Source organism: Anomaloglossus baeobatrachus, chromosome 2, assembly GCF_048569485.1.
Source record: "Anomaloglossus baeobatrachus isolate aAnoBae1 chromosome 2, aAnoBae1.hap1, whole genome shotgun sequence".
Lineage (NCBI taxonomy): Eukaryota > Metazoa > Chordata > Amphibia > Anura > Aromobatidae > Anomaloglossus > Anomaloglossus baeobatrachus.
In genome coordinates, this window is record NC_134354.1 from 354,283,893 (window position 1) to 354,355,981 (window position 72,089).

General features: G+C 43.5%; 10 non-coding genes across 10 annotated transcripts; all 10 read left to right on the forward strand.

Annotated features, from left to right (window-relative positions):
- The first annotated feature begins 554 nt into the window (after positions 1-554).
- On the forward strand, positions 555-627 carry TRNAD-AUC (transfer RNA aspartic acid (anticodon AUC)). The gene has a single exon. It is a non-coding gene; the product is annotated as a tRNA-Asp (tRNA).
- Positions 628-1,794: 1,167 nt separating this feature from the next.
- TRNAV-CAC (transfer RNA valine (anticodon CAC)) lies at positions 1,795-1,867 on the forward strand. The gene has a single exon. It is a non-coding gene; the product is annotated as a tRNA-Val (tRNA).
- Positions 1,868-24,587: 22,720 nt separating this feature from the next.
- Positions 24,588-24,660, forward strand: TRNAV-CAC (transfer RNA valine (anticodon CAC)). Its single transcript has one exon. It is a non-coding gene; the product is annotated as a tRNA-Val (tRNA).
- Positions 24,661-25,813: 1,153 nt separating this feature from the next.
- TRNAV-AAC (transfer RNA valine (anticodon AAC)) lies at positions 25,814-25,886 on the forward strand. The gene has a single exon. It is a non-coding gene; the product is annotated as a tRNA-Val (tRNA).
- Positions 25,887-50,520: 24,634 nt separating this feature from the next.
- Positions 50,521-50,593, forward strand: TRNAV-AAC (transfer RNA valine (anticodon AAC)). The gene has a single exon. It is a non-coding gene; the product is annotated as a tRNA-Val (tRNA).
- Positions 50,594-63,677: 13,084 nt separating this feature from the next.
- Positions 63,678-63,750, forward strand: TRNAV-AAC (transfer RNA valine (anticodon AAC)). Its single transcript has one exon. It is a non-coding gene; the product is annotated as a tRNA-Val (tRNA).
- Positions 63,751-66,650: 2,900 nt separating this feature from the next.
- Positions 66,651-66,723, forward strand: TRNAV-UAC (transfer RNA valine (anticodon UAC)). Its single transcript has one exon. It is a non-coding gene; the product is annotated as a tRNA-Val (tRNA).
- Positions 66,724-66,801: 78 nt separating this feature from the next.
- TRNAV-AAC (transfer RNA valine (anticodon AAC)) lies at positions 66,802-66,874 on the forward strand. Its single transcript has one exon. It is a non-coding gene; the product is annotated as a tRNA-Val (tRNA).
- A 2,145-nt stretch (positions 66,875-69,019) lies between these two features.
- On the forward strand, positions 69,020-69,092 carry TRNAV-AAC (transfer RNA valine (anticodon AAC)). The gene has a single exon. It is a non-coding gene; the product is annotated as a tRNA-Val (tRNA).
- A 1,907-nt stretch (positions 69,093-70,999) lies between these two features.
- On the forward strand, positions 71,000-71,072 carry TRNAL-CAA (transfer RNA leucine (anticodon CAA)). The gene has a single exon. It is a non-coding gene; the product is annotated as a tRNA-Leu (tRNA).
- The last annotated feature ends 1,017 nt before the right edge of the window (positions 71,073-72,089 follow it).

The following is a 72,089-nucleotide window of genomic DNA, read 5'->3' on the forward strand; positions in this document are numbered from 1 at the left end:
TTTGTTTTTTTTCCCCTGGCGGTCAAAACTCGTCTCTAATTGCCATTACTTTGCAGGATTTCAAAGGTTTCATAGTGTAGTGGTCATCACGTCTGCTTCACACGCAGAAGGTCCTGGGTTCAATCCCTAGTGAAACCAATCTGTTTTTGGTGTTGAAGTAATTTCCTATCGACCTGTAATATGTGAAATTCTTCGTTTCGTTGCCAAATGACAATACATTTTTGCTTCCATCACAAAGAGAACTACGATTTTGGGTTTCTTTTTTATTGACCATTTTAGCAGAAAACATAATCCCATATTATAAAAATCCTATTTGTTTCAAAATATATAGTTCCTTTAAATACAAAAGCAAACAACTAAACTATGTTGAAAAAAGTAACACATTTAATGTACACTTCAATTTAAGCAAAATCCCTTTGTAGGAATAAAACTGGTAAAATTTGTAATAATAATTGTAAATGTTTCATTAACCAACAATACTTTCCTTCAGCAATAAAAAGGCCCCGTCAGTCACAATTCTGCTCTGCTAGTCAATACACAGTAACTTTTCGTCAGGTTTCATAATGTATTGGTCATCACGTCTGCTTATCACGCAGAAGGTCCTGGGTTCAATCCCCAGTGAAACCAATCTGTTCTTAGTGTTGAAATAATTTGCTATCCAACTACAATATATGAAGTTCTCGGCATTGCTGCCGAATGATGGTATGTTTTGGCTTCCATCACAAACAGAACTACAAATTATTATTTTTTTTTCCCCTTGCGGTCAAAACTCGTCTCTAAATGCCATTACTTTGCAGGATTTCACAGGTTTCATAGTGGAGTGGTCATCACGTCTACTTCACACGCAGAAGGTCCTGGGTTCAATCCCCAGTAAAAACAAGCTGTTTTCGCTGTTGAAGTAATTTGCTATCAACCTGTAGTATATGAAATTCTTGGTTGTGTTGCCAACTGATAATTTATTTTGGCTTCCCTCACCAAGAGAACTACGATTTTGGGTTTCTTTTTTATTGACCATTTTAGCAGAAAACATAATCCCATATTATAAAAATCCTGTTTGTTTCAAAATATATAGTTCCTTTAAATACAAAAGCAAACAACTAAACTATGTGGAAAAAAGTAACACATTCAATGTAAACTTCCTTTTAAGCAAAATCCCTTTGTAGGAATAAAACTGGTAAAATATGTAATAAAAATTGTAAATGTTTCATTAACCAAAAATACTTTCCTTCAGCAATAAAAAGGCCCCGTCAGTCACAATTCTGCTCTGCTAGCCAATACACAGTACCTTTCCATCAGGTTTCATAGAGTAGTGGTCATCACGTCTGCTTAACACGCAGAAGGTCCTGCTTTCAGTCCCCAGTAAAACCAATCTGTTCTTGGTGTTGAAATAATACTCAATTAAACTACAATATATTTTGTTTTTGGCTTTGTTGCCGAATGATGGGATGTTTTGGCTTCCATCCCCAACAGAGCTACGAATTTGTTTTTTTTTTCCCTGGCGGTCAAAACTCGTCTCTAATTGCCATTACTTTGCAGGCTTTCAAAGGTTTCATAGTGTAGTGGAAATCACGTCTGCGTTACACGCAGAAGGTCATGGGTTCAATCCCCAGCAAAACCCATGTGTTCTTGGTGTTGAAATAATCCCCTATCAACCTGCAGTATATAAAGTTCTTGGCTTTGTTGCCGAATAACGGGATGTTTTAGCTTCCATCACCAACAGAGCTACGAATTTGGTTTTTTTCCCCTGGCGGTCAAAACTCGTCTCTAATTGCCATTACTTTGCAGGATTTCAAAGGTTTCATAGTGTAGTGGTCATCACGTCTGCCTCACACGCAGAAGGTCCTGGGTTCAATCCCCAGTGAAACCAATATGTTTTTGGTGTTGAAGTAATTTCCTATCGACTTGTAATATGTGAAATTCTTGGTTTCGTTGCCAAATGACAATACATTTTGGCTTCCATCACAAAGAGAACTACGATTTTGGGTTTCTTTTTTATTGACCATTTTAGCAGAAAACATAATCCCATATTATAAAAATCCTATTTGTTTCAAAATATATAGTTCCCATAAATACAAAAGCAAAAGACCAAACTATGGAGAAAAAAGTAACACATTCAATATAAACTTCAATTTAAGCAAAATCCCTTTGTAGGAATAAAACTGGTAAAATATGTAATAATAATTGTAAATGTTTCATTAACCAAAAATACTTTCCTTCAGCAATAAAAAGGCCCCGTCAGTCAAAATTCTGCTCTGCTAGCCAATACACAGGAACTTTTCGTCAGGTTTCATAGTGTAGTGGTCATTACGTCTGCTTAACACGCAGAAGGTCCTGGGTTCAATCCCCAGTGAAACCAATATGTTCTTAGTGTTGAAATAATACGCTATTCAACTACAATATATGAAGTTCTCGGCTTTGTTGCCGTATGACGGGATGTTTTGGCTTCCATCACAAACAGAACTACAAATTATTTTTTTTTCCCCTGGCTGTCAAAACTCGTCTCTAAATGCCATTACTTTGCAGGATTTCACAGGTTTCATAGTGGAGTGGTCATCACTAGTGATGAGCGAGCATGCTTGTTACTACTCGGTACTCGCACGAGTATCACTGTACTCGGGCTGCTCAGCGGGGACCGAGTAATCTCGCGATACTCGTGCTGTACTCGTGGTCTTCATCCCTGCATGTTGGCGCTCTTTTGAGAGCCAGCCCTCATGCAGGGATTGGCTGGCAGACCACTGCAATGCCACAACCCTGTTAGTTGTGGAATTGCAGTGATTGGCCGGCCTGCACAGCGTGACCGAGCCTTTATACCGGCCGGCGCGCTGTGCTCTGCTCACAGCTATCCAGACAGTCAGTGCAGGGAGAGTGTCGCTGCTTCAGGGAAAGGTTTGCGGCCCTTTATAGTTAGTTCCGGAGCAGGGCTGCAAACAGTGTGACCAGAAGTCCTTCTCAGGACTATTCTAGTTGTATACAGGCAGGCAGGGTATAGCCAGGTCGGAGTACAGTAGCAGAGTCCTTCTCAGGACTATTGTTGCTATATACAGGCAGGGTATAGCCAGGTCGGAATACAGGCTAGTGACCAGAAGAGTCCTTGTCAGGACTATTGTAGCAGTATACAGGCAGGCAGGCAGGGTATATAGCCATTCCTAGTGGTGACCGTATACCAGCCTTCATCATATCTGGGGCTGGTGTACACAGTCTAAAAGTGTCCAGATAGTGTCAGACTTCTCAGTAATTGTCGCTCCTAAAAACCTGTTAGGTTCTTATTGCGTCCGTGCTTGCATTTAAAAACAGCACGTGTGTGTCTGTCGGTGGAAGCGTACAGGTGCACGTTTTGCACAAACTATTATATAACGCACAAGTCTAGTGAATAATACACGTCAGTCAGCAGTGGCTGATAGTGTCAGACTTCTCAGTAATTGTCGCTCCTAAAAACCTGTTAGGTTCTTATTGCGTCCGTGCTTGCATTTAAAAACAGCACGCGTGTGTCTGTCGGTGGCAGCGTACAGGTGCACGTTTTGCACAAACTATTATATAACGCACAAGTCTAGTGAATAATACACGTCAGTCAGCAGTAGAGATGAGCGAACTGGTCCCGGTTCGGCTCGAGGTCGGTTCGTCGAACGGGGGTCCCGTTCGAGTTCGGTTCGTCGAACGTTCGACGAACCGAACTCGAACCAATAGGCTATAAAGGGAGGCAATCACAAACATATAAAAATGCATGATAAATGTACACAAACAGTTAATAAACATTGCCATAACACTTACCGGTCCCCGCGATCCCTTCTGCACTCTGTCTCCTGCCGCTATTCCATCCGATGATCGCTGAATCCTCCCCGTGACCAGCACTGCCAGCAGAGATGCAGGACCTATCGTGACGTCAAAATAGCCATGTGACCAGTCACGTGGCTATTATCTCATTGGCTACAGACTGGTCACATGACTATGACACATCATGTAGGACCTGCGAGAGCATCTCTACGGTACACGGTGCACATATGTGTATCGCCGTGTACCGGCGACATGCTCTAGCACACGGTCGACTCCCCGTTCCTTTAGGGACCGGCTGACACAGCCGGTCATTAACGGAGATCACCGTTGCCATAGCAACGCAGTTGTCACGCTCCCCGGGTCCTCGGCTCCCCTCCCCGGGTCCTCTGCTCCGCTCCCCGGGTCCTCAGCCCCGCTCCCCGACTCACCTGCCACGCTCCCCGCTCCCCAGCCTCCGGTGCCCGTCCTTCCCAGGCTCCCTGGCCTCCGATCCCGACGTCTGACGGCTTCCCAGGCCCTGGCCGGCTCCCCTGCGTCCTCCCCTCAGCTTCCTTCCCTGGCTTCTGGCACCCGGGCGGCGCGCATGCGCATTAGGGCGCGCGCGCGGTCACTGACCCTTTCTTAAAGGGCCAGCGTCCATTAACAGGAAATGAAGCTAAACAGGTACAGGGTATATAAGGGTTTATTGTCCAAGGGGGCGGGGCCTGATCTTTGTGTTTTCCAAGCTAGGAGTCAGGTCTCCTTGTGTCTCCTTGCCATACTCACGTATATCTCTTCTAGAGCTAATCCTGCCTCGGCATCCGGTCCTGCTGAATCCCGAACCCCGCACGCTGTCCGTCTGCCATCTGACAGTCCGTACCATCTCGGATCCCTGCGGTGACCCGTCATCTCGCTCCAAAGGTTCCGGACCCCGCCTGACCTCATCTCGGCTTCCGAACCTGAGCTACGTCACCCGGACTACCATCTGTGACTCCGTGGTCCCAGGGACTTCTCCGTTACACACTTGCACGGACTGTTCTGCTGCCCATAGTGCTTCAGCTACCGGACTCCTTACCACCATCTTAGAGTTCGGACCAGTGGATCCACCTCCTGGGTCTGCCCGACCACCTGGCCCTGACAGTAAGATCAGGCCATGGATCCCGCTGCAGCACTAGCGGCCTTGCAAGAGGAACTCCAACGCCAGCGTGAAGTCCAGACCCGCATGTTGGACTTTATGACTTCCGTGGACACCCGCCTGTACACGTTACAAGCAGCAGTTACGCCTTCAACATTCCGGGCCTCCACTAGTCAATCCACGGCTCCCGCACCCGTGGCAGCCTCTTCGGATGCTTCCCGACTCCATTTGGCTTCACCACCTCGTTATGCCGGAGATCCCAAGACCTGCAGGGGCTTCATAAATCAATGCTCCCTTCATTTCACGCAGCTGCCACATTTGTTTGCCTCCGACCAAGCCAAGGTCGCCTTCATCATGTCTCACCTAGAGGGCGAGGCACTGGCGTGGATGAATCCCTTGTGGGAGAAGGAGGACCCCATGACCAAGGACCTTCAAGAGTTCCTGCAGGCCTTTCGCAGCACCTTCGACGAGCCGGGACGCGCCTCTGCGTCTGCTTCATCCCTTCTCCGCCTGCGTCAAGGAACACTGACGGTAGGCCAATATGCCATCCGTTTCCGCACTTTGGCTTCAGAACTCGGGTGGAATAATGAGGCCCTAACAGCCGCCTTCTGGGAAGGACTCTCGAGTCGCATCAAAGACGAGTTGGCGGGTCGTGACGTGCCCTCCACCCTAGATGCCCTGATTGCCCTAGCAACTCGAGTGGACATTCGTTTTCAGGAACGCTCCAAAGAGCTATCTCGTGAGAGACGTCCGGTACGGCATTCCTCTCCTCCACGGAAGTCCTCCGTACCTCAGTCATCAACAGCGGGGATTCCCGTCCACGAGCCCATGCAGATTGACCGAGTACGGCGGTCTGAACAACGTCGAGCAGAGCGGCTCGCCAAGGGTCTCTGCTTTTACTGCGGAGAGGGCACACACCTGCTACGCTCCTGTCCAGAGAGGCCGGGAAACTCCAAAGCCTAGGGTTGGTAGGAGAGGCCACCCTAGGTGCTGGGACTCTCTCAGACCCGGTTATGTGGACCGTGCAAGTGTCAGCGGGAGAGACGCGCTTCACGGCTGAGGCATACCTCGACTCTGGAGCAGCAGGCAATTTCATCCAGCAGGCCACGGTGGACAAGTACCAGTTGCCTGTTACTCTACTCGATAAGCCCCTAGTGATTGCCTCTGTGGATGGGAGACCCCTCGCTGATACCATCTCCTGGGTCACCAGGCCGGTCGAACTGCGTATCGGTGCCCTGCACACCGAGAACATCGCTCTCTACGTCCTTCCACACATGTCCCATCAAATCCTGCTGGGACTTCCCTGGTTGCGGACACACGAACCATCAGTCAGCTGGGGTACTGGCGAAATCACCCGATGGGGCTCCGCCTGTCATGAGAGGTGTCTGAAGTCTATACAACCCATCCGACGACCTCCGGTTCCAGAGAACCTACCGGAACTGCCCTCGGCCTATTGGTCCTTCGCAGACGTTTTTGACAAAAAGGAGTCTGAGGTACTTCCGCCACACCGTCCCTACGATTGCGCCATCGACCTGCTCCCAGGAACAACACCACCTCGAGGACGGATATATCCGTTGTCTCCAGCCGAAACCAGGGCCATGTCTACCTACATCACAGAAAGCCTGGCAAAGGGATTCATCCGGAGATCCTCCTCTCCTGCGGGAGCAGGCTTCTTCTTCGTTAAGAAGAAAGAGGGTGACCTACGCCCATGCATTGACTACCGGGGTTTGAATCAGATCACCATAAAAAACAAGTACCCCCTGCCGCTCATCCCCGAATTGTTCGACCGGCTCAGAGGAGCCCGTGTGTTCACCAAACTGGATCTTCGGGGTGCCTACAACCTAGTTCGTATCCGCTCTGGGGACGAATGGAAGACCGCGTTTAATACTCGCGATGGGCACTATGAATACTGCGTAATGCCCTTCGGTCTGTGTAACGCTCCTGCCGTATTCCAAGAATTGGTGAACGACATTTTCCGGGACCTCCTCTACATCTGTGTAGTAGTTTATCTGGATGACATCCTTGTCTTCTCTCCGGACCTCCAGACCCACAGAGAGAACGTACGGCTGGTTCTACAGAGACTGAGAGAGAATCGTCTCTACGCCAAATATGAGAAGTGTGTCTTTGAGCAGTCTTCTCTCCCTTTCCTGGGATACATCATCTCGGGTACAGGGCTGCAGATGGATCCACAGAAGGTCTCCTCCATTCTCAACTGGCCTCCCCCTTCTGGACTGAAGGCAATCCAACGGTTCCTGGGATTCGCCAACTACTACCGCCAGTTTGTCCCTCACTTCTCTGCCCTGACTGCTCCTCTCTCCGCCTTGACCAAGAAGGAGGCTAATCCAAAGGACTGGTCACCTGCGGCCGACGCCGCGTTTTGCTCTCTGAAGCGAGCATTTGCCTCCTCTCCTGTACTCCACCGACCGGAGTTAAACCGCCAGTTCACCTTGGAGGTGGATGCCTCCTCCTCAGGAGCCGGAGCAGTGCTCATGCAGAAGTCCTCCTCCGGGAAGATGGTGACTTGCGGTTTCTTCTCCAAGAGCTTCTCAGCGCCTGAACGTAATTACACCATCGGTGACCGAGAACTATTGGCGGTCAAACTGGCTCTGGAGGAGTGGCGCTACCTCCTGGAAGGAGCAGTGTACCCCGTGATTATCTACACGGACCACAAGAACCTGGAATACCTTCGGTCCGCTCAGCGACTGAACCCACGGCAAGCCAGGTGGTCCTTATTCTTTGCCAGGTTTGATTTCCAGCTCCATTTCCGACCCGCGGACAAGAATGTACGCGCTGATGCCCTGTCTAGGTCTCTCATGCCCAAGGAGCAGGAGGAAGAGAGTACCCAACCTATCATCTCTCCTAGCAAGATTATTCCGGTAGCTCCTGTCACCCTGGCCCAGATACCGCCCGGGAAGACCTATGTCTCCGAGATCGACAGGCAAACAGTCTTACACTGGGGTCATGCCTCAAAAACAGCCGGTCATGCAGGTCAGAAGAGAACATGGGGTGCGATTGTACGCCATTACTGGTGGCCATCCCTTCGCACGGACGTCGCTGCTTTTGTCTCTGCCTGCTCCTCTTGTGCCAGGAACAAGACGCCCAAGCACCTGCCATATGGCCGTCTTCTGCCTCTGCCTATACCCTCAGTTCCATGGCAACACATAGCGATGGACTTTATTACGGACTTGCCATTATCCTCCGGGCACACAGTCATATGGGTCGTGGTGGATCGGTTCTCCAAAATGGCTCACTTCGTCCCTATGGCCGGACTGCCCTCTGCTCAGGAACTCGCGGAATCCTATATACAACACATCTTCCGCTTGCATGGCTTTCCATCCCACATCGTGTCCGACAGGGGAACTCAGTTCACCTCCCGCTTCTGGAGGGCGCTCTGCAAACATCTGGGAGTGACTCTGGACTTTTCTTCTGCTTACCATCCTCAGTCTAATGGCCAAGTGGAGAGGGTCAATCAGATCTTGACCTCCTTCTTACGTCACTATGTCAACGCCCATCACGACGACTGGTCCACGCTTCTGCCTTGGGCTGAATTCTCCCATAACCACCACATCAGTGAGTCGTCCTCCAAGTCTCCCTTCCATGTCATTTACGGACTTCAGCCCTCCGTCCCGTTGCCTATATCCCCTTCTTCGGATGTCCCTGCTGCTGATACTGTAGCCCGTGACTTCGCTACCATTTGGGACTCTGTCAAGGCGTCCCTTGGGCGCGCTTCCCAGCGGATGAAGAAACACGTCGACAAGAGGCGCCTGGACCCTCCGTGTTTCTCTCCTGGTGACCTGGTCTGGCTTGCTTCCCAGTACATCCGATTGAAGATACCTTCCTACAAGCTGGGTCCTCGCTACATCGGGCCATTTAAGGTCCTCAGCAAGATCAATGAGGTCTCCTACAAACTGAGGCTTCCGGCCACGATGCGGATTCCCAACTCCTTCCACGTCTCTCTGCTCAAGCCGGTTTTCCTTGGTCCCTTCTCCTCTGCTGCCAGTCCGGCTCCTCCTCCTATTGCCGAGGACGACATCTATGCGGTAAGGGATATTGTGGCCATGAAGACTGTTCGAGGCCGACAGTTCTTCCTGGTGGACTGGGAGGGGTATGGTCCTGAGGATAGGTCCTGGGAGCCCAGGGAGAACGTGGGCACTCCTCTGATCCGTGCCTTCATGTCCCGGTTGCGGGGAGGGGGGCGTGGGGGGGGGGTACTGTCACGCTCCCCGGGTCCTCGGCTCCCCTCCACGGGTCCTCTGCTCCGCTCCCCGGGTCCTTAGCCCCGCTCCCCGACTCACCTGCCACGCTCCCCGCTCCCCAGCCTCCGGTGCCCGTCCTTCCCAGGTTCCCTGGCCTCCGATCCCGACGTCTGACGGCTTCCCAGGCCCTGGCCGGCTCCCCTGCGTCCTCCCCTCAGCTTCCTTCCCTGGCTTCTGGCACCCGGGCGGCGCGCATGCGCATTAGGGCACGCGCGCGGTCACTGACCCTTTCTTAAAGGGCCAGCGTCCATTAACAGGAAATGAAGCTAAACAGGTACAGGGTATATAAGGGTTTATTGTCCAAGGGGGCGGGGCCTGATCTTCGTGTTTTCCAAGCTAGGAGTCAGGTCTCCTTGTGTCTCCTTGCCATACTCACGTATCTCTCTTCTAGAGCTGATCCTGCCTCGGCATCCGGTCCTGCTGAATCCCGAACCCCGCACGCTGTCCGTCTGCCATCTGACAGTCCGTACCATCTCGGATCCCTGCGGTGACCCGTCATCTCGCTCCAAAGGTTCCGGACCCCGCCTGACCTCATCTCGGCTTCCGAACCTGAGCTACGTCACCCGGACTACCATCTGTGACTCCGTGGTCCCAGGGACTTCTCCGTTACACACTTGCACGGACTGTTCTGCTGCCCATAGTGCTTCAGCTACCGGACTCCTTACCACCATCTTAGAGTTCGGACCAGTGGATCCACCTCCTGGGTCTGCCCGACCGCCTGGCCCTGACAGCAGTTAGCGGTGACGTCACCGCTAACCGCGGCTCCGAGAGCACCATTGCTATGGTAACGCGTCTGTCAGCGTTACCGCTGTTACCGCTGACAGCCAGCACTGATAACTCACGGAGTGAAGGCTGCACGATTGTAGTGAGCATTGTAGTGAGGATGAGGTTCCCCAGCCCCAAGTGATGAGATGGTGAACCTCATCCTTCCTCACTACAATCGTCACTACTACTACACTAGAAAGAAGACAGAAGAGCAGGATCGTGGAGAGCTGACCGGGGGTAATAAAGATGGAGTCTCTAATGTGTCTGTGTATTTATTTCTATTAAAGTATTTTTTCTCTGTGTGGTGTTTTTTTTTAACCCTTTATTGGAGATTCTTAATGGCCGGGTCAAACGTGCCTGACATTAAGAATCTCTGGCTTAATACTGGCTAGTAAAACAAAGCCAGTATTAACTCATGATTACCCAACAAGCCACCCGGCTCCAGGGCTGTTGGAAGAGTTGGATACAGCGCCAGATGATGGCGCTTCTATGAGAGCGCCATTTTCTGGGACGGCTGCGGACTGAAATCCGCAGCAGAGGCGCCCGGAAACCTCGGGTTAGCCTGTGTTGCGGATTCCAATCCCCAGCTGCCTAGTTGTACCCGGCTGGACACAAAAATGGGGCGAAGCCCACGTCATTTTGTTTTTTAATTATTTCATGAAATAAGTGAAATAATTAAAAAAACGGGTTTCCCTATATTTTTGGTTCCCAGCCGGGTACAAATAGGCAACTGGGGGTTGGATGCAGCCCGTGGCTGCCTGCTGTACCTGGCTAGCATACAAAAATATGGCGAAGCCCACGTCATTTTTTTGTAGTTTTTTGGCAAAAAAAATAAAAAATGCTTCCCTGGATTTTCCATTGCCATTGAAGGTAACATCAAGCAGTGGGGGTTAGCAGCCAGTAGCTGCTTGGATTACCCTTAGCTAGCAATACAAAAAATGTAGCAGGAGCCCATATATATTTTTTTTAATTATTTATTTAAATAACTAAAAACAAAATGGGCTTCCCTGTATTTTGATTGCTGGACATCACAGTGCTGTAAAAATAAATCTTTAAAAAAATGACGTAGCGCTCCGCGGTATTTTTGATTCTCAGCGCAGATAAAGCAGACAGCTACGGGATGCCACCCCCATCTGCCTGCTGTTACCTTGGTTGGCAATCAAAATACAGGGAAGCCCATTAATTTTTTCTATTTAAAAAATAGTTAAAAAAAAAAATGACGTTGGGTCCCCCCATTTTTGATAGCCAGCTAGGGTAAAGCAGACGGCTGTAGCCTGAAAACCACAGCTGGCAGCTTTACCGTGGTTGGGGATCCAATGTGGAGGTCCCTCTGGCTCTTTTTTATAATTATTTTATAAATATTAATAATTACACAATAAAAGTAGGGTCCCCCCCAAATTGGATCACCAGCCAAGGTAAAGCGGACAGCTGTGGTCTGGTATTCTCAGGGTGGGAAGGTCCATAGTTATTGGGCCTTCACAGCCTAAAAATAGCAGGCCGCAGGCACCCCAGACGTGGCGCATCCACTAGATGCGCCAATCCTGGCGCTTCACCCCAGCTCATCCCGTGCCCTGGTGCAGTGGCAAACGGGGTAATAAATCGGGTTGATACTAGCTGTAAAGTCACCTGAGATTAAGCCCAGCAGTTTGTGATGTCATGGCGTCTATTAGATACCCAACATCATAAACTGTCAGTACTAACAAAAAAAAAAAATCGACAAAAGAAATTTATTTGAAAAAACAGTCCCCAAAACATTTCCTCTCTCACCAATTTATTGTAAGAAAAAAAATAAAGGGGTCCCACGACAACTCTGGACCGTCTAGAATATGGGGGGGAGACACTCAGGGAACGTATCCCCCATTTTCTAGGAGTGCGGACCCTTCATGTGAGGAGTGTGGGTGCAATGAATCTGCACTCACTCTTCTCGGGTCCACAGCAGCAGAGTCCATGTCGTAATGGTTGCTACCAAAGCTGCAATGCCCTGCTCATGAGGTAAGGGCATGCCTAATCAGGAGAACTACTGTAGAGGAAGCTCTGCTCACTGGTATATAGGTGCTCAGAGGTAATAATAGATAAAATTAGTGAGTAGCCTTGGCACTCTAAATCTCCCAGACTAAGTCAGTAAGTCACAACGGATAGTAATGCAAAATCACTCTTTATTGGTCCGTATTAAGAAAAACATTTTTTTTCATAAGCATATATGTTTTTGTCCAAAGCAAGTTACAAATGACGTTTCGGCCTGAGCCTTCGTCAGATTGGACTTATCTGCATGTAATCATGAAAAATGACAATATTCAGTATCACATAAGAGTGAGAGAACAATAACATAAACTCGAACAATGTAGAGGTACAATTGGGATGCAGCAAAAAAATTGCAACACAGCAAGAAATGAAACACATGATACAAATGTCATAATACAGTACAAGGACAATATAGTAATGACAAATATGGGGTCAGAGTAGGCTTAGACAGCTCTGGTACGAAAGAGATGTCAATCATAAAGTAACATGTGCAGTAGGTGTAGAGCTACAGTATGCATGGCAGAGCTAATGGGTAGACCGACCATAGAAAAAGTAGAGAAAAAGTGGAGAAAAAATGTAGAAAAAGTGGAGAAAAAGTGGAGAAAAAGTGGAGGAAAAGTGGAGAAAAAATGGAGAATAAGTGGAGAAAAAATGGAGAAAAAAATGAAGAAAAAGTGGAGAAAAAATGGAGAAAAAGTGGAGAAAAAGTGGATAAAAAGTGGAGAAAAAGTGGAGAAAAAATGGAGAAAAAATGTAGAAAAAGTGGAGAAAAAGTGGAGAATAAGTGGAGAATAAGTGGAGAAAAAATGGAGAAAAAAATGTAGAAAAAGTGGAGAAAAAAATGAAGAAAAAGTGGAGAAAAAATGTAGAAAAAGTGGAGAAAAAGTGGAGAAAAAATGTAGAAAAAGTGGAGAAAAAGTGGAGAAAAAATGTAGAAAAAGTGGAGAAAAAGTGGAGAAAAAGTGGAGAATAAGTGGAGAATAAGTGGAGAATAAGTGGAGAAAAAATGGAGAAAAAAATGTAGAAAAAGTGGAGAAAAAAATGAAGAAAAAGTGGAGAAAAAATGTAGAAAAAGTGGAGAAAAAGTGGAGAAAAAATGTAGAAAAAGTGGAGAGAAAGTGGAGAAAAAATGTTGAAAAAGTGGAGAAAAAGTGGAGAAAAAGTGGAGAAAAAGTGGAGAAAAAGTGGAGAAAAAATGGAGAAAAAATGTAGAAAAAGTGGAGAAAAAGTGGAGAAAAAGTGGAGAAAAAGTGGAGAAAAAATGGAGAAAAAATGTAGAAAAAGTGGAGAAAAAGTGGAGAAAAAGTGGAGAATAAGTGGAGAAAAAATGGAGAAAAAGTGGAGAAAAAATGGAGAAAAAATGGAGAAAAAGTGGAGAAAAAGTGGAGAATAAGTGGAGAATAAGTGGAAAAAAAATGGAGAAAAAAATGTAGAAAAAGTGGAGAAAAAAATGAAGAAAAAGTGGAGAAAAAATGTAGAAAAAGTGGAGAAAAAGTGGAGAAAAAATGTAGAAAAAGTGGAGAAAAAGTGGAGAAAAAATGTAGAAAAAGTGGAGAAAAAGTGGAGAAAAAGTGGAGAATAAGTGGAGAATAAGTGGAGAATAAGTGGAGAATAAGTGGAGAAAAAATGGAGAAAAAGTGGAGAATAAGTGGAGAAAAAATGGAGAATAAGTGGAGAAAAAATGGAGAATAAGTGGAGAAAAAATGGAGAAAAAAATGAAGAAAAAGTGGAGAAAAAGTGGAGAATAAGTGAAGAATAAGTGGAGAATAAGTGGAGAAAAAATGGAGAAAAAATGGATAAAAAGTGGAGAAAAAGTGAAGGAAAAGTAGAGAAAAAGTGGAAAATAAGTGGAGAAAAAATGGATAAAAAAGTGGAGAAAAAGTGGAGAATAAGTGGAGAAAAAATGGAGAATAAGTGTAGAAAAAATGGAGAAAAAAATGAAGAAAAAGTGGAGAAAAAATGGAGAAAAAAATGTAGAAAAAGTGGAGAAAAAGTGGAGAAAAAGTGGAGAAAAAGTGGAGAAAAAATGGATAAAAAGTGGAGAAAAAGTGGAGAAAAAGTGGAGAAAAAATGGAGAAAAAAATGTAGAAAAAGTGGAGAAAAAGTGGAGAAAAAGTGGAGAAAGAAATGTAGAAAAAGTGGAGAAAAAATGTAGAAAAAGTGGAGAAAAAATGGAGAAAAAGTGGAGCACCCTTTGGTGCCTTTCATGTGGCACTAAGGGGTGCTTAGCTTTGTATTTAGCCAAAAAAATGAAAAAAAAAATGACGTAGGATTCCCCCTAGTTTTGTAGCCAGCTAGGGTAAAGCAGACGGCTGCAGCCTGCAGACCACAGCTGGCAACCTCACCTTGGCTGGTAATCCAAAACTGAGGGCACCCCACGCTGTTATTTTAAATTAAATAAATAATTAAAAAAAAAAACACGTAGGGGTCCCCCCAAAATTGGATCACCAGCCAAGGTAAAGCAGACAGCTGGGGCCTGATATTCTCAGACTAGGGAGGTCCATGGTTATTGGACTCTCCCCAGCCTAAAAATAGCAGGCCGCAGCCGCCCCAGAAGTGGCGCATCCATTAGATGCGCCAATCCTGGTGCTTCGCCCCAGCTCATCCCGCGCCCTGGTGCGGTGGCAAACGGGGTAATATATGGGGTTAATACCAGATGTGTAATGTCACCTGGCATCAAGCCCTGGGGTTGGTGAGGTCAGGCGTCTATCAGATACCCGACATCACCAACCCAGTCAGTAATAAAAAAAAATAGACGACAAACACATTTTTATTTGAAAAAACACTCCCCAAAACATTCCCTCTTTAACCAATTTATTAGAATGAAAAACAAATCCAGGTCTGGTGTAATCCAAGGGGTTGCCATGACGATCCACACTGTCCCAGTCAATGAAGAGCAGGATGTTCCCCATTGGCTGGGAGAGCAATGCAGTGACCTGAGCTAACATCAATGGGTCAGCCCAGGTCACTGCAGGGGATGACAAGTGCTGCTGTCAGCGAGGTACATTACCTGCGCTGATCTCCAGCACTGCTGACAGCCCCTGTCACTGTGTTCAATGACCGGAGCCTTCACAGCAAGTCTCGCGAGAGGCCCGTGACGTCACCGCTAGTCAGTCTCGGGTCGGAAGCGAGAGGTGATGTGACAAGCGGCGGCCATGGAGGACAGTGACAGCGCTGAGGTCGGGATGGCGGGACTTCATCAACGCAGGTAAGCCGAGCGGGACCATGTGTGTGTGTGTGTGTGTGTATGTGTGTGTACGTGTGTGTGTGAGTGTACGTACGTGTGTACATGCCGCGGGCAGGAGGGGGCGGAGCGAGCTGAGCGGGGAAGTGTGGGCTTCCTGCACGTAACTAGGATAAACATCGGGTTACTAACCAAAGCGCTTTGGTTGGATACCCGATGTTTATTTTGGTTACCAGCTTCTGGCAGGCTGCCAGCGATGGCTCCTGCACACTGTAGCCGTAAAAAGCCCTGCTTTTTGCTGCTAGAACCGTTCTCGAACGTTTCTAGAACTATCGAATTTTAGCAAAAAGCTCGAGTTCTAGTTCGATCTAGAACAGGCCCCAAAATCACTCGAGCCTAGAACTGGAGAACCTCGAACCGCGAACCGCGCTCAACTCTAGTCAGCAGTGGCTGATAGTGTCAGACTTCTCAGTAATTGTCGCTCCTAAAAACCTGTTAGGTTCTTAGTGCGTCCGTGCTTGCATTTAAAAAACGCACGTGTGTGGCAGTAGGTGGAAGTGTCAGGCTCCATATTGTCCCTGGATAGAGACGTGCATGATGGCCTGTAAACCTGAAGTGCCCATTGTAAGGCAGTGGGTCTATTGTAGTATAGCCCTTAGGCAGGGCAGCCAAAAATCCACATTGTCCCTGGATAGAGATGTGCATAAGGGCCTCAAAACATTGTTCCCATTGCAAAGGAGCGGGTCTCCTGTCGTTGTAATGCCCATTCTGAAAGAATGGTCGAAAAAATTTATCACTGGGGGTATACCTGAAACAACCGCCTAACTATTGTAACGGTCATCATGATGGCGCATGAGGAGAAGGAGGAGCAGTCCAGCGATTAGCCAAAGTCCAGAAGTGTGTTACCATGGGTGAGTGGAGGTACATGGCAAATTCCCGTTACAAACTTTAAATTTCGCTGTCATTTGCTGGTGGTGTGGTGAAGTCTTGCCCAATCCAACCCTTGTTCATCTTGATCAGAGTCAGCCTGTCAGCATTTACAGTTGACAGGCAGGTGCGTTTATCTGTAATGATTCCACCTGCGGCACTAAAAACACGCTCTGACAAAACGCTAGCGGCAGGGCAGGCCAGGACTTCCAAGGCGTAGAGAGCCAATTCATGCCACGTGTCCAGCTTGGATACCCATTAATTGTAAGGCACAGAGGAATGTCGGAGTACAGTTGTTTGATCTGCAAGGTACTCCTTGAGCATCTGGGCAAACTTAGGATTTTTTGTGGCACTACCCCGCACCTCAGGGGCTGTGGTATGTGAGGGCCTGAGAAAACTGTCCCACATCTTAAAGACTGTTCCCCTACCTCTGGCGGATTGGACTTGTGCCCCTCTCGGCTTTACGGCTTGGTTGTCCACTGATTCCTGACCTATGCCGCTAGCGTTTTGTGAGGGTAATGCTTTGCCTACTTCCGTGACTATGGCCTTCTGGAACTGCTGCATTTTGCCAGACCTCTTCACCTCGGGAATAAGAGACATAAAGTTCTCCTTGTAGCGTGGGTCTAACAGTGTTACCAACCAGTAATGATTGTCAGCAAAGATGTTCTTAACACGAGGGTCACGAGACAGGCAGCTTACCATAAAGTCAGCCATGTGTGCCAGACTCTTAACAGCCATCACTTCAGTATCCTGACCAACACGATGACTGAACATGCTGTCCTCCTCCTCCTCCTCCTCATCTACCCTGTCCTCTGGCCAGCCACGCTGAACCGAGGATATGACTGCATGTCATATCCTCAATTTGGCCAGAGAGTTGCTCCATGTCTTCATCCTCCTCCTCGTCATAGTCCTCCACTGCACGTTGTGATGAGACGAGGCTGGGCTGTGTGTTATCACCCACACCCACTACTGTTTCTTGCTCAAACTCATCGCGCTCCGCCTGCAATGCATCATGGTTGTTTTTTGAGCAGAGACCATTTTAGAAGGCAGAGAAGCGGTATGGTGACGCTAATAATGTCATCATCGCCGCTCACCATCTTGGTGGAGTCCTCAAACTTTTGGCGGATGGTACATAGGTCGGACATCCATCTCCACTCCTCAGGTGTTATGTGTGGAGTTTGACCCATTTCCCGACGGCTTAGGTGATGCAGGTACTCAACAACTGCCCTCTTCTGCTCACATATCATGACCAACATGTGCAGAGTTGAATTCCAACATGTGGGGACATCACACACCAGTCTGTGAGCCGGAAGATGCAAATGGCGCTGAAAGCCGGCAAGGCCGGCTGAAGCAGTAGGTGACTTTCGAAAATGTGCAGACAGGCGGCGAACGTTTACCAGCAGATCAGACAGCTCTGGGTATGACTTTAGAAACCGCTGAACCACGAGGTTGAGCACATGGGCCACGCATGGAACATGTGTCAGCTGGCCTCGCCTCAAAGCTGCCACCAGGTTCCGGCCATTGTCACACACAACCTTTCCTGGCTTTAGGTTCAGAGGTGTGAGCCAGTGATCTGCCTGCTGTTTCAGAGCTGTCCACACCTCTTCTGCATTGTGGGGTTTGTCACCTATGCAGATTAGCTTCAGCACAGCCTGTTGCCGCTTCGCCGAGGCAGTGCTGCAGTGCTTCTGTGTCGCCCTGGACAAGCCAGGGGCCACAGAGCACAACACTTACACACCCCACACTCCCTGCAGGCATATCATAGTCAAAACACCAAATCCTTGTTGCCTTCCCCAGGGGCTGTTGTCCACACCAGGGGGTGGAGCCAGGCAGTTGGTCTCCACCCACCAAGGAGGAGGGAAAACACAGGCAGTGAGAGTTAAGCTAAGGAAGTGGAAGGAGGAAAGTAGTAGAGAGGAGAAAAGTGACAGCAAAGAGCCTGAAGTTGGTCCGGGTGTGTGGCCCGGACAGGACAGCAAAGTTGGCAGGATGTGGTGACCGTCTGCAGTGGAGGCCGATTGGAGTCTGCCGTAAGGACCGTGGACGGGTGGTGACCCGGCCGTACCGGACCGGTATACAAAGAGAAGACAGCACCATTGGCAGGGGTCTTTCGGATCCCGGCAAGGCTTGGTGTCGCCGTGAATTTGCCAAATCCGTTAGTGAAGGGGACCTCAGGGTTTCCAAACAGCCAAGTCACGATAGAAGGCAACCGTCCAACCGTGAAGGGGAGACACCGCCACCGCCAAGGGCAACCGTCTCCCAGGGCCAGCGCCTGTGGGCAAAAGGGGCTCCTCCGGCCCATATCCAGGTCGGGGAGCGGGTTACCGGTGGGAAACCATCACTACCAACACTGAACTTAGGTGCAGGGAGAGACAGTCATCACTAACCTGCAGGAAGGAACATCCGCAGCCGTCCGAGGGACCCGTCCATCCAGCCACTTGTTTTACCGTGAACTGTGTCATCATCATTGGGCTGAGTGAGTACCTCCGTGCCGTGCGGCACAGCGCTGCCCCTGCGACCCTGCACCTCATCAGGCCCCGCAACCCGCCTGTCATCCATCTCTACCCCATCACCGGGCCCCGGGACAACCAACCCCCCTACCCACGGAGGGGAGAAATAACAACAAAGCTGCTCCCTGTCACAGGCTCCCGGGATCCACGTCCAGAGCAGCGGTGGTGTCCACACAATCACCACAACCGTGGGTGGCGTCACGGACAATATCCCCAAAACCCAAACCACCCCTTTTCAATCACGGGCGAGGAGCGCCGCTCGAGCCACCGGGATCCGGCCATCGCTCGAGCCACCGAGCAGCAGCAGCCGTAGAGCAGCGGCAGCCGGACCCGAGCTGTGAGAGAGCGCAGCGTCCCCTCCTCCGCCCGCGACACTTACAGCTTGGGACTGGTGTGGAGGGTAAAGTGGATGAGGATGCACAGGAGGAGGAGGAGGCTGAGGAGCTGTAGAGTGCGGGTGAAACCCTGACTGAGGTAGGGCCTGCAAAACTTGGTGTGTGAAGGACGTGTTCCGTCCCTCGCTCAGACTGGGTCCCAGCTTCCACAATATTAACCCAGTGTGACGTCAACGAGATGTAGCGGCCTTGCCCACATGCACTTGTCCACGTGCCTGTGGTTAGGTGGACTTTGGGTGAAACAGCGTTGTTCAGGGCACGTGTGATGTTTTGTGACACGTGGTTATGCAATGCGGGGACGGCACACCGGGAGAAATAGTGGCGGCTGGGGACCGAGTAACGTGGGACAGCTGCCACCATCAGGTCGCGGAATGCTTCTGTCTCAACCAGCCTAAAAGGCAACATTTCCAGCGCAAGCAGTCGCGAAATGTTAGCATTTAGAAGTGTGGCATGTGGGGCGTTGGCAGTGTATTTGCGCCTGCGTTCAAAGGTTTGCTGAATGGATAACTGAACGCTGCGCTGGGACAAGGACGTGCTTGATGATGGTGTTATTTCTGCGTGGGCAACTGCAGGTGCAGGGCCGGAGGAGGCTTGTTTGCGGGCAGCATGGACAGGGGATTGGCTCGCATGCACAACAAGTGAAGATGTAGCAGTGAAATCAGCAAGCACTGCTCCTCGACTCCGTTGTACATCCCACAAAGTCGGGTGCTTGGCTGACATGTGCCTGATCATTCTGGTGGTGGTCAGGCTGCTAGTTTTGGTACCCCTGCTGATGCTGGCACGGCAGGTGTTGCAAATGGCCTTTTTAGAATCATCTGGAGCCAACTTAAAAAACTGCCAGACTCGGGAAGACCTAACATTTGTACAGGCACCTTGTGTCGTGTTGTTCCGGGGAACAGTTGCCTGACGTCTGCCTGGGGCCACCACCCTGCTTCTTACTGCCTGTTGGGATGCTACGCCTCCCTCCCCCTGTGCACTGCTGTCCTCGCTCTGCATATCCTCCTGCCAGGTTGGGTCAGTTACTGGATCATCCACCACGTCGTCTTCCTCTTCCGCACCCTGCTCCTCCTGACTTCCTGACAATTGTGTCTCATCATCGTCCACCCCTTCTTGAGACACGTTGCCAACTTCGTGAGAAAATGGCTGCTCAAATATTTGGGCATCTGTACATACAATCTCGTCATGGCCCACTTCAACAGGAGCTGGCGAGAGGCCAGAATGTGTGAATGGAAACGTGAACGAACAGCTCTTCCGAGTGTCCAAGTGTGGGATCAGTAATGTCCGTGGACGTGTACTCGGCCTGGTGGTAGGAAGGAGGATCAGGTTCGAAAATGTGCGGTGCAGTATCACGGCTACTGACACTTGACCGTGTGGAAGACAGAGTGTTTGTGGTGGTGCCAATCTGACTGGAAGCATTATCCGCTATCCAACTAACAACCTGTTGACACTGGTCTTGGTTCAAGAGCGGTGTACTGCTGCGGTCCCCAAGAATTTGGGACAGGGCGTGCGAGCGAGTAGATGTGGCCCTTTGTTGTGGCGAAATTAGAGCTTGCACATGACCTCGGTCTCCGCCTGCACCACCATCACGTCCACTTCCTTGTTCGTTGCCAACGCCCTTGCGCATTTTGCAATGCTGTGCTGATGTGTATTCACTAGACTTGTGCGTTATATCCAAGTTTTTGCAAAACGCACACAAGTGCAGCGGAAAGCTGCCACCAACAGGCACACACGTGCGGTTTTTAAATGCAAGCACGGAGGCACTAAGAACCTAACAGGTCTCTATCCAGGGACAACGTGGAGCCTCCCAATTTTTGGCTGCCCTGCCAAAGGGCTATACTACAATAGACCCACTTCCTTACAATGGGCACTTCAGGTTTACAGGCCCTCATGCACGTCTCTATCTAGGGACAATGTGGCGCCTCCCAATTTTTGGCTGCCCTGCCAAAGGGCTATACTACAATAGACCCACTTCCTTACAATGGGCACTTCAGGTTTACAGGCCCTCATGCACGTCTCTATCTAGGGACAATGTGGCGCCTCCCAATTTTTGGCTGCCCTGCCAAAGGGCTATACTACAATAGACCCACTTTCTTACAATGGGCACTTCAGGTTTACAGGCCCTCATGCACGTCTCTATCTAGGGACAACGTGGCGCCTCCCAATTTTTGGCTGCCCTGCCAAAGGGCTATACTACAATAGACCCACTTCCTTACAATGGGCACTTCAGGTTTACAGGCCCTCATGCACGTCTCTATCTAGGGACAATGTGGCGCCTCCCAATTTTTGGCTGCCCTGCCAAAGGGCTATACTACAATAGACCCGCTTCCTTACAATGGGCACTTCAGGTTTACAGGCCCTCATGCACGTCTGTATGCAGGGGCATTGGTGAACCTCCCAATTTTTGGCTGCCCTGCCAAAGGAAAATACTACAAAGACTCACTTCCTCAAAATGGGCACATTAGACTCAAGAGGCCTTCATGTACGTCTCTTCTCAGGGACATCGGAGTGCCACACAATGTTTTACGTAAAATCTTTCATGTATTAATCTCAAAAAGTAACATACACCAGCTCTATCTCACTATTGGGTATGTGCCCTTAACATTTCTGCCATGAAAAATCATTTTGGGGTCATTTTGGAAGGTTTTCTGGTGAGTCCGTAAAAATGGCGTAAAACGCGGACAAAATTGTTCACAGCTGTGACTTTTGAGTGATAAATGCTTCAAGGGGTCTTCCCCATGCTGTTGCCATGTCATTTGAGCACTCTTCTGAGACTTTTGTGACATTTTTAGGGTTTCTCCATGCTGCCGGGGGTCATTTCACAAAAATACTCGGGTCTCCCATAGGATAACATTGGGCTCGTTGCTCGGGCCGAGTACACTAGTATCTTGGGATGCTCGGCCCGAGCCTCGAGCACCCGAGCTTTTTAGTACTCGCTCATCGCTAGTCATCACGTCTACTTCACATGCAGAAGGTTCTGGGCTCAATCCCCAGGAAAAACAAGCCGTTTTCGCTGTTGAAGTAATTTGCTATCAACCTGTAATATATGAAATTCTTGGTTTTGTTGCCAACTGATAATATATTTTGGCTTCCCTCACCAAGAGAACTACGATTTTAGGTTTCTTTTTTATTGACCATTTTAGCAGAAAACATAATCCCATATTATAAAAATCCTGTTTGTTTCCAAATATATAGTTCCTTTAAATACAAAAGCAAACAACTAAACTATGTGGAAAAAAGTAACACATTCAATGTAAGCTTCCTTTTAAGCAAAATCCCTTTGTAGGAATAAAACTGGTTAAATATGTAATAAAAATTGTAAATGTTTCATTAACCAAAAATACTTTCCTTCAGCAATAAAAAGGCCCCGTCAGTCACAATTGTGCTCTGCTAGCCAATACACAAAAACTTTCCATCGGATTTCATAGAGTTGTGGTCATCACGTCTGCTTAACACGCAGAAGGTCCTGCGTTCAATCCCCAGTAAAACCAATCTGTTCTTGGTGTTAAAATAATACTCAATTAAACTACAATATATGAAGTTCTTGGCTTTGTTGCTGAAGGATGGGATGTTTTGGCTTCCATCCCCAACAGAGCTACGAATTTGTTTTTTTTTTCCCTGGCGGTCAAAACTCGTCTCTAATTGCCATTACTTCGCAGGCTTTCAAAGGTTTCATAGTGTAGTGGAAATCACGTCTGCTTTACACACAGAAGGTCCTGGGTTCAATCCTCAGTGAAACCCATGTGTTCTTGTGTTGAAATAATCCCCTATCAACCTGCAGTATATAAAGTTCTTGGCTTTGTTGCCGAATAACTGGATGTTTTAGCTTCCATCACCAACAGAGCTACAAATTTGTTTTTTTTTCCCCTGGCAGTCAAAACTCGTCTCTAATTGCCATTACTTTGCAGGATTTCAAAGGTTTCATAGTGTAGTGGCCATCACGTCTGCTTCACACGCAGAAGGTCCTGGGTTCAATCCCCAGTGAAACCAATTTGTTTTTGGTGTTGAAATAATTTCCTATCGACTTGTAATATGTGAAATTCTTGGTTTCGTTGCCAAATGACAATACATTTTGGCTTCCATCACAAAGAGAACTACGATTTTGGGTTTCTTTTTTATTGACCATTTTAGCAGAAAACATAATCCCATATTATAAAAATCCTATTTGTTTCAAAATATATAGTTCCCATAAATACAAAAGCAAAAGACCAAACTATGGAGAAAAAAGTAACACATTCAATATAAACTTCAATTTAAGCAAAATCCCTTTGTAGGAATAAAACTGGTAAAATATGTAATAATAATTGTAAATGTTTCATTAACCAAAAATACTTTCCTTCAGCAATAAAAAGGCCCCGCCAGTCACAATTCTGCTCTGCTAGCCAATACACAGTAACTTTTCGGCAGGTTTCATAGTGTAGTGGTCATCACGTCTGCTAAACACGCAGAAGGTCCTGGGTTCAATCCCCAGTGAAACCAATCTGTTCTTAGTGTTAAAATAATACGCTATCCAACTCCAATATATGAAGTTCTCGGCATTGTTGCCATATGACGGGATGTTTTGGCTTCCATCACAAACAGAACTACAAATTATTTTTTTTTTTCCCCTGGCGGTCAAAACTCGTCTCTAAATGCCATTACTTTGCAGGATTTCACAGGTTTCATAGTGGAGTCGTCATCACGTCTACTTCACACGCAGAAGGTCCTGGGTTCAATCCCCAGTAAAATCAAGCCGTTTTCACTGTTGAAGTAATTTGCTATCAACCTCTAACATATGAAATTCTTTGTTTTGTTGCCAACTGATAATATATTTTGGCTTCCATCACCAAGAGAACTACGATTTTGGGTTTCTTTTTTATTGACCATTTTAGCAGAAAACATAATCCCATTTTAAAAAAATCCTGTTTGTTTCAAAATATATAGTTCCTTTAAATACAAAAGCAAACAACTAAACTATGTGGAAAAAAGTAACACATTCAATGTAAACTTCCTTTTAAGCAAAATCCCCTTGTAGGAATAAAACTGGTAAAATATGTAATAAAAATTGTAAATGTTTCATTAACCAAAAATACTTTCCTTCAGCAATAAAAAGGCCCCGTCAGTCACAATTCTTCTCTGCTAGCCAATACACAGTAACTTTCCATCAGGTTTCATAGAGTAGTGGTCATCACGTCTGCTTAACACGCAGAAGGTCCTGCATTCAATCCCCAGTAAAACCAATCTGTTCTTGGTGTTGAAATAATACTCAATTAAACTACAATATATGAAGTTCTTGGCTTTGTTGCTGAATGATGGGATGTTTTGGCTTCCATCCCCAACAGAGCTACGAATTTGTTTTTTTTTTTCCCTGGCGGTCAAAACTCGTCTCTAATTGCCATTACTTTGCAGGCTTTCAAAGGTTTCATAGTGTAGTGGAAATCACGTCTGCTTTACACGCAGACGGTCCTCGGTTCAACCCCCAGTGAAACCCATGTGTTCTTGGTGTTGAAATAATCCTTTATCAACCTGCAGTATATAAAGTTCTTGGCTTTGTTGCCGAATAACGGGATGTTTTAGCTTCCATCACCAACAGAGCTACGAATTTGTTTTTTTTCCCCTGGCGGTTAAAACTCGTCTCTAATTGCCATTACTTTGCAGAATTTCAAAGGTTTCATAGTGTAGTGGTTATCACGTCTGCTTCACACGCAGAAGGTCCTGGGTTCAATCCCCAGTGAAACCAATCTGTTTTTGGTGTTGAAGTAATTTCCTATCGACTTGTAATATGTGAAATTCTTGGTTTCGTTGCCAAATGACAATACATTTTGGCTTCCATCACAAAGAGAACTACGATTTTGGGTTTCTTTTTTATTGACCATTTTAGCAGAAAACATAATCCCATATTATAAAAATCCTATTTGTTTCAAAATATTTAGTTCCCATAAATACAAAAGCAAAAGACCAAACTATGGAGAAAAAAGTAACACATTCAATGTAAACTTCCTTTTAAGCAAAATCCCTTTGTAGGAATAAAACTGGTAAAATATGTAATAAAAATTGTAAATGTTTCATTAACCAAAAATACTTTCCTTCAGCAATAAAAAGGCCCCGTCAGTAACAATTCTGCTCTGCTAGCCAATACACAGTAACTTTCCATCAGGTTTCATAGAGTAGTGGTCATCACGTCTGCTTAACACGCAGCAGGTCCTGAGTTCAATCCCCAGTGAAACCCATGTGTTCTTGGTGTTGAAATAATCCCCTATCAACCTGCAGTATATAAAATTCTTGGCTTTGTTGCCGAATAACGGGATGTTTTAGCTTCCATCACCAACAGAGCTACGAATTTGTTTTTTTCCCCTGGCGGTCAAAACTCGACTCTAATTGCCATTACTTTGCAGGATTTCAAAGGTTTCATAGTGTAGTGGTCATCATGTCTGCTTCACACGCTGAAGGTCCTGGGTTCAATCCCCAGTGAAACCAATCTGTTTTTGGTGTTGAAGTAATTTCCTATCGACTTGTAATATGTGAAATTCTTGGTTTCGTTGCCAAATGACAATACATTTTGGCTTCCATCACAAAGAGAACTACGATTTTGGGTTTCTTTTTTATTGACCATTTTAGCAGAAAACATAATCCCATATTATAAAAATCCTATTTGTTTCAAAATATTTAGTTCCCATAAATACAAAAGCAAAAGCCCAAACTATGGAGAAAAAAGTAACACATTCAATATAAACTTCAATTTAAGCAAAATCCCTTTGTAGGAATAAAACTGGTAAAATGTGTAATAATAATTGTAAATGTTTCATTAACCAAAAATACTTTCCTTCAGCAATAAAAAGGCCCCGTCAGTCACAATTCTGCTCTGCTAGCCAATTCACAGCAACTTTTCATCAGGTTTCATAGTGTAGTGGTCATCATGTCTGCTTAACACGCAGAAGGTCCTGGGTTCAATCCCCAGTGAAACCAATCTGTTCTTAGTGTTGAAATAATACGCTATCCAACTACAATATATGAAGTTCTCGGCTTTGTTGCCGTATGACGGGATGTTTTGGCTTCCATCACAAACAGAACTACAAATTATTATTTTTTTTCCCCTGGTGGTCAAAACTCGTCTCTAAATGCCATTACTTTGCAGGATTTTACAGGTTTCATAGTGAAGTCGTCATCACGTCTACTTCACACGCAGAAGGTCCTGTTTTCAATCCCCAGTAAAAACAAGCCGTTTTCGCTGTTGAAGTAATTTGCTATCAACCTGTAACATATGAAATTCTTTGTTTTGTTGCCAACTGATAATATATTTTGGCTTTTATCCCCAAGAGAACTACGATTTTGGGTTTCTTTTTTATTGACCATTTTAGCAGAAAACATAATCCCATATTACAAAAATCCTGTTTGTCTCAAAATATATAGTTCCTTTAAATACAAAAGCAAACAACTAAACTATGTGGAAAAAAGTAACACATTCAATGTAAACTTCCTTTTAAGCAAAATCCCTTTGTAGGAATAAAACTGGTAAAATTTGTAATAAAAATTGTAAATGTTTCAATAACAAAAAATACTTTCCTTCAGCAATAAAAAGGCCCCGTAAGTCACATTTCTGCTCTGCTAGCCAATACACAGTAACTTTCCATCAGGTTTCATAGAGTAGTGGTCATCACGTCCGCTTAACACGCAGAAAGACCTGCGTTCAATCCCCAGTTAAACCAATCTGTTCTTGGTGTTAAAACAATACTCAATTAAACTACAATATATGAAGTTCTTGGCTTTGTTGCCGAATGATGGGAAGTAATTTGCTATTAACCTGTAACATATGAAATTCTTTCGTTTGTTGCCAACTGATGATATATTTTGGCTTCCATCACCAAGAGAACTACGATTTTGGGTTTCTTTTTTATTGACCATTTTAGCAGAAAACATAATCCCATATTATAAAAATCCTGTTTGCTTCAAAATATATAGTTCCTTTAAATACAAAATCAAACAACTAAACTATGTGGAAAAAAGTAACACATTCAATGTAAACTTCCTTTTAAGCAAAATCCCTTTGTAGGAATAAAACTGGTAAAATATGTAATAAAAATTGTAAATGTTTCATTAACCAAAAATACTTTCCTTCAGCAATAAAAAGGCCCCGTCAGTAACAATTCTGCTCTGCTAGCCAATACACAGTAACTTTCCATCAGGTTTCATAGAGTAGTGGTCATCACGTCTGCTTAACACGCAGAAGGTCCTGGGTTCAATCCCCAGTGAAACCCATGTGTTCTTGGTGTTGAAATAATCCCCTATCAACCTGCAGTATATAAAGTTCTTGGCTTTGTTGCCGAATAACGGGATGTTTTAGCTTCCATCACCAACAGAGCTACGAATTTGTTTTTTTCCCCTGGCGGTCAAAACTCGACTCTAATTGCCATTACTTTGCAGGATTTCAAAGGTTTCATAGTGTAGTGGTCATCACGTCTGCTTCACACGCAGAAGGTCATGGGTTCAATCCCCAGTGAAACCAATCTGTTTTTGGTGTTGAAGTAATTTCCTATCGACTTGTAATATGTGAAATTCTTGGTTTCGTTGCCAAATGACAATACATTTTGGCTTCCATCACAAAGAGAACTACGATTTTGGGTTTCTTTTTTATTGACCATTTTAGCAGAAAACATAATCCCATATTATAAAAATCCTATATGTTTCAAAATATATAGTTCCCATAAATACAAAAGCAAAAGTCCAAATTATGGAGAAAAAAGTAACACATTCAATATAAACTTCAATTTAAGCAAAATCCGTTTGTAGGAATAAAACTGGTAAAATATGTAATAATAATTGTAAATGTTTCATTAACCAAAAATACTTTCCTTCAGCAATAAAAAGGCCCCGTCAGTCACAATTCTGCTCTGCTAGCCAATACACAGTAACTTTTCGTCAGGTATCATAGTGTAGTGGTCATCATTTCTGCTTAACACGCAGAAGGTCCTGGGTAGAGTTGAGCGCAGTTCGAGGTTCTCTAGTTCTAGGCTCGAGTGATTTTGGGGGCTGTTCGAGATTTAACTAGAACTCGAGCTTTTTGCAAAAGCTCGATAGCTCTAGATACGTTCGAGAACGGTTCTAGCAGCAAAAAGCAGGGCTTTTTACAGCTATAGTGTGCAGGAGCCATCGCTGGCAGCCTGCCACAAGCTGGTAACCAAGATATACATCGGGTATCCAACCAAAGCGCTTTGGTTAGTAACCCGATGTTTATCCTAGTTACGTGCAGGAAGCCCACACTTCCCCGCTCAGCTCGCTCCGCCCCCTCCTGCCCGCGGCATGTACACACGTACACACGTATACACACACACACACACACACACGGTCCTGCTCGGCTTACCTGCGGTCGGCCCGGGGGCAGCAGTCCTTGGCACTGGAAACTGTGGCTGCCGGCCCTTTAAGGCCCGCAGGCCACAGCGTTCACTGTGTTCTCCTGCATTGAGCATCATCTGTGGGCGGAGCTACCGCCCGGCGTCCTGCTCGGTCGCACAGATGAAGGAGTCACAGTGCCAGCCAGCGACCCCCAGAACATCGCTTCCCTCCGGCGCTGTGTGGGCCCCATCTGCACCGTGACCTGATCAGTATGTGGGACATCACTCCCTCCCCGCCCCTCCCTGTCCCCCCTTGCGTGTGTGGGCCCCGCAGAGCCGTGTGTGTGGCCCCCGGAGCCGCGTGTGTGGGCCCCGCAGAGCAAGGTGTGTGTTTGTATGTATGCATGCAGCAGAGCAGTATGCGTGTCTATATGTATGTACATATGCAGCAGAGCAGTATGCGTGTATGTATGTATGTATGTATATATGCAGTAGAGCAGTATGCTTGTCTGTATGTATGTATATATGCAGCAGAGCAGTATGCGTGTCTGTATGTACGCATGTATATATGCAGCAGAGCACTTTACGTGTCTGTATGTATGTATATATATGCAGCAGAGCAGTATACGTGTCTGTATGTATGTATGTATATATGCAGCAGAGCAGTATGCGTGTCTGTATGTATGTATATATGCAGCAGAGCAGTATGCGTGTCTGTATGTATGTATGTATATATGTAGCAGAGTAGTATGCGTGTCTGTATGTATGTATATATATATATATATGCATGCAGCAGAGCAGTATGCGTGTCTATATGTATGTATATATGCAGCAGAGCAGTATGCGTGTATGTATGTATGTATGTATATATGCAGTAGAGCAGTATGCTTGTCTGTATGTATGTATATATGCAGCAGAGCAGTATGCGTGTCTGTATGTACGCATGTATATATGCAGCAGAGCACTTTACGTGTCTGTATGTATGTATATATATGCAGCAGAGCAGTATACGTGTCTGTATGTATGTATGTTTATATGCAGCAGAGCAGTATGCGTGTCTGTATGTATGTATATATGCAGCAGAGCAGTATGCGTGTCTGTATGTATGTATGTATATATGTAGCAGAGTAGTATGCGTGTCTGTATGTATGTATATATATATATATATGCAGCAGAGCAATATGCGTGTCTGTCTGTATGTATGCATGTATGTATGTATGCAGCAGAGCAGTATACGTGTCTGTATGTATGTATATATGTAGCAGAGTAGTATGCGTGTCTGTATGTATATATATGCAGCAGAGCAATATGCGTGTCTGTCTGTATGTATGCATGTATGTATGCAGCAGAGCAGTATGCGTATCTGTATGTATGTATGTATATATGCAGCAGAGCAGTATGCGTGTCTGTATGTATGTATATATGCAGCAGAGCAGTATGCGTGTCTGTATGTATGTATGTATGTATATATGTAGCAGAGTAGTATGCGTGTCTGTATGTATGTATATATATATGCAGCAGAGCAATATGCGTGTCTGTCTGTATGTATGCATGTATTTATGCAGCAGAGCAGTATACGTGTCTGTATGTATGTATATATGTAGCAGAGTAGTATGCGTGTCTGTATGTATATATATATGCAGCAGAGCAATATGCGTGTCTGTATGTATGCATGTATGTATGCAGCAGAGCGGTATACGTGTCTGTATGTATGTATATATGTAGCAGAGCAGTATGCATGTCTGTATGTATGTATGTATGTATATATGCAGCAGAGCAGTATGCGTGTATGTATGTATATATGCAGCAGAGCAGTATGCGTGTCTGTATGTATGTATGTATATATGTAGCAGAGTAGTATGCGTGTCTGTATGTATATATATATGCAGCAGAGCAATATGCGTGTCTGTCTGTATGTATGCATGTATGTATGCAGCAGAGCAGTATACGTTTCTGTATGTATGTATATATGTAGCAGAGCAGTATGCGTGCATGTATATATATATATGCAGCAGAGCAGTATGCGTGTCTGTATATATGTATGTATATATGTAGCAGAGTAGTATGCGTGTCTGTATGTATGTATATATATATGCAGCAGAGCAATATGCGTGACTGTCTGTATGTATGCATGTATGTATGCAGCAGAGCAGTATGCGTGTCTGTATGTATGCATGCAGAGCAGTATGCGTGTCTTTCTGTATGTATGTATGTATGCAGAAGAGCAGTATGCGTGTCTGTTTGTATGTATGTATGCATGTATGTATGCAGCAGAGCAGTATGCGTGTCTGTCTGTATGTATGTATGCAGCAGAGCAGTGTGTGTGTGTGTCTGTATGTATGTATGCAGCAGAGCAGTATGTGTGTGTCTGTCTATATGTATGTATGTAGCAGAGCAGTGTGTGTGTGTCTGTCTATATGTATGTATGCATGCAGAGCAGTATGTGTGTGTCTGTATGTATGTATATATGCAGCATAGAGAGAGGGGAGCCAGCACGATCTGAAAATGGCATGCATCATATAAAAAGTGCAAATTCACAGATTTATTCCAACTGTACTGTAATATAAATGAGATTTTTAGCAAATAATTGATCAATTCTTTGAGCCACCCCTGCCAACGTCACGGCAAATCTCAATAGGGGGGTCCTACTCTATATTCTGTATTTCATGTGCCATGCGGCCTCCTAGATAAAGTTAAAAGCAGAACCATAATGGAGCACACATACCTGTAACCTGTATATATAACCGCTTCTATGTTGCAAAAGAGGCAAGTGTGTATAGAGGCCAGCCCAGGTCCCAGCATGTGGAGCAAGCTCTACACATACCAGGACTATATCAGAACTGACCCTCCCAGTGCCAGAGAGCAACCATTGATAAAGGCGGACCAGATCCAAGTATGGTGCTTAATTAGCAATGCCTGTGGAAAGGGTGAGGCAACTGAATGTGTACAGCTACCAACAGGAGGAATATATTGCAAACCAAGATCAGGCGTGCATAGCATGGTGGTGACCAGCCACCAGACATTTGTAGAATAACTACAACCAAACAGAGAGAGAGGGGAGCCAGCACGATCTGAAAATGGCATGCATCATATAAAAAGTGCAAATTCACAGATTTATTCCAACTGTACTGTAATATAAATGAGATTTTTAGCAAATAATTGATCAATTCTTTGAGCCACCCCTGCCAACGTCACGGCAAATCTCAATAGGGGGGTCCTACTCTATATTCTGTATTTCATGTGCCATGCGGCCTCCTAGATAAAGTTAAAAGCAGAACCATAATGGAGCACACATACCTGTAACCTGTATATATAACCGCTTCTATGTTGCAAAAGAGGCAAGTGTGTATAGAGGCCAGCCCAGGTCCCAGCATGTGGAGCAAGCTCTACACATACCAGGACTATATCAGAACTGACCCTCCCAGTGCCAGAGAGCAACCATTGATAAAGGCGGACCAGATCCAAGTATGGTGCTTAATTAGCAATGCCTGTGGAAAGGGTGAGGCAACTGAATGTGTACAGCTACCAATAGGAGGAATATATTGCAAACCAAGATCAGGCGTGCATAGCATGGTGGTGACCAGCCACCAGACATTTGTAGCATAACTACAACCAAACAGAGAGAGAGGGGAGCCAGCACGATCTGAAAATGGCATGCATCATATAAAAAGTGCAAATTCACAGATTTATTCCAACTGTACTGTAATATAAATGAGATTTTTAGCAAATAATTGATCAATTCTTTGAGCCACCCCTGCCAACGTCACGGCAAATCTCAATAGGGGGGTCCTACTCTATATTCTTTATTTCATGTGCCATGCGGCCTCCTAGATAAAGTTAAAAGCAGAACCATAATGGAGCACACATACCTGTAACCTGTATATATAACCGCTTCTATGTTGCAAAAGAGGCAAGTGTGTATAGAGGCCAGCCCAGGTCCCAGCATGTGGAGCAAGCTCTACACATACCAGGACTATATCAGAACTGACCCTCCCAGTGCCAGAGAGCAACCATTGATAAAGGCGGACCAGATCCAAGTATGGTGCTTAATTAGCAATGCCTGTGGAAAGGGTGAGGCAACTGAATGTGTACAGCTACCAACAGGAGGAATATATTGCAAACCAAGATCAGGCATGCATAGCATGGTGGTGACCAGCCACCAGACATTTGTAGCATAACTACAACCAAACAGAGAGAGAGGGGAGCCAGCACGATCTGAAAATGGCATGCATCATATAAAAAGTGCAAATTCACAGATTTATTCCAACTGTACTGTAATATAAATGAGATTTTTAGCAAATAATTGATCAATTCTTTGAGCCACCCCTGCCAACGTCACGGCAAATCTCAATAGGGGGGTCCTACTCTATATTCTGTATTTCATGTGCCATGCGGCCTCCTAGATAAAGTTAAAAGCAGAACCATAATGGAGCACACATACCTGTAACCTGTATATATAACCGCTTCTATGTTGCAAAAGAGGCAAGTGTGTATAGAGGCCAGCCCAGGTCCCAGCATGTGGAGCAAGCTCTACACATACCAGGACTATATCAGAACTGACCCTCCCAGTGCCAGAGAGCAACCATTGATAAAGGCGGACCAGATCCAAGTATGGTGCTTAATTAGCAATGCCTGTGGAAAGGGTGAGGCAACTGAATGTGTACAGCTACCAACAGGAGGAATATATTGCAAACCAAGATCAGGCGTGCATAGCATGGTGGTGACCAGCCACCAGACATTTGTAGCATAACTACAACCAAACAGAGAGAGAGGGGAGCCAGCACGATCTGAAAATGGCATGCATCATATAAAAAGTGCAAATTCACAGATTTATTCCAACTGTACTGTAATATAAATGAGATTTTTAGCAAATAATTGATCAATTCTTTGAGCCACTCCTGCCAACGTCACGGCAAATCTCAATAGGGGGGTCCTACTCTATATTCTGTATTTCATGTGCCATGCGGCCTCCTAGATAAAGTTAAAAGCAGAACCATAATGGAGCACACATACCTGTAACCTGTATATATAACCGCTTCTATGTTGCAAAAGAGGCAAGTGTGTATAGAGGCCAGCCCAGGTCCCAGCATGTGGAGCAAGCTCTACACATACCAGGACTATATCAGAACTGACCCTCCCAGTGCCAGAGAGCAACCATTGATAAAGGCGGACCAGATCCAAGTATGGTGCTTAATTAGCAATGCCTGTGGAAAGGGTGAGGCAACTGAATGTGTACAGCTACCAACAGGAGGAATATATTGCAAACCAAGATCAGGCGTGCATAGCATGGTGGTGACCAGCCACCAGACATTTGTAGCATAACTACAACCAAACAGAGAGAGAGGGGAGCCAGCACGATCTGAAAATGGCATGCATCATATAAAAAGTGCAAATTCACAGATTTATTCCAACTGTACTGTAATATAAATGAGATTTTTAGCAAATAATTGATCAATTCTTTGAGCCACCCCTGCCAACGTCACGGCAAATCTCAATAGGGGGGTCCTACTCTATATTCTGTATTTCATGTGCCATGCGGCCTCCTAGATAAAGTTAAAAGCAGAACCATAATGGAGCACACATACCTGTAACCTGTATATATAACCGCTTCTATGTTGCAAAAGAGGCAAGTGTGTATAGAGGCCAGCCCAGGTCCCAGCATGTGGAGCAAGCTCTACACATACCAGGACTATATCAGAACTGACCCTCCCAGTGCCAGAGAGCAACCATTGATAAAGGCGGACCAGATCCAAGTATGGTGCTTAATTAGCAATGCCTGTGGAAAGGGTGAGGCAACTGAATGTGTACAGCTACCAACAGGAGGAATATATTGCAAACCAAGATCAGGCGTGCATAGCATGGTGGTGACCAGCCACCAGACATTTGTAGCATAACTACAACCAAACAGAGAGAGAGGGGAGCCAGCACGATCTGAAAATGGCATGCATCATATAAAAAGTGCAAATTCACAGATTTATTCCAACTGTACTGTAATATAAATGAGATTTTTAGCAAATAATTGATCAATTCTTTGAGCCACCCCTGCCAACGTCACGGCAAATCTCAATAGGGGGGTCCTACTCTATATTCTGTATTTCATGTGCCATGCGGCCTCCTAGATAAAGTTAAAAGCAGAACCATAATGGAGCACACATACCTGTAACCTGTATATATAACCGCTTCTATGTTGCAAAAGAGGCAAGTGTTTATAGAGGCCAGCCCAGGTCCCAGCATGTGGAGCAAGCTCTACACATACCAGGACTATATCAGAACTGACCCTCCCAGTGCCAGAGAGCAACCATTGATAAAGGCGGACCAGATCCAAGTATGGTGCTTAATTAGCAATGCCTGTGGAAAGGGTGAGGCAACTGAATGTGTACAGCTACCAACAGGAGGAATATATTGCAAACCAAGATCAGGCGTGCATAGCATGGTGGTGACCAGCCACCAGACATTTGTAGCATAACTACAACCAAACAGAGAGAGAGGGGAGCCAGCACGATCTGAAAATGGCATGCATCATATAAAAAGTGCAAATTCACAGATTTATTCCAACTGTACTGTAATATAAATGAGATTTTTAGCAAATAATTGATCAATTCTTTGAGCCACCCCTGCCAACGTCACGGCAAATCTCAATAGGGGGGTCCTACTCTATATTCTGTATTTCATGTGCCATGCGGCCTCCTAGATAAAGTTAAAAGCAGAACCATAATGGAGCACACATACCTGTAACCTGTATATATAACCGCTTCTATGTTGCAAAAGAGGCAAGTGTGTATAGAGGCCAGCCCAGGTCCCAGCATGTGGAGCAAGCTCTACACATACCAGGACTATATCAGAACTGACCCTCCCAGTGCCAGAGAGCAACCATTGATAAAGGCGGACCAGATCCAAGTATGGTGCTTAATTAGCAATGCCTGTGGAAAGGGTGAGGCAACTGAATGTGTACAGCTACCAACAGGAGGAATATATTGCAAACCAAGATCAGGCGTGCATAGCATGGTGGTGACCAGCCACCAGACATTTGTAGCATAACTACAACCAAACAGAGAGAGAGGGGAGCCAGCACGATCTGAAAATGGCATGCATCATATAAAAAGTGCAAATTCACAGATTTATTCCAACTGTACTGTAATATAAATGAGATTTTTAGCAAATAATTGATCAATTCTTTGAGCCACCCCTGCCAACGTCACGGAAAATCTCAATAGGGGGGTCCTACTCTATATTCTGTATTTCATGTGCCATGCGGCCTCCTAGATAAAGTTAAAAGCAGAACCATAATGGAGCACACATACCTGTAACCTGTATATATAACCGCTTCTATGTTGCAAAAGAGGCAAGTGTGTATAGAGGCCAGCCCAGGTCCCAGCATGTGGAGCAAGCTCTACACATACCAGGACTATATCAGAACTGACCCTCCCAGTGCCAGAGAGCAACCATTGATAAAGGCGGACCAGATCCAAGTATGGTGCTTAATTAGCAATGCCTGTGGAAAGGGTGAGGCAACTGAATGTGTACAGCTACCAACAGGAGGAATATATTGCAAACCAAGATCAGGCGTGCATAGCATGGTGGTGACCAGCCACCAGACATTTGTAGCATAACTACAACCAAACAGAGAGAGAGGGGAGCCAGCACGATCTGAAAATGGCATGCATCATATAAAAAGTGCAAATTCACAGATTTATTCCAACTGTACTGTAATATAAATGAGATTTTTAGCAAATAATTGATCAATTCTTTGAGCCACCCCTGCCAACGTCACGGCAAATCTCAATAGGGGGGTCCTACTCTATATTCTGTATTTCATGTGCCATGCGGCCTCCTAGATAAAGTTAAAAGCAGAACCATAATGGAGCACACATACCTGTAACCTGTATATATAACCGCTTCTATGTTGCAAAAGAGGCAAGTGTGTATAGAGGCCAGCCCAGGTCCCAGCATGTGGAGCAAGCTCTACACATACCAGGACTATATCAGAACTGACCCTCCCAGTGCCAGAGAGCAACCATTGATAAAGGCGGACCAGATCCAAGTATGGTGCTTAATTAGCAATGCCTGTGGAAAGGGTGAGGCAACTGAATGTGTACAGCTACCAACAGGAGGAATATATTGCAAACCAAGATCAGGCGTGCATAGCATGGTGGTGACCAGCCACCAGACATTTGTAGCATAACTACAACCAAACAGAGAGAGAGGGGAGCCAGCACGATCTGAAAATGGCATGCATCATATAAAAAGTGCAAATTCACAGATTTATTCCAACTGTACTGTAATATAAATGAGATTTTTAGCAAATAATTGATCAATTCTTTGAGCCACCCCTGCCAACGTCACGGCAAATCTCAATAGGGGGGTCCTACTCTATATTCTGTATTTCATGTGCCATGCGGCCTCCTAGATAAAGTTAAAAGCAGAACCATAATGGAGCACACATACCTGTAACCTGTATATATAACCGCTTCTATGTTGCAAAAGAGGCAAGTGTGTATAGAGGCCAGCCCAGGTCCCAGCATGTGGAGCAAGCTCTACACATACCAGGACTATATCAGAACTGACCCTCCCAGTGCCAGAGAGCAACCATTGATAAAGGCGGACCAGATCCAAGTATGGTGCTTAATTAGCAATGCCTGTGGAAAGGGTGAGGCAACTGAATGTGTACAGCTACCAACAGGAGGAATATATTGCAAACCAAGATCAGGCGTGCATAGCATGGTGGTGACCAGCCACCAGACATTTGTAGCATAACTACAACCACGTTGGCAGGGGTGGCTCAAAAAATTGATCAATTATTTGCTAAAAATCTCATTTTTTTATTATAGTACAGTTGGAATAAATTTGTGAATTTTCACTTTTTATATGATGCATGCCAATTTCAGATCGTGCTGGTTCCCTTTTTTTTATATATGCAGCATAGCAGTGTGTGTCTCTGTATGTATGCATGTATGATGTGTATCTATGTATGTCAGTGTATATGACTGTATAGATTTGTCTGTTTATATGTGTTTTTGTGTGTTTGTCTTTAAATATGTATATGTACGTGTATGTATCTGTGTATGTGTGTGTGTCTGCGTGTTTATTGGGCCCACTGGGACTCTTCCGCCCGGGGCCCACAAAAACCTGGAGCCGGCCCTGCCTGCGGTGATGAAGTCCCGCCATCCCGACCTCAGCGCTGTCACTGTCCTTCATGGCCGCCGCTTGTCACATCACCTTCTCTCGCTTCCGACCCGAGACTGACTAGCGGTGACGTCACGGGCCTCTCGCGATTCTTGGCTGTGAAGGCGGCGGTCATTGAACTCAGTGACAGGGGCTGTCAGTGTGCTGGAGATCAGCGCAGGTAATGTACCTCGCTGACAGCAGCACTTGTCATCCCCTGCAGTGACCTGGGCTGACCCATTGATGTTAGCTCAGGTCACTGCACTGCTCTCCCAGCCAATGGGGAACATCCTGCTCTTCATTAACTGGGACAGTGTGGATCGTCATGGCAACCCCTTGGATTACACCAGACCTGGATTTGTTTTTCATTCTAATAAATTGGTTAAAGAGGGAATGTTTTGGGGAGTGTTTTTTCAAATAAAAATGTGTTTGTCGTCTATTTTTTTTTATTACTGACTGGGTTGGTGATGTCGGGTATCTGATAGACGCCTGACCTCACCAACCCCAGGGCTTAATGCCAGGTGACATTACACATCTGGTATTAACCCCATATATTACCCCGTTTGCCACCGCACCAGGGCGCGGGATGAGCTGGGGCGAAGCACCAGGATTGGCGCATCTAATGGATGCGCCACTTCTGGGGAGGCTGCGGCCTGCTATTTTTAGGCTGGGGAGAGTCCAATAACCATGGACCTCCCTAGTCTGAGAATATCAGGCCTCAGCTGTCTGCTTTACCTTGGCTGGTGATCCAATTTTGGGGGACCCCTACGTGTTTTTTTTTTTAATTATTTATTTAATTTAAAATAACAGCATGGGGTGCCTTCAGTTTTGGATTACCAGCCAAGGTGAGGTTGGCAGCTGTGGCCTGCAGGCTGCAGCCGTCTGCTTTACCCTAGCTGGCTACAAAACTAGGGGGAACCCTACGTCATTTTGTTTTCATTTTTTTGGCTAAATACAAAGCGAAGCACCCCTTAGTGCCACATGAAAGGCACCAAAGGGTGCTTCACTTTTTCTCCACTTTTTCTCCACTTCTTCTCCACTTCTTCTCCACTTCTTCTCCACTTTTTCTCCACTTTTTATCCATTTTTTTCTCCACTTTTTATCCATTTTTTTCTCCACTTTTTCTCCACTTTTTCTCCACTTTTTCTTCACTTTTTCTCCACTTTTTATCCATTTTTTCTCCACTTTTTCTCCACTTTTTCTCCATTCTTTTTCTATAATCGGTCTACCCATTAGCTCTGCCATGCATACTGTAGCTCTACACCTACTGCACATGTTACTTTATGATTGACATCTTTTTCGTACCAGAGCTGTCTAAGCCTACTCTGACCCCATATTTGTCATTACTATATTGTCCTTGTACTGTATTATGACATTTGTATCATGTGTTTCATTTCTTGCTGTGTTGCAATTTTTTTGCTACATCCCAATTGTACCTCTACATTGTTCGAGTTTATGTTATTGTTCTCTCACTCTTATGTGATACTGATTATTGTCATTTTTCATGATTACATGCAGATAAGTCCAATCTGACGAAGGCTCAGGCCGAAACGTGATTTGTAACTTGTTTTGGACAAAAACATATATGCTTATGAAAAATTTTTTTTTCTTAATACGGACCAATAAAGAGTGATTTTGCATTACTATCCGTTGTGACTTACTGACTTAGTCTGGGAGATTTAGAGTGCCGAGGCTACTCACTAATTTTATCTATTATTACCTCTGAGCACCTATATACCAGTGAGCAGAGCTTCTTCTACAGTAGTTCTCCTGATTAGGCATGCCCTTACCTCATGAGCAGGGCATTGCAGCTTTGGTAGCAACCATTACGACATGGACTCTGCTGCTGTGGACCCGGGGAGAGTGAGTGCAGATTCATTGCACCCACACTCCTCACAAGAAGGGTCCGCACTCCTAGAAAATGGGGGATACGTTCCCTGAGTGTCTCCCCCCCATATTCTAGACGGTCCAGAGTCGTCGTGGGACCCCTTTATTTTTTTTCTTACAATAAATTGGTGAAAGAGGAAATGTTTTGGGGACTGTTTTTTCAAATAAATTTCTTTTGTCGATTTTTTTTTTTGTTAGTACTGACAGTTTATGATAACAAAACATAACTCACATAAAGAGCCATTAATTTATGGGCACCAAGCCTGCCAAAATTAAGCAGGGGAGATGCCAGCACTACTCATTATGAGAATAATAAACAGGAGAACAAGAGTAAAGTGCAAAAGGTACATAATTTTTATTGAATACACAACAAGAAAAAGGTTATAATTAAAATGGTACACTACCAATAATTCCTAGGGATATCAATAATTAGGACTAAACCAGTTTCAATAGCCTATCCAGTGGATCAAAAGATTAACTAGTAGATATCTATATAAAAGGCGGCTATAGGCCTGGGAAGGTCCAGGTAGTTGGTATGAATATTCAGGAAATGGGGGGGCTGCTTTATAAGATATAAGGCATAGTCAGATCAAAACCATGGTTTCCCACCAGGTGTGGGTAGGAACTCGTGGTGATCCTGCTGGCAACGCTGTTGCTGAATACCAGTGCACAGCAGAATAGGAGATAACATACAATAACCATGTAACACAAGTGTGCAGGATAAGGGAATTCTCTTACCTAAGGTGCTGAAGTGCAATGCAAGCCAGTCCAGGGCAGCCAGCCACGATAAAAAGCAGTCCCAATGAGATTAGGAAAATATCCCTAAGAGAAGCCAAAGGTCTCCATCCGACGCGCGTTTCGCGAGGATAGCTTTATCAAGGTGGAAAACCGAGGTAATAACCCCATGACCTACATGCCTCCTATATATCCCCCTCCTAATGTGGAATCAAACAGCTGGGTGGCTGGGAGTGACGTAGAAACCGGAAGTGACCTATCACACCTTGACAACAAGCTTTGATTAACACCATACCTCAAGGTGGTTAAAACCTGTTCAATCTAATCATCCATGGTGCGTCCAGGCTAATCTCTATTAAGCCGCTAGGTATTTAAGCCCAGAAGCCATAAACCAGATAAGCAGTATCGCTATCAGAGCTCCAGCCCGGTCTGTATGGTAACTACGGACGCACTTCCTGATAATAACAGGAAGTCATCATAAGTCCCTGGAGTGGCTTCTCACTAGCGCCGAATGAGTGACGTACAGGTTAGCCAATAGCAATCAAGTTAAAGATTTGTGCGGATTACCATACAGAGGGAAGATTCCACATGAACGCTGTGGGCGCGTCAGCCCCACAGACACGCCTCACCAGTCCCGGTCGATAGGAATAAAACCAAAAGGCACAAAAATATTCGTGATGTATCATACCATATAGACCTAACCTACACGATCAGGGCTGCTAACGAAAATGCCACCCAATTAGCATGGTAACTAGGGACGCTATTTATAGGTAGGGCCGGAAGTAGTAATGAGATCTAGAACGTACTTCTCCCGAGATTTAAATGCTACACAATTCAATCACTGATGGTCCAAAAGGAAAAATATATATCATCATCGGCCTTCATACCTGATGGAAAGGTCCCACGTGATTACTGGGGACGCGTCAACCCCACAACCACGCCCCACCATTCCCAATCAGGACGACAGAACCAAAAGGGACCAGGAAACCCCCCGTTGCGTCCTGAGCCCTGTCCCCACCAGCCACCTGGTCCGAGGGACGCGTATCCCCGGAGACAGAGTGTGCATGTGTGTCAGACAGGTGCCAAAGAACGCCCTGGGGGAATAATATAAATCCGAGCAATTAAAGTAGTTCACGATACATATCACAATATTGTTATTGTACAATTGAAAAGTGCCAAAGCTCAGGTAGATAATACCACATAAAAAATGAGGATCAGATGGAAGAGTGGTACAATTAAAATTACTCAAAAAGCCACTTGAGGACGTGCAGATAATTCTTCGATTTTTCTGAATCTTGAACGCGAAAAAGACCACCGGGGCTTGAAGATCGTAAAATTTTCGCCATAAGAGGATGGAATGATGATTCTTCAGGTATCCCAAATATGATATGTCCGGCGGAATTCCAAGTCGTAGACCAGCCAAACAACAATTAATCACCCAAACAGCATAGAGGAGGGATAGGTCTAAAAAGTAATGTATCAATAATTAATATCAGGTCAGAGATCACTACAAGGGTGAGCAAGGCATTGCTCATAGTAGTGCAAGGATAAAAATATAGATGACAAAACAATTAAAAACAACACTCATGAAAAACACAAACGATAAGGTTAAAAATAGGAATTACAGAAAAGGGAGACGAGAGGAGATTATGACGCTAAAAAGATATCAAATTATAGGAAGGACACGAAGCTAATGTTCTCATTGAGTCCATTAGGGGCCAAGGTGTCCAAAGTGGAGATCCATCGAGCCTCAACCTGAGCTAATCGTTTTTTCAAATCACCGCCACGAGACCCACCACGAACATGATCGATGCCCCGTATCTTAAGTCCAGACGGGTTACTCCCATGGAACTTATAAAAATGCCTAGGGAGTGTTTTCAGCGTGGTAGGATCAATGGTATCCTTAGCAGCACTGATGTCCCGCACATGCTCCCTCGTGCGTACCCTTAACTCACGTGAAGTGAGACCGACATACACGAGGGAGCACGGACACGTGGCGTAGTAGATAACATATGTAGTAGCACACGTAATATAACACCTGATATCGAATGTCCTAGTGCCATTGGATGACATAAATGTGGAAGTGCGGATGATATTCTGGCAGGCCAAACACCGACCACATGGGAAACACCCAACCAAGGGGCCACGGGTACTGAAAGGGTTACGAATAGGTGGTACGTAATGGCTCCTTACCAGAATATCTCGAAGGTTTTTAGAACGACGAGCCGTCATAAGAGGACCAGGAGGGAGGACATCAGCCAGGACAGGATCTGATCGAAGAACAGGCCAGTGCTTGCTTAAAATTTCTCGCATGGTCTGCCAGTGGTCGTTGTGAGTGCCTATAAAACGAATAGGGGGATCAGTTTTTTGAGATTTAGAAGTATACTGAAGCAACTGCTGACGGGGGGTCCGCTTAGCACGTAAATATCCCTTCCGGACACAGCGATTGCTGTATCCTCGATCCCTGAATCGACCTCTGAGGTCGGCCGATTGTGACTCAAATGTCTCATCAGTGGAACAAATCCGCCTCGTTCTTAGGAACTGGCCAGTCGGGATGGCGCGTATTGTGGAAGATGTATGGGCAGATGATGCATGCAGCAGGGCATTGACTGAAGTGGATTTGCGATGGACACTAGTCTGAATCATCGACATAGGGTCCACCTCGATGTTAATATCCAAAAAGTCAATGCACCTGCTGCTATGCTTGTATGTTAATTTGATGTTAAATTTATTAGTATTCAAATGCCCCATAAATTCATCGAGCTGCTCCACTGTGCCCTGCCAAAAAAACAAAACGTCATCAATATATCTGAGCCAGCACTGCACATGGGAGCTAAGCCTGGTGCCACCCTCGCCGAACACCAACCTCTCCCACATGCCGAGGAAGAGGTTGGCATACGCGGGGGCACAGGCCGCCCCCATGGCAGTGCCGCGCTGCTGCAGATAAAATTGGTCCTTAAAAATAAAAAAATTATGTGTAAGGACAAAGTGGAGCAGCTCAAGGATAAATTTATTGAGTTCGCCATCCCGACTGCCCATCTCCAGAAAAAGGCGGGTGGCCTCCAAACCATCAAGGTGGGAAATGCAAGTGTACAGGCTCTCCACATCAGCCGTAACAATCAGCATGTTATGATCCATAAAGATGCCGTCGATCCGCCGGAGCACGTCAGTCGTGTCGCGGACATAGGAGGGCAAGGTTTCTACTAGGGGCATCAGATGGTAATCGATGAATTTGCAGATGGGGTCACAGAAGCCTCCTATGCCGGACACGATGGGGCGCCCCGGAGGGCAGAGGGCATCTTTATGGATTTTCGGTAACAAATAAAAAGTGGGTATCTTAGGATATTTGGTGGAAAGCCCGCACGCTATTTTGTTAGTAATTAGGCCGACCTCAGATGCCGACTCAAGGATCTTGGATAGGTCAAGAGAAAAGGACTGCACAGGATTGTATGATAACTTAGAATAAGTACTCCTGTCGCGCAGCTGCCTCAAAGCCTCCTTCTCATAATTTTCTACTGCCCAGATCACAATGTTTCCCCCCTTGTCCGCTGGTTTTATTACTATATCCGATATATTGTTTAGCTCCTCTAGCGCTAGTCTCTGTCTATAAGTGAGATTATCATGCCGTCTCCGCGATGGAAGTTGTTTAAGGTCACTAGACACTAGGCGGGTGAAAATCTCAATAGCTGGACAAAGAGACAAGGGGGGAAAACTTGTGGATCTGGGCAGTAGTGATCTGGGAAACACACCTACTGTAGCACTGGACTGTTCTTCAAGCAGGTCCTCCAGTACCTGCAGAGCCTCCCTCTCCGCGGGACTATCCAAGCCCGTGTTGTCCCGTCTGTGGTGAAGTTTCTTAAGTATCAGCTTGCGTGCAAAAAGGTGGGTATCTTTTAAAGCTGTAAAGAAATCAAAATTGTTGACAGGGGAAAAGGTTAGACCCCTTGATAATACCTCCAACTGATCATTGGAGAGTACATGTGTAGAGAGGTTAATCACCTGGAGTCTATTCCTTCCCCCCTGTCTGGTGGCCTGTTGCTTGTTGCGGGTAGTTTTTACTCGGGCACCAACAATTGATTCAGCCTCACTACCGCCGCCCGATGCCTCCGATGACTCGCCTAGCGAAGTGAGGGATGACAGGGAAGCGGACTGACCGCGAGAAATGGTTCTACCTCGAGGGCCTGTTCTGGATCTGGTCTGCCATCTGTATGCAGTGGAACCGGCATAGTCGCCCAAATCTCTGTTGAATTTTTTCAATTTTTGACCACAGACCTCTTTCTCCAGTTTGGAAGGCTCTTTTTCAATTTCGGCCTCCATCCCAAGGACAGCATCAGCTGTACATTTACTCTTAATGGTTTTCTCAAGCTCCTCTAATTCAACCTCCATAGTGGAGAGAGTTGTTGTATTATGTTCCTTCAACAGAGACAAAAATCCCAAGGAGCATGTTTGGGCCAGACACTCCCACCTCTCAAGGAAGGAAGGGTCTTCCACCGGAAAGGATGGGAATATCTGAACCCGCAGGCCCTGAGGGATCATGTCTCTATCAAGGTATTTAGAGAGCAATGCACGGTTCCAACAGATTCTCAATCTCCTTTTCAGTAATTCCTTATATTTAAAAATCAAAATATCACAATTGGGCGAATTGACATTATTAGTGGTATCCTTGTTGTGGTCATTCAGAACATTATCGAAATGTACTGACCAGGCCCGATCACGGGCGCGAAAATCCATGCTTGAATGCGAGTAATCTGTGAGAAGCACAGGAACACATATTAACAAAACATAACTCACATAAAGAGCCATTAATTTATGGGCACCAAGCCTGCCAAAATTAAGCAGGGGAGATGCCAGCACTACTCATTCTGAGTAATCTTTAACTTGATTGCTATTGGCTAACCTGTACGTCACTCATTCGGCGCTAGTGAGAAGCCACTTCAGGGACTTATGACGACTTCCTGTTATTATCAGGAAGTGCGTCCGTAGTTACCATACAGACCGGGCTGGAGCTCTGATAGCGATACTGCTTATCTGGTTTATGGCTTCTGGGCTTAAATACCTAGTGGCTTAATAGAGATTAGCCTGGACGCACCATGGATGATTAGATTGAACAGGTTTTAACCACCTTGAGGTATGGTGTTAATCAAAGCTTGTTGTCAAGGTGTGATAGGTCACTTCCGGTTTCTACGTCACTCCCAGCCACCCAGCTGTTTGATTCCACATTAGGAGGGGGATATATAGGAGGCATGTAGGTCATGGGGTTATTACCTCGGTTTTCCACCTTGATAAAGCTATCCTCGCGAAACGCGCGTCGGATGGAGACCTTTGGCTTCTCTTAGGGATATTTTCCTAATCTCATTGGGACTGCTTTTTATCGTGGCTGGCTGCCCTGTACTGGCTTGCATTGCACTTCAGCACCTTAGGTAAGAGAATTCCCTTATCCTGCACACTTGTGTTACATGGTTATTGTATGTTATCTCCTATTCTGCTGTGCACTGGTATTCAGCAACAGCGTTGCCAGCAGGATCACCATGAGTTCCTACCCACACCTGGTGGGAAACCATGGTTTTGATCTGACTATGCCTTATATCTTATAAAGCAGCCCCCCCATTTCCTGAATATTCATACCAACTACCTGGACCTTCCCAGGCCTATAGCCGCCTTTTATATAGATATCTACTAGTTAATCTTTTGATCCACTGGATAGGCTATTGAAACTGGTTTAGTCCTAATTATTGATATCCCTAGGAATTATTGGTAGTGTGCCATTTTAATTATAACCTTTTTCTTGTTGTGTATTCAATAAAAATTATGTACCTTTTGCACTTGACAGTTTATAATGTTGGGTATCTAATAGACGCCATAACATCACAAACTGCTGGGCTTGATCTCAGGTGACTTTACAGCTAGTATCAACCCGATTTATTACCCCGTTTGCCACTGCACCAGGGCACGGGATGAGCTGGGGTGAAGCGCCAGGATTGGCGCATCTAGTGGATGCGCCACGTCTGGGGTGCCTGCGGCCTGCTATTTTTAGGCTGTGAAGGCCCAATAACTATGTACCTTCCCACCCTGAGAATACCAGACCACAGCTGTCCGCTTTACCTTGGCTGGTGATCCAATTTGGGGGGGACCCTACTTTTATTGTGTAATTATTAATATTTATAAAATAATTATAAAAAAGAGCCTGAGGGGACCTCCACATTGGATCCCCAACCACGGTAAAGCTGCCAGCTGTGGTTTTCAGGCTACAGCCGTCTGCTTTACCCTAGCTGGCTATCAAAAATGGGGGGACCCAACGTCATTTTTTTTTTAACTATTTTTTAAATAGAAAAAATTAATGGGCTTCCCTGTATTTTGATTGCCAACCAAGGTAACGGCAGGCAGACTGGGGTGGCAACCCATAGCTGTCTGCTTTATCTGCGCTGAGAATCAAAAATACCGCGGAGCGCTACGTCATTTTTTTAAAGATTTATTTTTACAGCACTGTGATGTCCAGCAATCAAAATACAGGGAAGCCCATTTTGTTTTTAGTTAATTAAATAAATAATTAAAAAAATATATATGGGCTCCCGCTGCATTTTTTGTATTGCTAGGTAAGGGTAATCCAAGCAGCTACTGGCTGCTAACCCCCACTGCTTGGTGTTACCTTCACTGGCAATGGAAAATGTGCTGCGGATTCCAATCCCCAGCTGCCTAGTTGTACCTGGCTGGACACAAAAATGGGGCAAAGCCTACGTCATTTGTTTTCTAATTATTTAATGAAATTCATGAAATAATAAAAAAAGGGCTTCCCTTTATTTTTGGTTCCCAGCCGGGTACAAATAGGCAACTGGGGGTTAAGGGCAGCCGTACCTGCCTGCTGTACCTGGCTAGCATACAAAAATATGGCGAAGCCCACATAATTTTTTCAGGGGGCAAAAAACTTCTGCATACAGTCCTGGATGGAGTATGCTGAGCCTTGTAGTTCTGCAGCTGCTGTGTGTCTGTATGAAGAAGAGCAGACAGCAGCTGCAGAACTACAAGGCTCAGCGTACTCCATCCAGGACTGTATGCAGAATTTTTTTGCCCACCAAAAAAATGACGTGGGCTTCGCCATATTTTTGTATGCTAGCAAGGTACAGCAGGCAGCCACGGGCTGCCTCCAACCCCCAGTTGCCTATTTGTACCCGGCTGGGAACCAAAAATATAGGGAAGCCCCTTTTTTTTAATTATTTCACTTATTTCATGAAATAATTAAAAAACAAATGACGTGGGCTTCGCCCCATTTTTTGTGTCCAGCCGGGTACAACTAGGCAGCTGGGGATTGGAATCCACAGCACAGGTTAGCCCGAGGTTTCTGGGCGCCTCTGCTGCGAATTTCAGTCCGCAGTCGTTCCAGAAAATGGCGCTCTCATAGAAGCGCCATCATCTGGCGCTGTATCCAACTCTTCCAACAGCCCTGAAGCCGAGTGGCTTGTTGGGTAATCATGAGTTAATACTGGCTTTGTTTTACTAGCCAGTATTAAGCCAGAGATTCTTAATGTCAGGCACGTTTGACCCGGCCATTAAGAATCTCCAATAAAGGGTTAAAAAAAAACACCACACAGAGAAAAAAATACTTTAATAGAAATAAATACACAGACACATTAGAGACTCCATCTTTATTACCCCCTGTCAGCCCTCCATGATCCTGCTCTTCTGTCTTCTTTCTTTCTAGTGTAGTAGTAGTGACGACTGTAGTGAGGATGAGGTTCACCAGCTCATCACTTGGGGCTGAGGAACCTCATCCTCACTACAATCCTCACTAGTGTAGTAGTAGTGACGATTGTAGTGAGGATGAGTTTACCCAGCTCATCACTTTGGGCTGAGAAACCTCATCCTCACTACAATCCTCACTACAATCGGGAAGAAGCCTGCAGCCTTCACTCCGTGAGTGATCAGTGCTGGCTGTCACCGGTAACAGCGGTAACACTGACAGACGCGTTACCATAGCAACGGTGCTCTCGGAGCCGCGGTTAGCGGTGACGTCACCGCTAACTGCGTTGCTATGGCAACGTTGATCTCCGTTAATGACCGGCTGTGTCAGCCGGTCCCTAACGGAACGGGGAGTCGACCGTGTGCTAGAGCATGTCGCCGGTACACGGCGATACACATATGTGCACCGTGTACCGGAGAGATGCACTCGCAGGTCCTACATGACGCGTCATAGTCATGTGACCAGACTATAGCCAATGAGATAATAGCCACGTGACTGGTCACATGGCTATTTTGACGTCATGATAGGTCCTGCATCTCTGCTGGCAGTGCTGGTCACGGGGAGGATTCAGCGATCATCGGATGGAATAGCGGCAGGAGACAGAGTACAGGAGGGATCGCGGGGACCGGTAAGTGTTATGGCAATGTTTATTAACTGTTTGTGTACATTTATAATTCATTTTTATGTGTTTGTGATTGCCTTCCATTATAGCCTATTGGTTCGAGTTCGGTTCGTCGAACGTTCGACGAACCGAACTCGAACGGGACCCTCGTTCGGCGAACCGACTCGAGCCGAACCGCGACCGATTCGCTCATCTCTAGTCCTGGGTTCAATCCCCAGTGAAACCAATCTGTTCTTAGTGTTGAAATAATACGCTATCCAACTACAATATATGAAGTTCTCGGCTTTGTTGCCGAATGACGGGATGTTTTGGCTTCCATCCCCAACAGAGCTACGAATTTGTTTTTTTTTTCCCTGGCGGTCAAAACTCGTCTCTAATTGCCATTACTTTGCAGGCTTTCAAAGGTTTCATAGTGTAGTGGAAATCACGTCTGCTTAACACGCAGACGGTCCTGGGTTCAATCCCCAGTGAAACCCATGTGTTCATGGTGTTGAAATAATCCCCTATCAACCTGCAGTATATAAAGTTCTTGGCTTTGTTGCTGAATAACTGGATGTTTTAGCTTCCATCACCAACAGAGCTACGAATTTGTTTTTTTTTCCCCTGGCGGTCAAAACTCGTCTCTAATTGCCATTACTTTGCAGGTTTTCAAAGATTTCATAGTGTAGTGGTCATCACATCTGCTTCACACGCAGAAGGTCCTGGGTTCAATCCCCAGTAAAAACAAGCCGTTTTCGCTGTTCAAGCAATTTTCTATCAACCTGTAACATATGAAATTCTTTGTTTTGTTGCCAACTGATAATATATTTTGGCTTCCATCACCAAGAGAACTACGATTTTGGGTTTCTTTTTTATTGACCATTTTAGCAGAAAACATAATCCCATATTATAAAAATCCTGTTTGTTTCAAAATATATAGTTCCTTTAAATACAAAAGCAAACAACTAAACTATGTGGAAAAAAGTAACACATTCAATGTAAACTTCCTTTTAAGCAAAATCCCTTTGTAGGAATAAAACTGGTAAAATATGTAATAAAAATTGTAAATGTTTCATTAACCAAAAATACTTTCCTTCAGCAATAAAAAGGCCCCGTCAGTCACAATTCTGCTCTGCTGGCCAATACACAGTAACTTTCCATCAGGTTTCATAGAGTAGTGGTCATCACGTCTGCTTAACACGCAGAAGGTCCTGCGTTCAATCCCCACTAAAACCGATCTGTTCTTGGTGTTGAAATAATACTCAATTAAACTACAATATATGAAGTTCTTGGCTTTGTTGCCGAATGATGGGATGTTTTGGCTTCCTTCACTAACAGAGCTACGAATTTGTTTTTTTTTTCCCTGGCGGTCAAAACCCGTCTCTAATTGCCATTACTTTGCAGGGTTTCAAAGGTTTCATAGTGTAGTGGGAATCACGTCTGCTTTACACGCAGAAAGTCCTGGGTTCAATCCCGAGTGAAACCCATGTGTTCTTGGTGTTGAAATAATCCCCTATCAACCTGCAGTATATAAAGTTCTTGGCTTTGTTGCCGAATAACGGGATGTTTTTGCTTCCATCACCAACAGAGCTACGAATTTGTTTTTTTTCCCCTGGCGGTCAAAACTCGACTCTAATTGCCATTACTTTGCAGGATTTCAAAGGTTTCATAGTGTAGTGGTCATCACGTCTGCTTCACACGCAGAAAGTCCTGGGTTCAATCCCCAGTGAAACCAATCTGTTTTTGGTGTTGAAGTAATTTCCTATCGACTTGTAATATGTGAAATTCTTGGTTTCGTTGACAAATGACAATACATTTTGGCTTCCATCACAAAGAGAACTACGACTTTGGGTTTCTTATTTATTGACCATTTTAGCAGAAAACATAATCCCATATTATAAAAATCCTATTTGTTTCAAAATATATAGTTCCCATAAATACAAAAGCAAAAGACCAAACTATGGAGAAAAAAGTAACACATTCAATATAAACTTCAATTTAAGCAAAATCCCTTTGTAGGAATAAAACTGGTAAAATATGTAATAATAATTGTAAATGTTTCATTAACCAAAAATACTTTCCTTCAGCAATAAAAAGGCCCCGTCAGTCACAATTCTGCTCTGCTAGCCAATACACAGTAACTTTTCGTCAGGTTTCATAGTGTAGTGGTCATCACGTCTGCTTAACACGCAGAAGGTTCTGGGTTCAATCCCCAGTGAAACCAATCTGTTCTTAGTGTTGAAATAATATGCTATCCAACTACAATATATGAAATTCTCGGCTTTGTTGCCGAATTACGGGATGTTTTGGCTTCCATCACAAACAGAACTACAAATTATTTTTTTTTTTCCCCTGGCGGTCAAAACTCGTCTCTAAATGCCATTCCTTTGCAGGATTTCACAGGTTTCATAGTGGAGTCGTCATCACGTCTACTTCACACGCAGAAAGTCCTGGGTTCAATCCCCAGTAAAAACAAGTCGTTTTCGCTGTTGAAGTAATTTACTATCAACCTGTAACAGATGGAATTCTTCGTTTTGTTGCCAACTGATAATATATTTTGGCTTCCATCACCAAGAGAACTACGATTTTGGGTTTATTTTTTATTGACCATTTTAGCAGAAAACATAATCCCATATTATAAAAATCCTGTTTGTTTCAAAATATATAGTTCCTTTAAATACAAAAGCAAACAACTAAACTATGTGGAAAAAAGTAACACATTCAATGTAATAAAAAAATTTTGTTTAAAAGAACTGAGAGTCCTCAGTGGTTGATACCTTTTAATGGCTAACTGAAAAGATGGTAATAATTGCAAGCTTTAGAGACTACTCAGGTCTCTTCATCAGGCATGGTATAACACAAAATCTGAAGAGTCACATATTTATACACAACAGGACATAGAATGGGGCAGTAAAAAAAAAAAGAACCAAAAAACAAGTTATATAAAACAGAACTGTCTCTATGGCAGGGGGCAAACTGTTGTGGCCATAAATTTTGCTGCAGTTCAGTGTGAAAGTTTTATTGTCCTCTGATAAGGGTCTGGTCCGGGCTGTGACACGCTCGGATGGTCAGAGGAGCACATCTTTTAACTGATGTAAAAAGACATGAATCCATGAGACACATTCATCCCTGCTCTGAATGTGTCAAAGGTCATCATAAGTTTGTATTCCCAAAGTCTCCTGTCTCTCTGGGACTTGAAGTTTCCTTTCAATACCAGCAATTTCATGTCCATGATGCTGTGGTCTGAGTTACAAAAATGTTTGGCCACAGGTAGATCCATCCTTTTTTCTCTAATTGTGTGGCGGTGAGAATTCATCCTTGTCCTGAGCTGTTGTCCTGTCTCCCCTACATACAGACCCCCAGTGGGACATTTGGTACATATAATTAAGTACACCACATTGGTTGTGGTGCAGCTGAAGGTACCTGGGATCTTGTAGTCCTGATGTGATCTGGGAATCTTTACCTTGTCCGTTGTCAATATTAATGGACAGGTCTTACATTTTTTCTGGTTGCAGGGAAATGTTCCTGTTGGTGTTGGAGAGGACAGGGAGCTTCTGACAATGATGCTTCTTAGATTTGGGGGCTGTCTAAAACACAGAAGTGGGGGGTCTGGAAAAATAGATTTTAACCGGGCATCTTTTTGCAGTAATGGTTGTAGTTTCCGTGCAGCTCCTCTAAACACCTCCAGATGTGGATTGTAGGTGACTACAAGAGGGACCCGGGTGTTTTCTTCTTTAGTTTTATAATGTAGGAGATGGTTTCTTGATATTCTGGTGGCTCTTGTAATCTGGTTTTCAATTGTTCTTGGGTGGTAGCCTTGATTCAGAAAGGTCTTTCTGAGGCCCTCAAGGTGATTGTCTCTATCTGTACTGTTGGAACATATCCGATTATACCTGATAGCCTGGCTGTATACAATAGAGTTTTTTATGTGTTTTGGATGAAAACTGTCCCATTTCAGGTATGTTGGACGGTCAATTGGCTTCTTGTACAGGGATGTCTCTATTTCATTGTTCCGTAGTTTAATGATGGTGTCCAAGAAGTTGATTTCCGTGCAGGAGTAGCTGAGTGTTAAGTTGATGGTGGGATGAAACTGATTAAACTGTTCATGGAAGGTCTTCAGCTGCTCCTCAGACTCTGTCCAGATGATTAAATTATCGTCAATGTAACGGTAGTAGGCCAGAGGCCTGATAGGACAAGAGGATAAAAAGTCACTCTCAAGCTTGGCCATGAAAAGATTTGCATATTGTGGTGCCATTTTGCTTCCCATTGCAGTCCCAGTCTCCTGTAGATATATGTCATTGTCAAATGCAAAGTAATTATGGGTGAGGATGAATTTTGTAAGCTTCACCACAGAATTGGCATCAGTTCCTGTATTTTCGAGGAAAATTTTGCAAGCATTTAATCCATCCTGGTGTGGAATGTTCGAGTACAAGGATTCCACATCCATGGTGGCAAGGATGGTTCCCTCTGGAAGAGGACCTATTGCTGATAGTTTTTTCAATAGGTCAGTAGTGTCCTGGATGTAGCTGGTTGTATCCCTTACCAAGGGTTTAAGGATACCCTCTACCCATCCAGAGACTTGTTCAGTGAGGGTGCCCACACATGAAATGATGGGTCTTCCTGGGTTTCCAGATTTGTGAATTTTGGGAAGCATGTAGAATGTGCCTATTCTTGGACTCACCGGTATCAGTTCATCAGTTCTTATGGATATGTCAGGCAGACAAGAGGCCAACTTGTTAAGTTCCTTGTAATAGTCCTGTGTGGGGTCAGACTCCAATTTCTTATAGTAGCGTGTGTCCATCAGTTGTCTGTGTGCTTCCTTCATGTAGTCTGATCTGTTCATCATGACTATTGCACCCCCCTTGTCTGCAGGTTTAATGATGATTTCTTTGTTGGGTTTCAAAGATTTTATGGCCCTTCTCTCCTGGGCACTGATGTTGGATGGTTGCCTCCTGTGTGTGTCTAGGAAAGTGGATTTTACCAAATGTCTGAAAGTGTTTATATAGTTATCCAGATGAGGGTTGCGTCCTGGTGGAGGTGTCCAATCTGATCTTTTCTTGGTTGTCAAGATCCGTCTTCCTTCAGTCTGGGTGGATTCTGAAACATCTGCATCGCTAAAATATTCCCTTAGACGTAGTCTCCTGAAGTAATCTTCCATGTCGCTGCAGAGTTCAATTTTGTCTAGAGCTTTAGTAGGACAAAATGAGAGTCCTTTAGAAAGCACAGCAAGTTCCACTTTGTTTGGTTTGTAATCCGAGAGATTGATAACACAGTTAGATGCATTTTTGCCTTGAATGGAGTGGTTGTTCAAGTTGTCAGATTTTGGCTTTGTTCTCCACCTGTTTGTATTAAGTCCTGAGTTGAGGCGCAGTCTATGTAGCTTCTTTTCCTTGTTGTGGATCAGAAGGGTTCGTAGTCTGTAATAGTATTGTTGTACTTTTTGTTCTGTGCTTTCTGGTAGTGTCTTCCTTTGTGTTTCAAATTCTCTCTGGATTTTACTCTTGATGCTGTAGAAGACATGCAAAAGGTGGTTCCTTAGTCTCTCAGAAGTCCTGTGACAAAGGTTTTGTGCATAATGGGTATTGTAGGTATGTAGAATTGGGTTTGTAATCCAGAGTCCTTTGGGGATCAGATTCTCCTTTTTGCATTTGGATAAGAAAAATATGTCGCTGTCCAGTTGTGCGCGTTTCTTCAGAAGTGTCTTTAGTTCCATAAAGATGCGGTACATTCTGGTATCCTCCATTTTGATACAAGTAAAATATATCTTTGTACCGTGTTAGCCAGTAGAGATAAAAAAAATTTGTTTAAAAGTACTGAGAGTCCTCAGTGGTTGATACCTTTTAATGGCTAACTGAAAAGATGGTAATAATTGCAAGCTTTCGAGACTACTCAGGTCTCTTCATCAGGCATGGTATAACACAAAATCTGAAGAGTCACATATTTATACACAACAGGACATAGAATGGGGCAGTAAAAAAAAAAAGAACCAAAAAACAAGTTATATAAAACAGAACTGTCTCTATGGCAGGGGGCAAACTGTTGTGGCCATAAATTTTGCTGCAGTTCAGTGTGAAAGTTTTATTGTCCTCTGATAAGGGTCTGGTCCGGGCTGTGACACGCTCGGATGGTCAGAGGAGCACATCTTTTAACTGATGTAAAAAGACATGAATCCATGAGACACATTCATCCCTGCTCTGAATGTGTCAAAGGTCATCATAAGTTTGTATTCCCAAAGTCTCCTGTCTCTCTGGGACTTGAAGTTTCCTTTCAATACCAGCAATTTCATGTCCATGATGCTGTGGTCTGAGTTACAAAAATGTTTGGCCACAGGTAGATCCATCCTTTTTTCTCTAATTGTGTGGCGGTGAGAATTCATCCTTGTCCTGAGCTGTTGTCCTGTCTCCTCTACATACAGACCCCCAGTGGGACATTTGGTACATATAATTAAGTACACCACATTGGTTGTGGTGCAGCTGAAGGTACCTGGGATCTTGTAGTCCTGATGTGATCTGGGAATCTTTATCTTGTCCGTTGTCAATATTAATGGACAGGTCTTACATTTTTTCTGGTTGCAGGGAAATGTTCCTGTTGGTGTTGGAGAGGACAGGGAGCTTCTGACAATGATGCTTCTTAGATTTGGGGGCTGTCTAAAACACAGAAGTGGGGGGTCTGGAAAAATAGATTTTAACCGGGCATCTTTTTGCAGTAATGGTTGTAGTTTCCGTGCAGCTCCTCTAAACACCTCCAGATGTGGATTGTAGGTGACTACAAGAGGGACCCGGGTCTTTTCTTCTTTAGTTTTATAATGTAGGAGATGGTTTCTTGATATTCTGGTGGCTCTTGTAATCTGGTTTTCAATTGTTCTTGGGTGGTAGCCTTGATTCAGAAAGGTCTTTCTGAGGCCCTCAAGGTGATTGTCTCTATCTGTACTGTTGGAACATATCCGATTATACCTGATAGCCTGGCTGTATACAATAGAGTTTTTTATGTGTTTTGGATGAAAACTGTCCCATTTCAGGTATGTTGGACGGTCAATTGGCTTCTTGTACAGGGATGTCTCTATTTCATTGTTCCGTAGTTTAATGATGGTGTCCAAGAAGTTGATTTCCGTGCAGGAGTAGCTGAGTGTTAAGTTGATGGTGGGATGAAACTGATTAAAGTGTTCATGGAAGGTCTTCAGCTGCTCCTCAGACTCTGTCCAGATGATTAAAATATCGTCAATGTAACGGTAGTAGGCCAGAGGCCTGATAGGACAAGAGGATAAAAAGTCACTCTCAAGCTTGGCCATGAAAAGATTTGCATATTGTGGTGCCATTTTGCTTCCCATTGCAGTCCCAGTCTCCTGTAGATATATGTCATTGTCAAATGCAAAGTAATTATGGGTGAGGATGAATTTTGTAAGCTTCACCACAGAATTGGCATCAGTTCCTGTATTTTCGAGGAAAATTTTGCAAGCATTTAATCCATCCTGGTGTGGAATGTTCGAGTACAAGGATTCCACATCCATGGTGGCAAGGATGGTTCCCTCTGGAAGAGGACCTATTGCTGATAGTTTTTTCAATAGGTCAGTAGTGTCCTGGATGTAGCTGGTTGTATCCCTTACCAAGGGTTTAAGGATACCCTCTACCCATCCAGAGACTTGTTCAGTGAGGGTGCCCACACATGAAATGATGGGTATTCCTGGGTTTCCAAATTTGTGAATTTTGGGAAGCATGTAGAATGTGCCTATTCTTGGACTCACCGGTATCAGTTCATCAGTTCTTATGGATATGTCAGGCAGACAAGAGGCCAACTTGTTAAGTTCCTTGTAATAGTCCTGTGTGGGGTCAGACTCCAATTTCTTATAGTAGCGTGTGTCCATCAGTTGTCTGTGTGCTTCCTTCATGTAGTCTGATCTGTTCATCATGACTATTGCACCCCCCTTGTCTGCAGGTTTAATGATGATTTCTTTGTTGGTTTTCAAAGATTTTATGGCCCTTCTCTCCTGGGCACTGATGTTGGATGGTTGCCTCCTGTGTGTGTCTAGGAAAGTGGATTTTACCAAATGTCTGAAAGTGTCTATATAGTTATCCAGATGAGGGTTGCGTCCTGGTGGAGGTGTCCAATCTGATCTTTTCTTGGTTGTCAAGATCCGTCTTCCTTCAGTCTGGGTGGATTCTGAAACATCTGCATCGCTAAAATATTCCCTTAGACGTAGTCTCCTGAAGTAATCTTCCATGTCGCTGCAAAGTTCAATTTTGTCTAGAGCTTTAGTAGGACAAAATGAGAGTCCTTTAGAAAGCACAGCAAGTTCCACTTTGTTTGGTTTGTAATCCGAGAGATTGATAACACAGTTAGATGCTTTTTTGCCTTGAATGGAGTGGTTGTCCAAGTTGTCAGATTTTGGCTTTGTTCTCCACCTGTTTGTATTAAGTCCTGAGTTGAGGCGCAGTCTATGTAGCTTCTTTTCCTTGTTGTGGATCAGAAGGGTTCGTAGTCTGTAATAGTATTGTTGTACTTTTTGTTCTGTGCTTTCTGGTAGTGTCTTCCTTTGTGTTTCAAATTCTCTCTGGATTTTACTCTTGATGCTGTAGAAGACATGCAAAAGGTGGTTCCTTAGTCTCTCAGAAGTCCTGTGACAAAGGTTTTGTGCATAATGGGTATTGTAGGTATGTAGAATTGGGTTTGTAATCCAGAGTCCTTTGGGGATCAGATTCTCCTTTTTGCATTTGGATAAGAAAAATATGTCGCTGTCCAGTTGTGCGCGTTTCTTCAGAAGTGTCTTTAGTTCCATAAAGATGCGGTACATTCTGGTATCCTCCATTTTGATACAAGTAAAATATATCTTTGTACCGTGTTAGCCAGTAGAGATAAAAAAAATTTGTTTAAAAGAACTGAGAGTCCTCAGTGGTTGATACCTTTTAATGGCTAACTGAAAAGATGGTAATAATTGCAAGCTTTCGAGACTACTCAGGTCTCTTCATCAGGCATGGTATAACACAAAATCTGAAGAGTCACATATTTATACACAACAGGACATAGAATGGGGCAGTAAAAAAAAAAAGAACCAAAAAACAAGTTATATAAAACAGAACTGTCTCTATGGCAGGGGGCAAACTGTTGTGGCCATAAATTTTGCTGCAGTTCAGTGTGAAAGTTTTATTGTCCTCTGATAAGGGTCTGATCCGTGCTGTGACACGCTCGGATGGTCAGAGGAGCACATCTTTTAACTGATGTAAAAAGACATGAATCCATGAGACACATTCATCCCTGCTCTGAATGTGTCAAAGGTCATCATAAGTTTGTATTCCCAAAGTCTCCTGTCTCTCTGGGACTTGAAGTTTCCTTTCAATACCAGCAATTTCATGTCCATGATGCTGTGGTCTGAGTTACAAAAATGTTTGGCCACAGGTAGATCCATCCTTTTTTCTCTAATTGTGTGGCGGTGAGAATTCATCCTTGTCCTGAGCTGTTGTCCTGTCTCCCCTACATACAGACCCCCAGTGGGACATTTGGTACATATAATTAAGTACACCACATTGGTTGTGGTGCAGCTGAAGGTACCTGGGATCTTGTAGTCCTGATGTGATCTGGGAATCTTTATCTTGTCCGTTGTCAATATTAATGGACAGGTCTTACATTTTTTCTGGTTGCAGGGAAATGTTCCTGTTGGTGTTGGAGAGGACAGGGAGCTTCTGACAATGATGCTTCTTAGATTTGGGGGCTGTCTAAAACACAGAAGTGGGGGGTCTGGAAAAATAGATTTTAACCGGGCACCTTTTTGCAGTAATGGTTGTAGTTTCCGTGCAGCTCCTCTAAACACCTCCAGATGTGGATTGTAGGTGACTACAAGAGGGACCCGGGTGTTTTCTTCTTTAGTTTTATAATGTAGGAGATGGTTTCTTGATATTCTGGTGGCTCTTGTAATCTGGTTTTCAATTGTTCTTGGGTGGTAGCCTTGATTCAGAAAGGTCTTTCTGAGGCCCTCAAGGTGATTGTCTCTATCTGTACTGTTGGAACATATCCGATTATACCTGATAGCCTGGCTGTATACAATAGAGTTTTTTATGTGTTTTGGATGAAAACTGTCCCATTTCAGGTATGTTGGACGGTCAATTGGCTTCTTGTACAGGGATGTCTCTATTTCATTGTTCCGTAGTTTAATGATGGTGTCCAAGAAGTTGATTTCCGTGCAGGAGTAGCTGAGTGTTAAGTTGATGGTGGGATGAAACTGATTAAAGTGTTCATGGAAGGTCTTCAGCTGCTCCTCAGACTCTGTCCAGATGATTAAAATATCGTCAATGTAACGGTAGTAGGCCAGAGGCCTGATAGGACAAGAGGATAAAAAGTCACTCTCAAGCTTGGCCATGAAAAGATTTGCATATTGTGGTGCCATTTTGCTTCCCATTGCAGTCCCAGTCTCCTGTAGATATATGTCATTGTCAAATGCAAAGTAATTATGGGTGAGGATGAATTTTGTAAGCTTCACCACAGAATTGGCATCAGTTCCTGTATTTTCGAGGAAAATTTTGCAAGCATTTAATCCATCCTGGTGTGGAATGTTCGAGTACAAGGATTCCACATCCATGGTGGCAAGGATGGTTCCCTCTGGAAGAGGACCTATTGCTGATAGTTTTTTCAATAGGTCAGTAGTGTCCTGGATGTAGCTGGTTGTATCCCTTACCAAGGGTTTAAGGATACCCTCTACCCATCCAGAGACTTGTTCAGTGAGGGTGCCCACACATGAAATGATGGGTATTCCTGGGTTTCCAAATTTGTGAATTTTGGGAAGCATGTAGAATGTGCCTATTCTTGGACTCACCGGTATCAGTTCATCAGTTCTTATGGATATGTCAGGCAGACAAGAGGCCAACTTGTTAAGTTCCTTGTAATAGTCCTGTGTGGGGTCAGACTCCAATTTCTTATAGTAGCGTGTGTCCATCAGTTGTCTGTGTGCTTCCTTCATGTAGTCTGATCTGTTCATCATGACTATTGCACCCCCCTTGTCTGCAGGTTTAATGATGATTTCTTTGTTGGTTTTCAAAGATTTTATGGCCCTTCTCTCCTGGGCACTGATGTTGGATGGTTGCCTCCTGTGTGTGTCTAGGAAAGTGGATTTTACCAAATGTCTGAAAGTGTCTATATAGTTATCCAGATGAGGGTTGCGTCCTGGTGGAGGTGTCCAATCTGATCTTTTCTTGGTTGTCAAGATCCGTCTTCCTTCAGTCTGGGTGGATTCTGAAACATCTGCATCGCTAAAATATTCCCTTAGACGTAGTCTCCTGAAGTAATCTTCCATGTCGCTGCAGAGTTCAATTTTGTCTAGAGCTTTAGTAGGACAAAATGAGAGTCCTTTAGAAAGCACAGCAAGTTCCACTTTGTTTGGTTTGTAATCCGAGAGATTGATAACACAGTTAGATGCTTTTTTGCCTTGAATGGAGTGGTTTTCCAAGTTGTCAGATTTTGGCTTTGTTCTCCACCTGTTTGTATTAAGTCCTGAGTTGAGGCGCAGTCTATGTAGCTTCTTTTCCTTGTTGTGGATCAGAAGGGTTCGTAGTCTGTAATAGTATTGTTGTACTTTTTGTTCTGTGCTTTCTGGTAGTGTCTTCCTTTGTGTTTCAAATTCTCTCTGGATTTTACTCTTGATGCTGTAGAAGACATGCAAAAGGTGGTTCCTTAGTCTCTCAGAAGTCCTGTGACAAAGGTTTTGTGCATAATGGGTATTGTAGGTATGTAGAATTGGGTTTGTAATCCAGAGTCCTTTGGGGATCAGATTCTCCTTTTTGCATTTGGATAAGAAAAATATGTCGCTGTCCAGTTGTGCGCGTTTCTTCAGAAGTGTCTTTAGTTCCATAAAGATGCGGTACATTCTGGTATCCTCCATTTTGATACAAGTAAAATATATCTTTGTACCGTGTTAGCCAGTAGAGATAAAAAAAATTTGTTTAAAAGAACTGAGAGTCCTCAGTGGTTGATACCTTTTAATGGCTAACTGAAAAGATGGTAATAATTGCAAGCTTTCAAGACTACTCAGGTCTCTTCATCAGGCATGGTATAACACAAAATCTGAAGAGTCACATATTTATACACAACAGGACATAGAATGGGGCAGTAAAAAAAAAAAGAACCAAAAAACAAGTTATATAAAACAGAACTGTCTCTATGGCAGGGGGCAAACTGTTGTGGCCATAAATTTTGCTGCAGTTCAGTGTGAAAGTTTTATTGTCCTCTGATAAGGGTCTGATGCGGGCTGTGACATGCTCGGATGGTCAGAGGAGCACATCTTTTAACTGATGTAAAAAGACATGAATCCATGAGACACATTCATCCCTGCTCTGAATGTGTCAAAGGTCATCATAAGTTTGTATTCCCAAAGTCTCCTGTCTCTCTGGGACTTGAAGTTTCCTTTCAATACCAGCAATTTCATGTCCATGATGCTGTGGTCTGAGTTGCAAAAATGTTTGGCCACAGGTAGATCCATCCTTTTTTCTCTAATTGTGTGGCGGTGAGAATTCATCCTTGTCCTGAGCTGTTGTCCTGTCTCCCCTACATACAGACCCCCAGTGGGACATTTGGTACATATAATTAAGTGCACCACATTGGTTGTGGTGCAGCTGAAGGTACCTGGGATCTTGTAGTCCTGATGTGATCTGGGAATCTTTATCTTGTCCGTTGTCAATATTAATGGACAGGTCTTACATTTTTTCTGGTTGCAGGGAAATGTTCCTGTTGGTGTTGGAGAGGACAGGGAGCTTCTGACAATGATGCTTCTTAGATTTGGGGGCTGTCTAAAACACAGAAGTGGGGGGTCTGGAAAAATAGATTTTAACCGGGCATCTTTTTGCAGTAATGGTTGTAGTTTCCGTGCAGCTCCTCTAAACACCTCTAGATGTGGATTGTAGGTGACTACAAGAGGGACCCGGGTGTTTTCTTCTTTAGTTTTATAATGTAGGAGATGGTTTCTTGATATTCTGGTGGCTCTTGTAATCTGGTTTTCAATTGTTCTTGGGTGGTAGCCTTGATTCAGAAAGGTCTTTCTGAGGCCCTCAAGGTGATTGTCTCTATCTGTACTGTTGGAACATATCCGATTATACCTGATAGCCTGGCTGTATACAATAGAGTTTTTTATGTGTTTTGGATGAAAACTGTCCCATTTCAGGTATGTTGGACGGTCAATTGGCTTCTTGTACAGGGATGTCTCTATTTCATTGTTCCGTAGTTTAATGATGGTGTCCAAGAAGTTGATTTCCGTGCAGGAGTAGCTGAGTGTTAAGTTGATGGTGGGATGAAACTGATTAAAGTGTTCATGGAAGGTCTTCAGCTGCTCCTCAGACTCTGTTCAGATGATTAAAATATCGTCAATGTAACGGTAGTAGGCCAGAGGCCTGATAGGACAAGAGGATAAAAAGTCACTCTCAAGCTTGGCCATGAAAAGATTTGCATATTGTGGTGCCATTTTGCTTCCCATTGCAGTCCCAGTCTCCTGTAGATATATGTCATTGTCAAATGCAAAGTAATTATGGGTGAGGATGAATTTTGTAAGCTTCACCACAGAATTGGCATCAGTTCCTGTATTTTCGAGGAAAATTTTGCAAGCATTTAATCCATCCTGGTGTGGAATGTTCGAGTACAAGGATTCCACATCCATGGTGGCAAGGATGGTTCCCTCTGGAAGAGGACCTATTGCTGATAGTTTTTTCAATAGGTCAGTAGTGTCCTGGATGTAGCTGGTTGTATCCCTTACCAAGGGTTTAAGGATACCCTCTACCCATCCAGAGACTTGTTCAGTGAGGGTGCCCACACATGAAATGATGGGTCTTCCTGGGTTTCCAGATTTGTGAATTTTGGGAAGCATGTAGAATGTGCCTATTCTTGGACTCACCGGTATCAGTTCATCAGTTCTTATGGATATGTCAGGCAGACAAGAGGCCAACTTGTTAAGTTCCTTGTAATAGTCCTGTGTGGGGTCAGACTCCAATTTCTTATAGTAGCGTGTGTCCATCAGTTGTCTGTGTGCTTCCTTCATGTAGTCTGATCTGTTCATCATGACTATTGTACCCCCCTTGTCTGCAGGTTTAATGATGATTTCTTTGTTGGGTTTCAAAGATTTTATGGCCCTTCTCTCCTGGGCACTGATGTTGGATGGTTGCCTCCTGTGTGTGTCTAGGAAAGTGGATTTTACCAAATGTCTGAAAGTGTTTATATAGTTATCCAGATGAGGGTTGCGTCCTGGTGGAGGTGTCCAATCTGATCTTTTCTTGGTTGTCAAGATCCGTCTTCCTTCAGTCTGGGTGGATTCTGAAACATCTGCATCGCTAAAATATTCCCTTAGACGTAGTCTCCTGAAGTAATCTTCCATGTCGCTGCAGAGTTCAATTTTGTCTAGAGCTTTAGTAGGACAAAATGAGAGTCCTTTACATTCAATGTAAACTTCCTTTTAAGCAAAATCCCTTTGTAGGAATAAAACTGGTAAAATATGTAATAAAAATTGTAAATGTTTCATTAACCAAAAATACTTTCCTTCAGCAATAAAAAGGCCCCGTCAGTCACAATTCTGCTCTGCTAGCCAATACACAGTAACTTTCCATCAGGTTTCATAGAGTAGTGGTCATCACGTCTGCTTAACACGCAGAAGGTCCTGCGTTCAATACCCAGTAAAACCAATCTGTTCTTGGTGAAGAAATAATACTCAATTAAACTACAATATATGAAGTTCTTTGCTTTGTTGCCGAATAACGGGATGTTTTAGCTTCCATCACCAACAGAGCTACGAATTTGTTTTTTTTTCCCCTGGCAGTCAAAACTCGTCTCTAATTGCCTTTATTTTGCAGGATTTCAAAGGTTTCATAGTGTAGTGGTCATCACGTCTGCTTCACACGCAGAAAGTCCTGGGTTCAATCCCCAATGAAACTAATCTGTTTTTGGTGTTGAAGTAATTTCCTATCGACTTGTAATATGTGAAATTCTTGGTTTCGTTGCCAAATGACAATACATTTTGGCTTCCATCACAAAGAGAACTACGATTTTGGGTTTCTTTTTTATTGACCATTTTAGCAGAAAACATAATCCCATATTATAAAAATCCTATTTGATTCAAAATATATAGTTCCCATAAATACAAAAGCAAAAGACCAAACTATGGAGAAATAAGTAACACATTCAATATAAACTTCAATTTAAGCAAAATCCCTTTGTAGGAATAAAACTGGTAAAATATGTAATAATAATTGTAAATGTTTCATTAACCAAAAATACTTTCCTTCAGCAATAAAAAGGCCCCGTCAGTCACAATTCTGCTCTGCTAGCCAATACACAGTAACTTTTCGTCAGGTTTCATAGTGTAGTGGTCATCACGTCTGCTTAACATGCAGAAGGTCCTGGGTTCAATCCCCAGTGAAACCAATCTGTTCTTAGTGTTGAAATAATACGCTATCCAACTACAATATATGAAGTTCTCGGCTTTGTTGCCGAATGACGGGATGTTTTGGCTTCCATCACAAACAGAACTACAAATTATTTTTTTTTTTCACCTGGCGGTCAAAACTCGTCTCTAAATGCCATTACTTTGCAGGATTTCACAGGTTTCATAGTGGAGTGGTCATCACGTCTACTTCACATGCAGAAGGTTCTGGGTTCAATCCCCAGTAAAAACAAGCCGTTTTCGCTGTTGAAGTAATTTGCTATCAACCTGTAATATATGAACTTCTTGGTTTTGTTGCCAACTGATAATATATTTTGGCTTCCCTCACCAAGAGAACTACGATTTTGGGTTTCTTTTTTATTGACCATTTTAGCAGAAAACATAATCCCATATTATAAAAATCCTGTTTGTTTCAAAATATATAGTTCCTTTAAATACAAAAGCAAACAACTAAACTATGTGGAAAAAAGTAACACATTCAATGTAAACTTCCTTTTAAGCAAAATCCCTTTGTAGGAATAAAACTTGTAAAATATGTAATAAAAATTGTAAATGTTTCATTAACCAAAAATACTTTCCTTCAGCAATAAAAAGGCCTCGTCAGTCACAATTCTGCTCTGCTAGCCAATACACAGTAACTTTCTATCTGATTTCATAGAGTAGTGGTCATCACGTCTGCTTAACACGCAGAAGGTCCTGCGTTCAATCCCCAGTAAAACCAATCTGTTCTTGGTGTTGAAATAATACTCAAATAAACAGCTTTGTTGCTGAATGATGGGATGTTTTGGCTTCCGTCCCCAACAGAGCTACGAATTTGTTTTTTTTTCCCTGGCGGTCAAAACTCGTCTCTAATTGCCATTACTTTGCAGGCTTTCAAAGGTTTCATAGTGTAGTGGAAATCACGTCTGCTTTACACGCAGAAGGTCCTGGGTTCCATCCCCAGTGAAACCCATGTGTTCTTGGTGTTGAAATAATCCCCTATCAACCTGCAGTATATAAAGTTCTTGGCTTTGTTGCCGAATAACTGGATGTTTTAGCTTCCATCACCAACAGAGCTACGAAAATATATAGTTCCTTTAAATACAAAACCAAACAACTAAACTATGTAGAAAAAAAGTAACACATTCAATGTAAACTTCCTTTTAAGCAAAATCCCTTTGTAGGAATAAAACTGGTAAAATATGTAATAAAAATTGTAAATGTTTCATTAACCAAAAATACTTTCCTTCAGCAATAAAAAGGCCCTGTCAGTCACAATTCTGCTCTGCTAGCCAATACACAGTAACTTTCCATCAGGTTTCATGGAGTAGTGGTCATCACGTCTGCTTAACACGCAGAAGGTCCTGCGTTCAGTCCCCAGTAAAACCAATCTGTTCTTGGTGTTGAAATAATACTCAACTAAACTACAATATATGAAGTTCTTGGCTTTGTTGCCGAATGATGGGATGTTTTGGCTTCCATCCCCAACAGAGCTACGAATTTGGTTTTTTTTTCCCTGGCGGTCAAAACTCGTCTCTAATTGCCATTACTTTGCAGGTTTTCAAAGGTTTCATAGTGTAGTGGAAATCACGTCTGCTTTACACGCAGAAGGTCCTGGGTTCAATCATCAGTGAAACCCATGTGTTCCTGGTGTTGAAATAATCCCCTATCAACCTGCAGCATATAAAGTTCTTGGATTTGTTGCCGAATAACGGGATGTTTTAGCTTCCATCACCAACAGAGCTACGAATTTGTTTTTTTTCCCCTGGCGGTCAAAACTCGTCTCTAATTGCAATTAATTTGCAGGATTTCAAAGGTTTCATAGTGTAGTGGATTTAAGCAAAATCCCTTTGTAGGAATAAAACTGGTAAAATATGTAATAATAATTGTAAATGTTTCATTAACCAAAAATACTTTTTTGGTTAAAAACATAATCCCATATTATGAAAATCCTATTTGTTTCAAAATATATAGTTCCCATAAATACAAAAGCAAAAGACCAAACTATGGAGAAAAAAGTAACACATTCAATATAAACTTCAATTTAAGCAAAATCCATTTGTAGGAATAAAACTGGTTTCATAGTGTAGTGGAAATCACGTCTGCTTTACACGCAGAAGGTCATGGGTTAAATCCCCAGTGAAACCCATGTGTTCTTGGTGTTGAAATAATCCCCAATCCTCAAGAGAACTACGATTTTGGGTTTCTTTTTTATTGACCATTTTAGCAGAAAACATAATCCCATATTATAAAAATCCTGTTTGTTTCCAAATATATAGTTCCTTTAAATACAAAAGCAAACAACTAAACTATGTGGAAAAAAGTAACACATTCAATGTAAACTTCCTTTTAAGCAAAATCCCTTTGTAGGAATAAAACTGGTAAAATATGTAATAAAAATTGTAAATGTTTCATTAACCAAAAATACTTTCCTTCAGCAATAAAAAGGCCCCGTCAGTCACAATTCTGCTCTGCTGGCCAATACACAGTAGCTTTCCATCAGGTTTCATAGAGTAGTGGTCATCACGTCTGCTTAACACGCAGAAGGTCCTGCGTTCAATCCCCAGTAAAACCAATCTGTTCTTGGTGTTAAAATAATACTCAATTAAACTACAATATTCAAGTTCTTGGCTTTGTTGCCGAATGATGGGATGTTTTGGCTTCCTTCCAAAACAGAGCTACGAATTTGGTTTTTTTTTCCCTGGCGGTCAAAACTCGTCTCTAATTGCCATTACTTTGCAGGCTTTCAAAGGTTTCATAGTGTAGTGGAAATCACTTCTGCTTTACACGCTGAAGGTCCTGGGTTCAATCCCCAGTAAAACCAATCTGTTTTTGGTGTAGAAGTAATTTCCTATCGACTTGTAATATGTGAAATTCTTGGTTTCGTTGCCAAATGACATCAGGTTTCATAGTGTAGTGGTCATCACGTCTGCTTTACACGCTGAAGGTCCTGGGTTCAATCCCCAGTAAAACCAATCTGTTTTTGGTGTAGAAGTAATTTCCTATCGACTTGTAATATGTGAAATTCTTGGTTTCGTTGCCAAATGACATCAGGTTTCATAGTGTAGTGGTCATCACGTCTGCTTAACACGCAGAAGGTCCTGGGTTCAATCCCCAGTGAAACCAATCTGTTCTTAGTGTTGAAATAATACGCTATCCAACGACAATGTATGAAGTTCTCGACATTGTTGCCGAATGACGGTATGTTTTGGCTTCCATCACAAACAGAACTACAAATTATTTTTTTTTTTTTCCCCTGGCGGTCAAAACTCGTCTCTAAATGCCATTACTTTGAAGGATTTCACAGGTTTCATAGTGGAGTGGTCATCACGTCTACTTCACACGCAGAAGGTCCTGGGTTCAATCCCCAGTAAAAACAAGCCATTTTCGCTGTTGATGTAGTTTGCTATCAACATGAAATATATGAAATTCTTGGTTTTGTTGCCAACTGATAATATATTTTGGCTTCCCTCACCAAGAGAACTACGATTTTGGGTTTCTTTTTTATTGACCATTTTAGCAGAAAACATAATCCCATATTATAAAAATCCTATTTGTTTCAAAATATATAGTTCCAATAAATACAAAAGCAAAAGACCAAACTATGGAGAAAAAAGTAACACCTTCAATATAAACTTCAATTTAAGCAAAATCCCTTTGTAGGAATAAAACTGGTAAAATATGTAATAATAATTGTAAATGTTTCATTAACCAAAAATACTTTCCTTCAGCAATAAAAAGGCCCCGTCATTCACAATTCTGCTCTGCTAGCCAATACACAGTAACTTTTCGCCAGTTTTTATAGTGTAGTGGTCATCACGTCTGCTTAACACGCAGAAGGTCCTTGGTTCAATCCCCAGTGAAACCAATCTGTTCTTAGTGTTGAAATAATACGTTATCCAACTACAATATGTGAAGTTCTCGGCATTGTTGCCGAATGACAGTATGTTTTGGCTTCCATAACAAACAGAACTACAAATTATTTTATTTTTTTCCCTTGGCGGTTAAAACTCGTCTCTAAAAGCCATTACTTTGCAGGATTTCACAGGTTTCATAGTGGAGTGGTCATCACGTCTACTTCACACGCAGAAGGTCCTGAGTTCAATCCCCAGTAAAAACAAGCCGTTTTCGCTGTTGAAGTTATTTGCTATCAACCTGTAATACATGAAATTCTTGGTTTTGTTGCCAACTGATAATATATTTTGGCTTCCCTCACCAAGAGAACTACGATTTTGGGTTTCTTTTTTATTGACCATTTTAGCAGAAAACATAATCCCATATTATAAAAATCCTGTTTGTTTCAAAATATATAGTTCCTTTAAATACATAAGCAAACAACTAAACTATGTGGAAAAAAGTAACACATTTAATGTAAACTTCCTTTTAAGCAAAATCCCTTTGTAGGAATAAAACTGGTAAAATATGTAATAAAAAATGTAAATGTTTCATTAACCAAAAATACCTTCCTTCAGCAATAAAAAGGCCCTGTCAGTCACAATTCTGCTCTGCTAGCCAATACACAGTAACTTTCCATCAGGTTTCATAGAGTAGTGGTCTTCACGTCTGCTTGACACGCAGAAGGTCCTGCGTTCAATCCCCAGTAAAACCAATCTGTTCTTGGTGTTGAAATAATACTCAATTAAACTACAATATATGAAGTTCTTGGCTTTGTTGCCGAATGATGGGATATTTTGGCTTCCATCCCCAACAGAGCTACGAATTTGTTTTTTTTTTCCCTGGCGGTCAAAACTCGTCTCTAATTGCCATTACTTTGCTTTCAAAGGTTTCATAGTGTAGTGGAAATCACGTCAGCTTTACATGCAGAAGGTCCTGGGTTCAATCCCCAGTGAAACCCATGTGTTCTTGGTGTTGAAGTAATTTCTTATCGACCTGTAGTATGAGAAATCCTTGGTTTCGTTGCCAAATGACAATACATTTTGGCTTCCATCACAAAGAGAACTACGATTTTGGGTTTCTTTTTTATTGACCATTTTAGCAGAAAACATAATCCCATATTATAAAAATCCTATTTGTTTCAAAATATATAGTTCCCATAAATACAAAAGCAAAAGACCAAACTATGGAGAAAAAAGTAACACATTCAATCTAAACTTTAATTTAAGCAAAATCCCTTTGTAGGAATAAAACTGGTAAAATATGTAATAATAATTGTAAATGTTTCATTAACCAAAAATACTTTCCTTCAGCAATAAAAAGGCCCCGTCAGTCACAATTCTGCTCTGCTAGCCAATACACAGTAACTTTTCGTCAGGTTTCATAGTGTAGTGGTCATCACGTCTGCTTAACACGCAGAAGGTCCTGGGTTCAATCCCCAGTGAAACCAATCTGTTCTTAGTTTTGAAATAATACGCTATCCAACTACAATATATGAAGGTCTCGGCATTGTTGCCGAATGACGGTGTGTTTTGGCTTCCATCACAAACAGAACTACAAATTATTTTTTTTTTTCCCCTGGCGGTCAAAACTCGTCTCTAAATGCCATTACTTCGGAGGATTTCACAGGTTTCATAGTGGAGTCGTCATCACGTCTACTTCACACGCAGAAGGTCCTGGGTTCAGTCCCCAATAAAAACAAGCCGTTTTCGCTGTTGTAGTAATTTGCTATCAACCTGTAATATATGAAAATCTTGGTTTTGTTGCCAACTGATAATATATTTTGGCTTCCCTCACCAAGAGAACTACGATTTTGTGTTTCTTTTTTATTGACCATTTTAGCAGAAAACATAATCCCATATTATAAAAATCCTGTTTGTTTCAAAATATATAGTTCCTTTAAATAAAAAAGCAAACAACTAAACTATGTGGAAAAAAGAAACACATTTAATGTAAACTTCCTTTTAAGCAAAATCCCTTTGTAGGAATAAAACTGGTAAAATATGTAATAAAAATTGTAAATGTTTCATTAACCAAAAATACTTTCCTTCAGCAATAAAAAGGCCCCGTCAGTCACAATTCTGCTCTGCTAGCCAAATACACAGTAACTTTTCGTCAGGTTTTATAGTGTAGGGGTCATCACGTCTGCTTAACACGCAGAAGGTCCTGGGTTCAATCCCCAGTGAAACCAATCTGTTCTTAGTGTTGAAATAATACGCTATCCAACTACAATATATGAAGTTCTCGGCTTTGTTGTTGAATGACGGGATGTTTTGGCTTCCATCACAACCAGAACTACAAATTATTTTTTTTTTTCCCCTGGCGGTCAAAACTCGTCTCTAAATGCCATTACTTTGCAGGATTTCACAGGTTTCATAGTGGATTCGTCATCACATCTACTTCACACGCAGAAGGTCCTGGGTTCAATCCCCAGTCAAAACAAGCCATTTTCGCTGTTGAAGTAATTTGCTATCAACCTGTAACATATGAAATTCTTTGTTTTGTTGCCAACTGATAATATATTTTGGCTTCCATCACCAAGAGAACTACGATTTTGGGTTTCTTTTTTATTGACCATTTTAGCAGAAAACATAATCCCATATTATAAAAATCCTGTTTGTTTCAAAATATATAGTTCCTTTAAATACAAAAGCAAACAACTAAACTATGTGGAAAAAAGTAACACATTCAATGTAAACTTCCTTTTAAGCAAAATCCCTTTGTAGGAATAAAACTGGTAAAATATGTAATAAAAATTGTAAATGTTTCATTAACCAAAAATACTTTCCTTCAGCAATAAAAAGGCCCCGTCAGTCACAATTCTGCTCTGCTAGCCAATACACAGTAACTTTCCATCAGGTTTCATAGAGTAGTGGTCATCACGTCTGCTTAACACGCAGAAGGTCCTGCGTTCAATCCCTAGTAAAACCAATCTGTTCTTGGCGTTGAAATAATACTCAATTAAACTACAATATATGAAGTTCTTGACTTTGTTGCCGAATGATGGGATGTTTTGGCTTCCATCCCCAACAGAGCTACGAATTTGTTTTTTTTTTCCCTGGCGGTCAAAACTCGTCTCTAATTGCCATTACTTTGCAGGCTTTCAAAGGTTTCATAGTGTAGTGGAAATCACGTCTGCTTTTCACGCAGAAGGTCCTGGGTTCAATCCTTAGTGAAACCCATGGGTTCTTGGTGTTGAAATAATCCCCTATCAACCTGCAGTATATAAAGTTCTTGGCTTTGTTGCTGAATAATGGGATGTTTTAGCTTCCATCACCAACAGAGCTACGAATTTGTTTTTTTTCCCCTGGCGGTCAAAACTCGTCTCTAATTGCCATTACTTTGCAGGATTTCAAAGGTTTCTTAGTGTAGTGGTCATCTCGTCTGCTTCAAACGCAGAAGGTCCTGGGTTCAATCCCCAGTGAAACCAAGCTGTTTTTGGTGTTGAAGTAATTTCCTATCGACTTGTAATATGTGAAATTCTTGGTTTTGTTGCCAAATGACAATTCATTTTGGCTTCCATCACAAAGAGAACTACGATCAATATAAACTTCAATTTAAGCAAAATCCCTTTGTAGGAATAAAACTGGTAAAATATGTAATAATAATTGTAAATGTTTCATTAACCAAAAATACTTTCCTTCAGCAATAAAAAGGCCCCGTCAGTCACAATTCTGCTCTGCTAGCCAATACACAGTAACTTTTTGTCAGGTTTCATAGTGTAGTGGCTATCACGTCTGATTAACATGCAGAAGGTCCTGGGTTCAATCCCCAGTGAAACCAATCTGTTCTTAGTGTTGAAATAATACGCTATCCAGCTACAATATATGAAGTTCTCGGCTTTGTTGCCGAATGACGGGATGTTTTGGCTTCCATCACAAACAGAACTACAATTTATTTATTTTTTTTTTTTCCCCTGGCGGTCAAAACTCGTTTCTAAATGCCATTACTTTGCAGGATTTAACAGGTTTCATAGTGGAGTCGTCAACACGTCTACTTCACACGCAGAAGGTCCTGGGTTCAATCCCCAGTAAAAACAAGCCGTTTTTGCTGTTGAAGTAATTTGCTATCAACCTGTAACATATGAAATTCTTGGTTTTGTTGCCAACTGAGAATATATTTTGGCTTCCATCACCAAGAGAACTACGATTTTGGGTTTCTTTTTTATTGACCATTTTAGCAGAAAACAAAATCCCATATTATAAAAATCCTGTTTGTTTCAAAATATATAGTTCCTTTAAATACAAAAGCAAACAACTAAACTGTGGGGAAAAAAGTAACACATTCAATGTAAACTATTTTTTAAGCAAAATCCCTTTGTAGGAATAAAACTGGTAAAATATGTAATAAAAATTGTAAATGTTTCATTAACCAAAAATACTTTCCTTCAGCAATAAAAAGGCCCCATCAGTCACAATTCTGCTCTGCTAGCCAATACACAGTAACT